Raw genomic sequence first — 72,089 nt, forward strand, 5'->3', positions numbered from 1 at the left:
TGTGGTATATTTACACAATGGAGTACTATTCAGCCATGAGAAACAATGAATTCATGAAATTCTTAGACAAATGGATAGAGCTGGAGAACATCATACTAAGTGAGGTAACCCAGTCTCAAAAGATCAATCATACTATTAACTCACTGAAAAGTGGATATTAGCCTAGAAACTTTGAATACCCAAGACATAATACACATATTAAATGATGTCCAATAAGAATGGAGGAGTAGCCCCTGGTTCTGGAAAGACTCAGTGCAAGAGTATAGGGCAAGTATAGAACAGGGAAGTGGGAAGGGTTAGATGGAGGAACAGGGGGAGGGAAGAGGGCTTATGGGACTTGCGGGGAGTGGGGACCGAGAAAAGGGGAAATCTTTGGAAATGTAAATAAAAAATATCAATAAAAAGAGAGTTACGTAAAATATTATTTCAATTTAGAATTATCTTCAGAAACCTGGGTGTGCTCATGTGACCTGTTTTATAGAATAACTCCAATCTTGTGTTACCAATTTTAAGTTAAATTTCTGTCACCAATGCTATACAATTTTAATCATATCAATAACTTATAAATCAATACTCTATAACTGAGACATGCAGAACATATTTATATCTTAAAAACCAGTCAAGAACAAAAGTGAAGTTGCTATAAACTTATACATATTTAAACCAGACAAAGGTTTATTACATTTTTAAACTGTAATCTCAAGTGAAAAAGCACCTTGTTGAAACCAATATTCACAATCACAGAGGTTTTTCTAGGAAAAAAAAATAGTTATCAGTTCACTTACTAAAGATGTTGAAAAGCTTTTGGCCTCTTTAAGAGCTGCTTTTGTAGATAGCTAGCCCCTAGGAGGATTTCTCTACTTGTACTTGACTCCCAGTCATAGTCTTGGGTAACTTAACAGTTTCTCATCCCTGGGAGTTGCAGAAGGAGATAAGCTCCAAGGCCAGATTTGCTGTCTGCCAGGACAGAAAAGGATCACTAGGTACTATATCACCCTGTGCTTTAGATCTCTGGTGGTGCAAACCACGAGGGGTCTGCCTGCACTCAGGAACTGAGCACATAGGCGGTTTGTCTGCCAGCCTGCCAGGCTTGAGGCCCGTGTCCTGCCCAGGGAGCTGCAAAAGGAGAGAAGCCCCACGGCCATATTTGCTGTCTGCCAAGACAGAAAAGGGTCACTAGGTACTGTATCACCCTGAGATTTAGATCTCTGGTGGTGCAAACCGCCAGGGGTCTGCCTGCACTCAGTAACTGAGCACATAGGCAGTTTGTCTGCCAGCCCACTGGGTTCGGGGCCAGTGTCCTACCCAGGGAGCTGCAGAAGGAGAGAAGCCCCATGGCCATATTTGCTGCCTGCCAGATCAGTAAACAAATACTAGGTACTGTATCACCCTGAGCTTTAGATCTCTGGTGGTGCAAACCGCCAGGGGTCTGCCTGCACTCAGGAACTAAGCCCATAGGCAGTTCTTCTGCAAACCAATCCATCACAGGACCTGTGTCCTATGTGAGAATCAACAGAGTGAGTGACCCCCACCACAACATCTTCCCTCTATAATAGAGCAGACAGAGAACACATGGGTGACCTTGACAACCTAAGTATAACATTGCTAGAGGCAAGACTGAGAAGGGCTCCAAAAGCCCAAAAGAGGAAGGCAGCATATCAATAATCTGTGCCAGAGGAAACCCAGTCATCCAGTGTGGCAGACATAACCTTAAAGATCCACAGTCGGTTGAAGCACTAGCAGTGACAATAAGACCATCTACCACCTGGGAGAACTAGATGGCTAAAGGCATATGTAGGAACATTACTAACAGAAACCAAGGCATTATGGCAGCTTCTGAACCCAATTCTTCAAAATAGCAAGTCGTGGATACCTCAACACACCAGAAAAACAAGATTTAGATTTAAAAGTCCTCGTCATGTTGCTGGTACAGGAACACATGAAGGACATACTTAAAGAAATTCAGGAGAAAATGCATCAAAACTTAGAAGCCCTTACATGGGAAACACAAAAATCATTGAAAGAAATTCAGGAGAATACAAAAGCCAATAAGGAGAAAACACAAAAATCACTTGAAGAAATACAGGAGATCTTTGATCAACAGGCAGAAGTCATGAAAGAGGAAACACAAAAATCTCTTAAAGATTTAGAGGAAAACACAAACAAGCAAATATCAGAAATGAAGAAAAATTTCCAGAATCTAAAAACAGAAGTAGAAACAACTAAGAAAGCACAAAGAGGGACAACTTTGGAGGTAGAAAACCTTGGGAATAAATCAGGGAACATAGACGCAAGTATCAACAATAGAATACAAGAGATAGAATAAAGAATCTCAGATGCCGAAGATACCATAGAAACCATGGACTCAGCAGTCAAAGAAAATGCAAAAAGTTTGTAACCCAAAATATCCAGGAAATCCAGGACCCAATGAGAAAGCCAAATCTAAGGATTATAGGCATTGATGAGAGTGAAGATTTACATCCTAAAATGGCCAGCAAATATCTTCAACAAAATTATGAAAGAAAACTTCCCTAACCTAAAGAGAGAGATGCCCAGGAATATACAAGAAGCGTACAGAACTCCAAATGGCCTGGACCGGAACAGAAATACTTCCCGTCACATAACAATCAAAACCCTAAATGTACGAAACAAAGAAAGAATACTTAGGGCAGTAACAGAAAAAGGGCAAGTAACATATAAAGGAAGACCTATCAGAATTACACCAGATTTCTCACCAGAGACCATGAAAGCAAGAAGATCCTGGGCAGAGCTCATGCAGACTCTAAGAGAACACAAATGCCAGCCAAGACTACTATGACCAGCAAAACTCTCAATTACTATAGTTGGACACCAAGATATTGAATAACAAACCAATTTACACAATATATTTCTAGAAACCCACCCCTACAAAGGATAATAGGAGGAAAACACCATTACAACGAGGGAAACTATACACTGGAAAAAGCACGATAATTAGCTTCTTTCATCAAATCCAAAAAAGATAACCACCCAAATATAAAATTAAAATAAAAAATGATAGGAAGCAATAACCACTACTACTTGATATCTCTTAACATCAGTAGACTCAATTCCCCAATATAAAGATATATACTAACAGACTGGTTAAATAAACAGGACCCTACAATTTGCTGCATACAGGAAACACACCTCAGTTTCAAAGATAAAAACTAACTTAGAATAAAAGGTTGGAAGACAATTCTACAAGCAGATGGTCCCAGGAAACAAGCCGGAGTTGCCATTCTAATTTCAGATAAAATTGACTTTCAACCTAATGTCATCAAAAGATACATGGAAGGTCACTATTTGCTGGTCAAAGGAAAATTCCAACAAGAAAAACTCTCAATCCTGAACATCTATGCCCCAAATAAAAGGGTGCCCTCATTCATAAATGAATCTTTACTAACGCTCAAAGTACACATTGCACCTAACACAATAATAGTGGGTGATTTCAACACTCTACTCTAACCAATGGACCTATCAGGAAAACAAACTAAACAGGGAGACAGTGAAACTAATTGAAGTTTTGAAGCAATTGGAGTTAACAGATATATATATATATAGAACTTTTCATCCCAAAGCAAAAGAATGTATCTTTTTTTCAGCACCTCATGGTACCTTCTCCAAAATAGATCATATAGTTGGTCACAAGAGAGACGTCAACAAATACAAGAAGAATGAAATAATCCCATGCCTCATATCATATCACTATGGAGTAAAAGTGGTCTTTAGTAACAGTAAAAACAACAGAAAGTCCACAAACACATGAAAACTGAACAATACTCTACTCAATGATACTTTGGTCATGGAAGAAATAAAAAAAGAAATCAAAGATTTCTTAGAATTTAGTGAAAATGAAGGCACAACATACACAAATCTATGGGACACAATGAGAGAAGTGCTAAGAGGAAAATTCATAGCTTTGATCGCCTCCAAAAAGAAATTCAAGAGAGCATACATTAGAAGATTTAGGGAACAACTGAAAACCCTCGAACAAGAAGAAGCCAATTCACCCAGGAGGAGAAGAAGACAGGAAATCATTGCACTCAGGACTGAAATCAATCAAGTAGAAACCAAGAGAACAATACAAAGAATCAACAAAACCAAAAGCTGGTTCTTTGAAAAAAGTCAACAAGATAGATAAACACTTAACAAAACTAACGAAAGGGCCCAGAGAAAGTATCCAAATTAACAAAATTAAAAATGAAAACGGAGATATTACAACAGAAACGGAGGAAATTCAAAAAATCATCAGATCTTTCTACAAAAACCTGTACTCAACATAATTGGAGAATCTGGAGGAAAAGGACATTTTTTTTTAGACAGTCTCCAATTACCATAATTAAACCAGGATCAAATAGACCATCTAAACAGACCCATAACCGTTAAAGAAATAGAAGGTGTCATAGACAGACTTCTGACCAAAAAAGGCACAGGACCAAATGGTTTCAGTGAAGAATTCTAATAGAACTTCAAAGAAGACTTAACACCAATACACTTCAAATTTTTCCACGAAATAGAAACAGAAGGAACACTACCTAAATTCTTCTTCAAAGTCACTATTATCCTGATACCAAAACCACACAAAGTTCCAACTAAGAAAGAGAATTTCAGGCTAATTTCCTTTATGAATATCGATGCAAAAATACTAAATAAAAAACTTGCCCACAGAATCCAAGAACGCATCAAATGATCATCCACCATGATCAAGTAGGCTTCATCCCAGGGATGCAGAGATGGTTCAATATAAGGAAATCCATAAATGCAAACCACTACATAAACAAACTCAAAGAAAAAACCATATGATCATCTCATTAGATGCTGAAAAAGCATTTGACAAAATTCAGCATCCTTTCATGCTAATAGTCTTGGAAAGGAAGGAATTCAAGACACATATCTAAACATAGTAAAAGCAATATACAGTAAACCAGTAGCCAACATCAAACTAAATGGAGAGAAACTTGAAGAAATCCCATTAAAATCAAGGACTAGACAAGGATGCCCCCTCTCTCCATATCTTTTCAATATAGTTTTTGAAGTCCTAACTAAAGCCATTAGACAACATAAGGATTTCAAAGGGATACAAATTGTAAAGGAAGAAGTCAAACTATAACTATTTGCAGATGATATGATTGTATACTTAAGTGACCCCAAAAACTCTTAGAGAACTCCTACAGCTGATAAACAACTTCAGCAACATGGCTGGTTACAAAATCAATGCAAGCAAATCAGTAGCCCTTATATATTCAAAGGAGAGCAGACTGAGAAAGAAATTAGGGAAATGACTTGCTTTACAATAGCTACAAACAGCATAAAGTATCTTGGGGTGACTCTAACGAAACAAGTGAAAGATCTATATGAAAAGAACTTCAGATCTCTGAAGAAGGAAATTGAAGAAGATCTCAAAACGGAAAAATCTTCCATGCTCGTGGATTGGCAGGATTAATATGGTTAATATGGCCATCCTGCCAAAGGCAATCTGCAGATTCAATTCTCAAATTCATGTGGAATAACAAAAAACCCAGGATAGCTAAAACTATTCTCAATAGTAAAAGAACTTCAGGGGGATTTAGTATCCCAGATTTTAAACTTTACTACAGAGTGATAGTGATAAAAACGGCATGGTACTGGTACAATATCAGGCAAGCAGGTCGATGGAATAGGATTGAAGACCCAGAAATGAACCAACACACCTATGGTCACTTGATCTTTGCAAAGGAGCTGAAAGCATCCGTTGAAAAAAAGATAGTCTTTTCAACAAATGGTGCTGGTTCAATTGGAGGCGAGCATGCAGAAGAATGTGAATCGATCGATTCTTATCTCCTTGTACTAAGTTAAACTACAAATGGACCAAGGACCTCCACATAAAACCTGACACCCTGAAACTAATCGAACAGAAACTGGGGAAGACCCTGGGGGACATGGGCACAGGGGAAAAGTTCCTGAATAGAACACCAATAGCTTATGCTCTAAGGTCAATAAATGACTAATGGAACCTCATACATCTACAAAGTTTCTGTAAGGAGAATGACATTGTCAAAAGGATAAAATATCAACCAACAGATTGGGAAAGGATCTTCACCAATCCTAAATCCGACAGAGGGCTAATAAATAATATATAAAAAGAATTCAAGAAAGTAGAAACCAGAGAAACAAATAACACCATTAAAAAGTGGAGAACAGTGCTAAACAAAGAATTTTTACATGGAAAACTTCGGAGAGCTGAGAAACACCTCAAGAAATGTTCAACATCATTAATCATTGAGGAAATGCAAATCAAAACCGCCCTGAGATTTCACCTCACAGCAGTCAGAATGGCTAAGGTCAAAAACTTCAGGAGACATCAGGTGTTGGCGAGGTTGAGGAGAAAGAGGAACACTCCTCCACCTATGGTGGGATTGCAAGATGGTGCAACCACTTTGGAAATCAGTCTGGCTGTTCCTCAGAAAACTGGGCATGACACTTCCTGAGGACCCTGTTATACCACTCCTGGGCATATATCCAGAGGATTCTTCAGCATGCAAGAAGTACATATGCTCCACTATGTTCATAGCAGCCCTGTTTGTAGTAGTCAGAAGCTGGAAAGAACCCAGGTGTCCTTCAACGGAGGAATGGATGAAAAAATGTGGCATATTTACACAATGGAGTACTATTCAGCCATTAGAAACAATGAATTCATGAAATACTTAGAAAAATGGATGGAGCTGGAGAACATCATACTAAGTGAGGTAACCCAGTCTCAATAGATCAATCATGATATGGACTCACTGATAAGTGGGTATTTTGCCTAGAATCTTTGAATACCCAAGACATGATCCACAAATTAAATGATGTCCAAAATGAATGGAGGAGTGGCCTGGTTCTGGAAAGACTCAGTGCAAGAGTATAGGGGAATTCCAGAACAGGGATATGGGAAGGGGTAGATGGAGGAACAGGGGGAGGGAAGAGGGCTTATGGGACTTGAGGGGAGTGGGGACCCAGAAAAGGTGAAATCATTTGAAATGTAAATAAAAAATATATCAATAAAAATTACTTTTGGTAAAACTAAAGTTTATCTTTTGTTGATTGAAACTGCCTTTTAAACAAGATAAAAATATCAAACCATGGAGAGCCAGCACATAAAGTTTAACCATTTTTTTAACATGAAACGCATAACAATTAATCATTTACCCAGCGAGAACAAACATTAAATGACAGATATATGGACAAACATATGGTGCACAAAAGACAGACAATAGACAGAGAGAGAAAAGATCTTGATGTCTCAAAGAGTTCCAGTTATCCTAACGAGAACAAAGGATATCTCCCATAGGATCCAGAGAGGAAGCAGGACATCTCCTGGTTTCCTTTCATCTCCAGTAGACACCTGAAATTGCAAAAAAATATTTTCCTTCTTTTGACATAATGTTACAGACACGGAACATTTGCATTTCTGAAACTTTCTCTCTCTGTCTCTCTGTCTCTGTCTCTGTCACTCTCTCTGTCTGTCTCTCTCTCTCTCACTCTCTCTCTCTCACACTCACACACTCTTTCTCTTTCTCTCTCTCCTTGTTCCATACCTAACTCTTTATGTCCTTCTTCTTCTGGGAATCATGCCAGAGAATGGAGTGGAGGCACAGAGATTTGGCAAACCAAGGAATGATTCTTGAGGGTGAAGAAGAGAGTTCTTACAAGATGGGAAATTTTTAGCTTTCTAAAATTAAAATGGAGAGACCTTTATGTCACACTCAGTACTACTATATGTTTTGCAAGGCAATATATGATACTTTTGACACACTGAACATATGTCAGTAGATAATCCTAACAAACTGGTGGTATGTACTAATTCATCAGACACTATGTTGAGGAAACACAGTTGAATAAGTCATACCCAGAATTAGAGTCTTACCAGTACAATGATGGAAATGGAGACAAACTGGATGTGTTGTATAGTCATATCTCATCTACTGTGTAAGGTAAATTTATACGTCCCTTTCTGTTTCAGAGTTAGAGACAGTAATTAACATTAGGTGACTTAAGATCATAGAGTAATCAAATATTCAAACTTGGTGTTATTAATAGCAATCTTCTACACACTTGTAATGTCATAGGACCCAAGCTATACACATGAGTCACGAAATAAGTATTCACTCAAAGCTCTAGGTATATCATCCCACCTATTAAGAGATGCAGGTTCACAACAATTTACCTTATAAATGTTGATGCAAAAATACTCAATTTAATTCTTGCCAACCGAATCCAAGAACACATCAAAATGATCTTTCACCGTGATCAAGTTGTCTTATTCCCAGGGATGCTGGGATGATTCTTTTGTAAATATATATGGTAGTTTTATGAAGGAACTTGTACATAAACACACACAAAGATACACAAACACACACATAGATACAGAGACACACACACATAAACACACATAAAGTCCTTTGTCTATAGGAATTTTCTTCACTTCTATTTGTGGATCCAAGAAGTAGTTCTGATTTCAGACCTGGCTGCAAGTATCAATACTTATTGACAATGAAATTATTTGAATTATTTTGTCAAGGAGTCTCATAAGTCATATGTTTTTATGATTATCAAAAATATCTGTAATTAAGTTTGCATTATTCTCACTGTATTTTGTCTTTGTTCACTTCTTTATCTCTCTCTGGCTGTATATTTCTGTATATGTATATTTCTAAATATGCATGCATTGATGATATAATTGATAATAAATTATATATATATATATATGCTTTATTGGCACTTTTTATTCGACCCAAGACTCATGGCTTCTCCTAATAATAATGCACAAAAAGTTGGAAAACATGAAGGACTTGATAAGGTGGCTGGAGTGACTTAAATTTATTTATAGCGATATTCCTTTTGTTGTAGTCTATGCGTCATATGTAATTGAGCTTTTTATGCTTACCTGATGCCTTCTGATCTCAATCTGTTTCTGAGGAATTGCCCACACTAGGGAAATATTTTACCACTGAGTTACCCTACATGTCTATAACCCCATCCATCTTCTACAATTATTGGACAGGATGTATTATGTGAAGTTACTGGTTTTGGCAATCCTGAAATTGGTCCTTTGGTATGGCTGATAAAATATATTAAAGACGTTGAATATTTAGCTATGTTACAGAGAATAGATAAGCTTTAGTCCCCATGGTCTACTAAAGACAGTTTAGTCTGTGAAATACTGCTTTTAGAATATAGTATACAGAAGATGGCACTAGTAGAGGAAGCTAGTTAAATCCATCGATCTAATAAGATTTACCAAAGCAAACAACCACTGTACAGAACAGTCCAAGTGAGTAACACATTGGAAGTATAAGGATATTAACAGGTACTAAGAGGCAAAATGTGTTTTGGGACCTAGTACTATTTTAATCTAGTTTCTAATGTCTTTATTAATAGTACTTTCTGTGTCTCTGTTAATTCACAAAGACCAGGAGATTTTCTGTATGGAGTAAACAAAGTATCATAATTTACAGGTGCAAATATTTTAAAAAGTCCTGGGTTACCATCTTAAAAGGCACTTTCAACTCCCCTTCATATATTCCAAACATATCCAGAAAGGTGTTCCAGCAAATGTATTTTCCTCTATCTTCACCCATTGGAGCTATACTAAAAGTAAATGTCAACAAGCCTTTTATTATTACAGATTCTATGTCCTTGAAATTTATGGGAGTTCTAAAACTTTTTCCAGAAAGAATTCCACTGAAGAATATCAGGTGGAAGTTATTCTGTTTGCCTGTGCTCTCTCAGTGGGATGGGGGATGAAGTCTTTTCTATTACCTTATCAGTAGCATATACTTCAGGTCTTGGCCCACAGCGAACATTTCTCTTTTCTGTTTTTTATAAACCTGGGTAACTATTCCCAAAGAAGCAGATATTGCACATTTTCTAGGAATGAGGCTCTGATTAAAGAAAGTTTTAAAAATTGCCAAGACATTCCAAAGCTCAGTCATTATGACCACGTACACCATTTGTTGTGTTTATTAAAATGGGGCTCAGACAATTCAACACTGTATGAACTTTAATAGCATGCAAAAGAATAAGTTATTGTTCCTAGCATGGAACACTCACTGTCACATTATGAGAGTATGTGCATACATGAAAATGTATATCAGAAAGGAAATTAGAGAATAATATACAAAGAGATTGAGAGCAGCGAGAGAGGTAGAGGGAAAGGGAGAGAGAGACAAAGAGAGAGAGAATGAGAAAGAGACAGATGACAGAGAGAGAGAGGGAGAGAGTCAGAGAGACAGAGGCATAGAGAGAAAGACAGAGACAGACAGACAGTGAGACATTGAATGAGAGACAGATAAAATGAAACTGTGCTAACAATTGTTAGAGAACAGATGAATGGAGGAATATTGTCAAGTATTATAAGGCATAAAGCCGGATTGGTGTACAGATCAAAGGCTATGCATTATAGTTCTGATATAATTTTTTTCAATTGATGAATTTCAGTGCCCTCATTCCAGTGTCATAATTGCTCATGTATTTAAAAACACAAAATTAACTAAAGTAAAATATAAAATATACAAGGAATACAGAAGGATTTCCAGAAATATTCATGATAAGTAGGTTTGGGCAAATTTAGGGAAAACAGATTTGATAACTGCACAGTTTCTAGAGTAATGTTAAATATTTATAGGTCTTGAACAGAGAACTATTCCGGTAATAAAAGAATATTAGTCTCCATGACTTTAAAAATCTGATTCTTTTGAGTGATCTTGATTTATACCTCGATCTTTGAAGGTGGTAGAGTTGGAAAGCCTTGACTATTGCTATATCTTCTCTCTTGATGTGATTCAGATATGTCTTCAACAGCATCACTCTGAACCGAGGCCATGGATTTGGTTAATTGAAATAGGCTGTTGTTGCTCTTGTCTGGTTATTGGCAGCCATCACCACATCCGGAATGTTCCACTCCCTTAAAAATGGCAAATGGAAATCAAGCTATAGGAGGCGCAATGTTGGAGAAGTGAGCTTAAATCAGCTAAGATTGGGGATATAGGATAATGAGTGGCCACAACATTCACAGGGGCATGATCTTTATTGTTGAGGCAGTGAGTTTGAGCTCTTCCACTTTGGTTCCCAGGTGTTGACCTATGCTCATTGGGATGTTCCCTAAACTATCTACACCTCCAGTTCTTAAACCATATCCAGATCTGGTATTCTGTCACACAAATGCTTTCTGCCAGTTCCTTACGTTGTTCAATGGAAGGATACTTGGAAATTTCCAAGAAGAATTTCTCCAGCTTATTCTTATGTTCTTTTCTATACCTGGTCCGCCCTCTCAAGGTTTTATAGATGTCTTTCTGGGAACATGTGCTCTTGGACAGACTTCTCGACCCATAAGTTGATAGAATGGAGAGGTTAAAACCTGAAAGCCTTGATTCACTGTTGATCTGGGAGAAAATTGTAGGCCATTGAGTAATGGAACCATTTGTGGTCTTTGGTGATTTTGAGGCATTTGTGGATTTGGAGGCATTTGAAGACATTCAGGTAATGCAAGGGTATTGGGCATATGGGGAAAAAGAGACAATACTAGAGCTGGAGGTATTTGGAGATCGCACGGTAGTAGAGGAATAGAAATCCATTTGTTAGGTAGGATTGTTGGGGGAGCATTCTTCCTCAGATAGGCTGGAAAGCCAGGAGACTCCTGCATGTTGTCTTAAACTTTCTTGATATTTCCTGTGTTCCTGTTTCTCTCTTCTTGTAGAGAAGCCTGCCTTGAAAACATTGACAAGGTTGAACACTGTTGAGACTCAGTGATGCATACGAACATTTGACATTATTACAACACTGGTGACATCACAGAAGATATCAAGAGTTCTCCATGAAACAGTAGAATTTTCAGGTAGGTGAATGCTTATCTCACATAGTGTCTTTACTTTCCTGATAATGCTAGCCCTGTACTATTTTGTTCTGAAGTGCTATTTTTTTCAAGACTCTACAGATACTCAGTTATGGAAATCCTCTTACACTCAAAGCTTGAGCTCTTGACAACAGTTGTTTTTTTCAATTTTCGTACAAAGAGAATGTGATGTTTATTTTCTCATCTACCACATTATTCCATTGAATATCTTGTTTCTTAATATAAATTTCAAAACTTAGCTTATATCCAGCATTAACCACAAAAGTTATTTCTATCCCATGACCCCTCTCCTATTTCTAAGAGTGTTTTCATCTACCTAGTCACCTACTCTTCTTCAAGAAAGTCATAAACATTTCTGTATCTGTGAGTGTGTGTGAGAGAGAAAGATATGAAATAGAAACCCAGAGAATAAGCTGTACCTTTCAATATTCCCAACAGAAATTTCTGAGATTATCTTCTTTTAATTGAGGACTAGTGTTTAAAATATTTTTGACCGATATATATATATATATATGTCGATATATACATATGTGGGTGTGTGTTTGTGTTTCTGTGTGTGTCTGTGTGTGTGTTCTGGGGTGGATTGTATTGATATCCACTGAGAGATGGACACTTTGTGATAAGTAACGGTGTAGTAGTCACAGTGTGGCGGTCACTGTGTGGTGGTCATTTTCTGTGGTATAATATGGTCTAAAAACTGATTTTTGTCGTCAATGTGGCATGTTCAATGAAATATTGTCACATTTCAGTGTCCACAATGTGATTATGGTTGAGAGCTCATCTTTTGAATGATTGTCACTGTTTAGAATTTGTAATATACCAATGATTATAATGTTAACAATGCATGTCACTGTCAGTTGGTCAAAGGCAATTGACCACTGAGTGTTGGCTGCCATTTAATAGACAGTGCATAATAATCAATTATTGATAGTCATACTGTGACAGCTGAGGTTTGACAGACTGTTTTATTTCTATGGCGTGTTTCAACACGGGGTTGTTTATAGAGGTCACATTGGGACAACTAATGACGCCTAATTCTTGGCCATTGTTGTGATGTCCAAAATATATTGGTAAATTTGTAATGATCTGAATTACGAGGCTATGCAAATTAAGAGATCTTTTATGTAGGTTTGCATCAATTAGATCTCTATTGTGTTGTTGTCTATAAAAATTAATTTGTGATCACTTATATTTGGTGACATTTATATAGAGCTCATTCTGGGCTCTATAAAATGTATACCACAGAGCAGTTCTCCCAGATTTAATACAAGAGAGGCCATCTCACAGTGGCTATTACTTGGGTACCATATAATGAAAGATGTACAAGACAAAATATTCCCTCACAGAGGTTCCATATTATGGCTGGCATCAGAGAATTATTGCCTCCAGCTGTGTAATTCCCTGTGACCATTTCTGTGGGAGCATCATACAGTGACTATTTTCATTGGCTATCACAGTAAATAGAACCAATATATATAAGACAATCACACAATGTGCCATTACATAGTAGCCATTAACAATTCACTATTACACTGAGGTCATCACACATAGACAGTAAGGCAACTTTTGGATTGTATCCTCCCTTATCAAATATGTCCTTGTTCACCATATTTCCATTTTATTCTGCCTGTAGTTAGAGAAACTGTCTCAGCAGGGCAATCAGGATTTTACTTTTCCAATGATAAATAAGAGTGAAAGGAGAGAGGGGCACACAGTGCAAAAATTTCACAATGGAGTTTTTTTTTTTTTTTTTCTCTTTTTTAAAGGGGACAAGGAGTTTGTCTCTGGGAAAGAGATTTGGGTTGGAAAGCCATGGTACTTTAATGGACCATGTTTCATATACAATCAAATATTATATAAGTTCCACTGTATATTGATGTATTTTGATGTCCCAAGAAACAGTAGGAATTTATTATGAGACAATACTCTTCTGAATTAAAGATCAATATCCACTTGCCTTTGATTGTTCCAGGCAATAGTGAAGTATCAATATTAGGAACCAAGAAACCTACAAATAGGAAAGTACAATCTACAAGTATCCTAAAAATCAACATCCGGGCATGCCGCTCATAGTGTATTGTAGTCCTTGATCCACTTGGAAATAAACTTGTCACAAGGTGACAATTGTGTTTCTATTTTCATCTAGATACATACTAGTTTCCATTTTCCTCAACACCATTTATGGAAGATACCTTTTATTCTATTGTGTATTTTTGGCTTTTTTCTCAAGATCAAGTATCCCTGTGTGGTTTTATTTCTGGGATTTTAGTTCTACTCTATGAGTAATACTCTCTGTCACTATTCCAGCACCATTCTTTTCACATCAGTATTATTCTGTAGTGTAAATTGAGTTTATGGATAATAATTTCTCCATAACAGTTTTTACCCTTAAGAATATTTGCTACTTTGATTTTTTTCAGATAAATTTCAAAATTGCTCTTTCTGAATTAATGAAGAATTGTGTCAGTGTTTTGATGGGGATTTGGCTGAATGTGGAGTGCTCTTGGTAGAATTGCTGTTTTTATTTTGTTTCTTCTAATGTTCCATAAGAGTAAGGGAACTCTCCTAATTAAGCTGGACAGTTGAGAACATGCAGAGACTGAGGTACCTACCAGGGAAATACATGGTCAAAAGTCATACCCGAAGTCTGCCTGGTCTTGCCTCAGTTGGAGAACATGTGCCTGAACATTGAAAAAAGTGTTTTGAATAGTATTTATGAATGATAATGGTAGGTAAAATAACCTTATAGCAAATCATATGAAAAATACTCTTGATAATATTGAAGTTTTATTTTCAAAAAAACTCAGATAAATTAATAGGCATCCAAATACTTTTAGGATGTAATTGATAATTGAAGTGGCAACATTTTCTGATAAAACTGAAGATCTTCATATAATATATTATCACAAAATTGAGGATTACATAGGATAATTTATAAAATATATACATTTTTTTGAAAAACACTCTGATACAAATCTAGGTATACAAATGCATTTAGAATATAAATCAAAAATGAAGAAGAGATATTTCCTGAAAAAAACTGAAGATTTTCCTATAACATATGTCTGATAAAATTGAGGATTACATAGAGTTTTTGATAAAATTGAAGGTTTATTCAGAAAAACACTCAGAAAAATTCTAAGCATAAAAATGCATTAAAATATAATTGAAAAATATGTATAGATTTTTGGAATATAATGAAGATTCTCATCTATCCTGTGTGTGAAATTTGAGGATGAGAAAGAATAGTTGACATTATTGAAGTTTATTTTTTAAATAAACTCACATAAATAATAGGCATACAAATACATTTAGGATATAATTGATAAATGGAATAGTAACATTTTCTGATAAAACTGAAGATTTTCATATAACATTTGTAAGACAAAATTGAGGATTGCATAGCATAATTTAGGAAAGTTGCAGATGATTGCATAGGATAATTTTAGGAAAGGATAAAACAGCAAATTAATGTATGCCTATTATATTATCGGAGTTTTTTAAATCAATATTATCAATTATCCTATGTAATCCTCAGTTTTCTCAAACACGTTAGATGAAAACCTTCAGTATATTCAAAAATATCCACTCTTCTTTTTTAAATTATATTCTAAATGCATTTGTATGCCTAGAATTATATCTGAGTGTTTTTCTGAATCATTTCTTAATTTTTATCAAAAACTATGTAATCCTCAATTTTATCATACATATTTTGTATGAAAATCTTCGGTTTCTTCAGAAAATAACTCCACTTCATTTTTCATTTATATTCTAAATGCACTTATATGCTTAGATTTGTATCAGAGTGTTTTTCCAGAAAAAAAATATTTTATAAATTATTTTATAAACACATTTCTTTGTAAACCTTAAAATTACAATTCTCAACATCAAATGGATGATGGATTTAGGGTTGGGGAAGATCCTTTCCCAATATGTTGGTTGACGTTTTGTCCTTTTGACAGTGTCCTTTGCCTTACAGAAACTTTGTAGTTTTATGAGGTACCATTTGTCAATTCTTGATCATAGAGCATAAGCTATTGGTGTTCTATTCAGGAATTTTCCCCTGTGCCCATGTCCTCCAGGGTCTTCCCCAATTTCTTTTCGATTAGTTTCAGTGTGTCAGGATTTATGTGTATGTCCTTGATCTATGTGGAGTTGAGCTTTGTGCAAGGAGATAAGAATGGATCGATTCACATTCTTCTGCATGCTGCCCTCCAATTGGACCAGCACCATTTGTTGAAAAGACTATCTTTTTTTCACTGGATGCTTTCAGCTCCTTTGTCGAAGACTAAAAGACCATAGGTGTGTTGGTTCATTTCTGGGTCTTCAATCCTATTCCATTGATCTGCTTGCTTGATATTGTATCAATACCGTTCTGTTTTTATCACTATTGCTCTGTAGTAGAGTTTCAAGTCTGGGATACTGAGTCCCCTGAAGATTTTTTACTGTTGAGAATAGTTTTAGCTATCCTGGTTTTTTTGTTATTCCAGATGAATTTGAGAATTGCTCTTTCTAGCTCTATGAGGAACTCGGTTGTGATTTTTATGGGAATAGCATTGAATCTGTTGATTGCCTTTGGCAAGATGGCCATTTTAACTATATTAATCCTGCCAATCCACTAGCATGGAAGATTTTTTCCATTTTCTGGGACCTTCTTCGATTATTTTCTTCAGAGATCTGAAATTCTTGTCATATAGTTCTTTCACTTGTTTGGTTAGAGTCACCCCAAGATACTTTACGCTGTTTGTAGCTATTGTGAAGGGGGTCATTTCTCTAATTTCTTTCTCAGTCTGCTTATCCTTTGAATATATAAAGGCTACTGATTTGCTTGCGTTGATTTTGTAGCCAGCCAATTTGCTGAAGTTGTTTATCAGCTGCAGGAGTTCTCTAGTAGAGTTTTTAGAGTTACTTAAGTATCCTATCATATCATCGGCAAATAGTGATAGTTTGACATCTTCCTTTCAAATTTATATCCCTTTGACTTCCTTATGTTGTCTAATGGCTCTAGCTAGGACTTCAAGAAATATATTGAAAAAATATGAAGAGAGGAGGCAGCCTTGTCTACTCCCTGATTTTAATGGTATTGCTTCAAGTTTCTCTCCATTTAGTTTGATGTTGGCTACTGGTTTACTGTATATTGCTTTTACTATGTTTAGATATGGGCCTTGAATTCCTATTCTTTCCAGGACTTTTAGCAGGAAATGATGCTGAATTTTGTCGAATGCTCTTTCAACATCTAAGCAAATGATTATGTGGGTTTTTTCTTTCAGTTTGTTTATGTAGTGGATTGCATTTATGGATTTCCTTATATTGAACCATCACTGCATCCATGGGATGAAGCCTACTTGATCATGGTGAATGATCGTTTTGATGAGTACTTGGATTCGGTGGGCAAAATTTTTATTTAGTGTTTTTGCATCGATATTCATAAGGGAAATTGGCCTGAAATTCTCTTTCTTAGTTGGATCTTTGTGTTGTCTTGGTATCAGAGTAATAGTGGCTTTGAAGAAGGAGTTGGGGAGTGTTCCTTCTGTTTCTATTTGGTGGAAATGTTTGAAGAGTATTGGTGTTAAGTCTTCTTTGAAGTTCTGATAGAATTCTGCGCTGAAACCATCTGGTCCTGTGCTGTTTTTGGTTGGAAGCCTATCTATGACCACTTCTATTTCTTTAGTGGTTATGGATCTGTTTAGTTTGTCTATTTGATCCTGGTTTAATTTTGGTAGTTGTTATCTGTCTAAGAAAATGTCCATTTCCTCCACATTCTCCAGTTGTGTTGAGTACAGGTTTTTGTAGTAGGATCTGATGATTTTTTGAATTTCCTCGGTTTCTGTTGTATTATCTCAGTTTTCATTTTTCATTTTGTTAATTTGGATACTTTCTATAGGCCCTTTGGTTAGTCTTGCTAAGGGTTTATCTATCTTGTTGATTTTTTCAAAGAACCAGCTTTTGGTTTTGTTGATTTTTTGTATGGTTCTCTTGGTTTCTACTTGATTGATTTCAGCCTTGAGTGTGATGATTTCCTGACTTCTTCTCCTCCTGGGTGAATCGGCTTCTTCTTATTCCAGGGCTTTCAGTTGTTCCCTAAACCTTCTAGTGTTTACTCTCTCACATTTCTTTTTGGAGGCACTCAAAGCTGAGTTTTCCTCTTATCACTGCTTTCATTGTGTCCCATAGAATTGTGTATGTTGTGCCTTCATTTTCAATAAATTCAAAGAAATCTTTGATTTCTTTTTTTATTTCTTCCTTGATCAAAGTATCAGTGAGTAGATTATTGTTTAGTTTCCATGTGTTTATTGTCTTTCTGTTGTTTTTACTCTTACTAAAGACCACTTTTCCTCCATAGTGATCTGATAAGAGGCATGGGATTATTTCAATCTTCTTATATTTGTTGAGGTCTGTCTTGTGACCAACTATATGACCGATTTTGGAGAAGGTACAATGAGGTGCTGAGAAAAATGTACATTCTATTGCTTTGGGTTGAAAAGCTCTCTCTCTCTCTCTCTCTCTCTCTCTCTCTCTCTCTCTCTCTCTCTCTCTCTCTCTCTCTCTCTCTCTCTCTCTCAGCATGAAATGATGCTGAATTTTGTCAAATGCTCTTTCAGCATTTAACACACACACACATATATGTGTGTGTGTGTGTGTGTGTGTGTGTGTATAAATCCAATTGGCTCAAAGCTTCAATTAACTTGACTGTCTCCCTGTTTAGTTTGTTTTCCTAATTGGTTCATTGGTGAGAGTGGAGTGTTGAAGTCACCCACAATTATTGTGTTATTTGCAGTGTGTACTTTGGGCTTTAGTATAGTGTCTTTTATGAATGAGGGCACCCTTGTATTTGGGACATAGATGTTCAGGATTGAGAGTTCCTCTTGTTGGATTTTTCATTTCACAAGCAAGTAGTGACCTTCCATGTCTCTTTTGATGACTTTAGTTTGAAAGTCAATTTTATCTAAAATTAGAATGGCAACTCCGGCTTGTTTCCTTGGACGATTTGCTTGTAGAATTGTCTTCCAGCCTTTTACTCTAAGGTATTTTTTTTACTTTGATACTGAGGTGTGTTTCCTGTATGCAGCAAAATGTAGGGTCCTGTTTATGTAACCAGTCCGTTAGTCTATTACTTTTTATTGGGCAGTTGAGTCCATTGATGTTAAGAGATATTAAGGAATAGTGGTTATTGCTTCCTATCATTTTTGATTTTAATTTTATATGTGTATGGTTATCTTCTTTGGGTTTTAGGAAAGAAGCTTCATATCCTGCTTTTTCCAGGGTATAGTTTCCCTCATTGTAATGGTGTTTTCCCCCTATTATCCTTTGTAGGGCTGGGTTTGTAGAAAGATATTGTGTAAATTTGGTTTTGTCATGGAATATCTTGGTTTCTTCACCTATAGTAATTTGATGTTTCTAAATTCAGTTTTTGAGCATTTTATTCAATATTTTTCCATCTGTTTTCATAAGAGAACTTGTTCTGAACTATTTTTTTAATTACTATTTATAGTTCAGATATTACATTCTTCCCAGTCAGCCCCCTGATTACTCCCCTTCTCTTAAATGCCCCATATCCGCAGTCTACAGATGAATGACCTCATGCATTACTCTCAACCCTGCAGACATACCAACAGCCTTTATCTTCATGGGTTTCACTGGTTCGCCACATTTTCTCACACTGTGACATGAGTGCGTACTGCTGCTGACTGGTTGGTGGCTCAGTTTCTGAAACATCTTGGATCTTAAAGTCAATTGAAACTGTTGATCCTCCCATGGGACTGTCCCTCCTCATTATCTTCTCCCACATTTTCGCTATTCAATCATAGAGTTGCCCAGATTGTCTCCATTTTTTATGTGCTAGTATCTTCATCTAGCTTTTTGCTGTTTGTTGTACTTCTCACAGAGCATGCATTATAGGTCTACAAGCACACAACAGAATCAGAAAAGTGTGTCAAGCCCCAGACTCTAATGATACTTGAACCCAATTTGGGCCTGTCACTTGACATCGTTTGTCTTATTACTTTTCCATTTATATCCCTTCAGTTCTTGCAAACAGACACATTTCTGGGACAGCGCTTGAAGGTAGAATTGCAACCCTATTCCGACACTTGTTCTCCTTTCTTTCTTCTGGTAGTTTACTATACATTTTGGCCCTCCCCATTATGAGCATTTCAAGCAATGCCCCTCCATGTGAATCCAGAGCATCTGTCACATCTGAGATCTCTTTTGCATTCTGGAGACTCCCAACTACAACTTCCCATGTTGCCTGTGTCCATTCTGTCTGCTGTTGCTGCTCAGGACATCAGCCCAATTCCCTTTCCATTATCTCATCAGGTTTCCCTTCCTCTCTGTGTCTCTTCTTTCACTATATTCCTTCCCTCCTTCATATTCCACAACACACACATGGGTCTTTCTTTCAGTCAAAGGTTGATTTAGTCATTGTCATTTGGGTATTCGGCTTGTTAAACTTCTTGAATCCTGTGGGTTGTGTAGGTTTTCTGTACTATTTCGACTAATAATACATATTATTGAGTACATTCCATGCATGTCCATTTGGGTGGAGTAACTTTCCTGAGGATATTGTTGTCTACTTACCTCCACATGACTGCAACACTCATGATATCCTCAATCTTTATACCTTACGGATATTCCGTGTTATAAATGAACATTTTCTGTATCCATTCATCCATTGTGGAACATCTCGCTTGTTTCCAGGTTCTACAATCACAAATGAGGTCATTATGACCATAAATATACTTGTTATCCTGTTTTATCGTAGGTCAAATTTCGCATAAATGCCCAAGAATGGTATAAATTGGTCTTCTGGTAGAATCCATTCCCATTTAATGAGGAATCTCCAGATTGATTTCCCATGTGGTTTTGTCAGGTTGCAATCCTATCAGAAATGGGTGAGTGCTCCTCTTACTCTTCATCATTGGCAGCAAGTGCTATTAGGGAAAATTTAATATTAGGCATTCTGATTTTTTATTTATTTTATTTTAATTTAATTTATTTACATTGGAAATGATTTCCCCTTTTCTGGGACCCTACTCCCAGCAAGTTCCATAAGCACTCTTCCGTCCCCCTATTTTTCCATCCACCGCTTCCCACTTCCCTGTTCTGGAATTCTCCTATACTCTTGCACTGAGTCTTTCCAGAACCAGGAGCCACTCCTCCATTCTTTTTGGACATCATTTAATGTGTGGATTATGTCCTGGGTATTCAACGTTTCAAGGCTAATATACACTTATCATTGAGTGCATACCATGATTGATCTTTTGAGTCTGGGTTAGGTCACTTAGTATGATGTTTTCCAGCTCCATCCATTTGTCTAAGAATTACATGAATTAATTGTTTCTAATGGCTGAATAGTACTCCATTTTGTAAATATACCACAATTTTGTATCCATTCCTCCGTTGAAGGAGACCTAGGTTCTTTCCAGCTTCTGGATACTACAAATAGGGCTGCTATGAACATAGTTGAGCATGTGTCCTTGTTGCATGCTGAAGAATCCTCTGGATAAATGCCCAGAAGTGGTATAACAGGGTCCTCAGGAAGTGACATGCCCAGTTTTCTGATGAACCACCAGACTGATTTCCAAAGTGGTTGCACCATCTTGCATAAATACACTTGTTTTCCTGTTTTATGGTGGGCCAACTTGGGCACACATGCCCAAGAATGGTATACATTTGTCTTCTGGTAGAACCCTTTCCCATTTAATGAGGAATCTCCAGATTGATTTCCCGTGTGGTTATCTCAGGGTGCAACCCTATCAGCAATGGGTGAGTGTTCCTCTTTCTCTACATCATTGGCAGCAAGTGCTATTAGGTGAAATTTTGATATTAGGAATTCTGATATTTTTTTGGATTTTTAAAAAATCATTTGATTTATTTACATTCTAGACATTGCCCTCCTTCTTATTCCTGACTCCCATATTGTCATCATATTTTGCCTCTCTCTTGCTTCCAAGAGGCTGCTCACCCTATTCCCCTCACACCTGGCACCCTCCCGCCTCTTGTAGCCTCAATTTCCTCTACAATCAGGCACATGTTCTCCAACTGGGACAAGACCAGGCAGACTTCGGGAATGTATGTGTCAAGGGCTTTTGACCATGTATTTCCCTGGTTGGTAGCTCAATCTCTGCATGTTCTCAACTGTCCACCTTAGTTGGGAGAGTTCCCCACTCTTATGGAAAGGTTAAAAATCATAATAAAAACAGCAATTGTACCAACAGCATTCCACACATTCAGCCAAATCCCCATCAAAACACTGACACAATTTTTCATGAATTTAGAAAGAGCAATTCTGAAATTTATGTGAAAAAAATCAAATTAGCAAATATTCTTAAGCATATAAAACATTATGGAGGAATTATTATCTATAAACTCAATTTACACTACAGAGTAATACTGATGTGTAAAGAATGGTGCTAGTATAAAGACAGAGATAATTACTTATTGAGTAGAACTGAGACCCAGAAATAAAACCACACAAGGATACTTGATCTTGAGAAAAAAGGCAAAAATACACTTGGAATACACCGTATCTGCCATAAGTGTTGCTTACATAAATGGAAACCAGTATGTATCAAAATGAAAATAGAAACATAGTTGTTACCTTGTGAAAAGTTTTTTTCCAAGGGGATCTAGGACCACAATACACTATGAGAGGCATGTCAGGATGTTGATTTATAGGGTACTGTTACAATGTACTTTCTTGGGGTCTCTCATCCTATGTGTAGGTTTCTTGGTTCCTAGTATTGATACTTCACTATTGCCTGGAACAATCAAAGGCAGGTGGATATGGATCTTTAATTCAGAAGAGTATAGTCTCATAATAAATTCCTACTGTTACTTGGGACATCAAAATTGAATAATTTCTCACTAAACAGTTTAATCTCTGTTTCTGATCTTCAGCAACCTGCAGAACAAACAATGTTAGCTTCCCTGCTGACTGATTAACAAAGGAGACCCAGAATTTTGTTGTTTTTTCCGGGTCTGTATCTCAGACATTTATTGTCTTATTTCTTCATGAGTTTGTGGTTAAAAAAATAAAAGGAGTATACAGTAATATTTAACATTTACACAAATAGAAATAGATGTTTAAAATACTTTTGTTTTGATTTGTTTTGTTTTTTGAAATATGGTTTCTTAGTATAACATTGGCTATTCTGGGACACACTGATTAGTATAGTCTGACATCAAACTCAGAATTACACATTCTGCTACCTAAATATTGTGGTTAATGCATGTCCCACCACTGCCCAAATAAGGAATGTATTCCTAAAACAAGCATTTTAAAGCCATAACATTATTTTTAATAACGATCTTAATATAAATATACAAAAAGTGACCATTACACTACTTTGGTACATTTTTTTTTTAGTATATAGGTACAATAGGAAATAGGTATACACTTTTATAGACAGGTAAACCTTCTATACAATACACAACACGACACACACACACACACACACACACACATATATATATATATATATTTTTTTTTCCTTTAAGGAGCGGTTCTATTTCTTTGTAAAACAAATATCAGGTTGTAGATTGTTATCGAACAAAATGTACACAACTTTTTGGATCCCCTGTCCTATTTTGTTGTTATTTGACTTTACTGTTTAATATATATACATGACCATGGGCAGTTAATTTAAAAAATGGAGATACCTCTTTTTCTCTTTTATTTTATTCTGAAATGTATTCCAATTTGATCCCTTAATTCACAGGTGATTTCTGATTTTTTATTTCTCCCTATGTTGGGTGTTATCTACTTATGTTCTTGAATAGTCAGTTGTCAATATTCTTTTGGGACAGTATCTAAGTGTTCATTGGCTCCTGTGGCTTATTGGGATTAATGAAGTTTTGAATCAACAAAGAGAGTCAGAGTTTGGAAGGAAATATTGGGAAGAACCTGTTTCTAGCCATATCCACAGCCCACTCCTGATTCAGCAGATTAGCTGAAGAAAGAAGTGATGATACTTAAGTGGAGAAATAAGAGGAAGCTACACCATTAGAGGAATGTCATTCTACAGTATATGGACAAACAGAAGTAGACCAACAACAATCAGACCCAAAGAACAGCGATAGAACAGAAAGCTTGGTCTGGAATCATTTGATCTTTGTACTAACTATCTGTTCATCTGCACCCTTTTGCTTGTAGCTGAAAATAATTTACAATACCATTCATGGTGATTGTTCAATTCTTTTCATTTTCACAAGTATTATCCAATCTTAGGATTGAGTACACATCCATATTATTGAGAAGTATATCCTGATGATTAATTTAAATTTGTGGACCAATGAAGATGACATTTTAATAACATATCATACATATACCTAAAATTTTTGATAGTTAGGATGTTCTAGTCAAACCTTTAGTTGAGTAATCTTCCTGTGACTCATGTGTCCTGTTATAGATCATGTGAGATTAAATGTGGGCAGTGTCTTCTCTTTAAAGAGGCTTTGATTACTCTATGGTCATATGTCAACTCATGCTTAAGAAGATAACTCAGACACAGAAATGGAAAACTTTAATTTCATTACAAACTAGGTGACATATGTTTTAGGTCACAAACCCAAGGTAATATTCTGTTGTGTTGTTTCCTTTGCCATCATTTTAGTGGAAGGTGTGTGGCTCTGGATATGACTTACTCACATGTGACTCTTCTGCATAGTGTCTGATGAATAAGAACATGCTTCCAGATAGGTAGCCTCAACTAACTTCCTCTACTGACATATGCACAGGGTTGGAAGTATATTATGTCTTGCCATGCTAAAATGATATTACAGAGTGTGATCTGAGTGTTTCTCCATTTGTCTTCCTGATACCTGAAAATTTCCAGTCTTGAAAGTACTCTGTCCATCATTCTCAATTATTTTTTGGTGGCAAAATTTTCAGGTGAGTAAAATCATCGATGCTTTCCTGTAAAATTGGAAAAAAAAAATGTGTCCATAACCTTGATTTTGACTCTGTGGTAAAGTCATTCCAGCCAAATCAATTGCACTGGTGTAATTCCAACACTAGGACATACAGCGAAAAAAATTAAGAAGATACATAACAAGGTGAATTCTTTTAAAAAAACACAATCTACTCTTTAGGCTTTTAAGTCCTGCAACATAGAACATCAACAGTAACCCCTACATGAACTCCATTTCTTTTTATGATGCCAGATTTTAGATATTGATGAAAAATTATTTAGACATTATGAATGAATTACACTTGTGCACACACCACTCCAAACACACACCTGCTTATATAAATAGCCACACACACAGACACAACACTGAGAAACAAAGATATATAGACTGATATATGAAACTTATGAAACTGAGGCTATATCTCTATCTCTATCTCTATCTCTATCTCTATCTCTATCTCTATCTCTATCTCTATCTCTATCTCTATCTCTATCTCTATCTCTATCTCTATATCTATATCTATATCTATAATCTATCTCCTCTATCTCTATCTCTATCTCTATCTCTATCTCTATCTCTATCTCTATCTCTATCTCTATATCTATCTATCTATCTATCTAACTATCTATCTATCTATCTATCTATATCTATATCTATATCTATATCTATATCTATATCTATATCTATATCTATATCTATATCTATATCTATATCTATATCTATATCTATATCTATATCTATATCTATATCTATATCTATATCTATATCATCTATATCTATATCTATATCTATATCTATATCTATATCTATATCTATATCTATATCTATATCTATATCTATATCTATATCTATATCTATATCTATCTATATCCTTATCTATATCTATATCTATATCTATATCTATGTTTCTATATCTATCTATCTATCTATATATATATATATATGAGTAATGATAATGTACAGCTGAAATCATTGTCTGAGAAGATATCTTGATGGATAAAGGTTCTTGCTCTAAATTCTACAATGCATAATTGCATAATTTCTTTGCTATAATTCACAGGGTAGAAATAATTACTTCCTCATAATCTACTTGCTGATCATATTGTATGCACACCTGAGCACATAGAACCTCCATATAATTTAAGTTACTAGAGAGTTATGTATAAAAAATAAAAGAGACCTATGAGCTTCTATGTTAGTAATGTCTCATTATTTTAATTTTTGGAAACCTGTACATGTCTACTATAAGCATGGAACCTGATATTCAAAACCACTATGGGAACTCAATTGATTATGCTCGCAGATTAACAATTAAAAAATAGAAACTCATAAAATTAGGAAAAGTGGAAGTGGGATGATAATGTATTGTTTTTAAGCAATCAGAAGACACATGGAGAACTTAAAATGATAAATTCTGAAATATTAACTGATTTTATAACCAGCTAACAGGAACTGAGAGGAAAGGAATTTCTAAATTAGCTGCTCAGAGGCAATATACAGCGGAACTTATATAATATATGATTGTATATGAAATATGGTCCACTAAAGTACCATGGCTTTCCAACCCAACTCTCTTTCCCAGAGACAAATTCTTTGTCCCCTTCTTAAAAAAAAAAGACAAACAAACTCCATTGTGAAAGTTATTCCATTGTGTGCCCCTCTCTCCTTTCACTCTTATTTATCACTGGAAAAGTAAAGTGAACACTTTTATTTCCCTACCTGCTGTATTTCTCTCTTTTTTTCATATAATATATTCTCTCATATCATATGCTATAACCCTATCTCTTCTACGGCATAAACCATACACAACCCCAGTCATTTGTGTATATTAAAAAATATGCCTACTAATGATAAAGTTGCAATGAATATCTTCAGATTTCTTCCTAAGAATGCTAGGCTAGCAAACCTATTAGGTAGACATGGATATTAAAAAAGCAAAAGGATAAGGAACAATGCCTATTCATTCTTTTTTGAGACCCATATAAACAGAAACTCTAATATAAATATGCAGGGTTTCCATAGAGATGCAATGATTTTTGTAACAATCAAAATTAACCTTTATTAGCAGAGTTGATTCTTTAGGTTTGATTTTTATACCCTTGACATCTCTGGCTGTTAAAATCCTTCATTCTCCCCTTCAATAAGGAATGATAATCTTCTGACTTATATCGTGTTGTTGGTCTTTACATATGAGTCCATTGTTTTCTTGTCATTTTATCTATAATAACAGTTGTAGTAGATGCCAATACAGAAGTGTAAGAGTCTTTACAAATCATCTTAGTCACTTTTTTTAACAATTGTGGTTGGTTCATGTACATCTTCAGAACATCTGAATTTGTTTACCTTTCTATCAAAACAGTGACAGGGGCTTCATCTTTTGTCACAGACATTAGGCTGGAAATAATCTAGAAATCCCTGAATAGAGGAATTTATAACAAACAAATGTGACTCTTATACTAAGCAGAATAACAGAGTTGATAAATGCAATGATATCTTGATTCTTTGTATAGTTTTTTTTTTTTGCTTTTACATATTTGATTTCAGAAGTGAGTCAATGATTTCCTGCATTCTATTCCTCTTTGATATATTAGCTTCTTTCTGTTTTAAAGCTTCCAGTTGTGCTGTTAAGTTGCTAGTATGTGTTTCCTCCAGCTTCTTTTGGAGGCAAACAGACCTATGGATATTCCTCTTAGGACAGTTTTCATAGTATTTCATAAATTTGGGAATGCTCTGCCATCATTTTCATTAAATTCTAAAAATTTAATTTATTTCTTTATTAAAAAATTATTTGTTTTATTTCTATATTTCTAACTTGACTAATATATTATTGTGTAGAGCACTGTTCAGCTTGCATGTGTATGCAGGCTTTCTGCTGTTATTGTTTTATTGAATACAAACTTCTCTCCATAGTGATCTTACAGGAGGCATTGGATTATTTTGATCTTTTAGTATCTGTTAAGCTCTATTTTGTAAATAATGATATGATCATCTTTTGGAGACTGTAAAATGAGGTGCTGAAAAGGTATATTCTTTTGGTCTATTCAATCCATTTGGTCCAAAACTTGTTACTTTCACTCTGTCTTTGTTTATTTTGTGTTTTCCTGATCTCTCAATTGAAGATTGTGGGCTTTTGAAGTTACCCTCAATTATTGTGGGGGGTGAAGTGTGCTTTAAGCTTTAGTAAAATTTCCTTTATGAATGCAGGTGACCTTGTATTTGGAGCATAAATATTCAGAATTGAGAGTTATTCTTGGTGGATATTTCCTTTGATGAGCATGAAGTATCCTTCTGTGTCTTTTTTGAGAAATTTAGGTTGAATGTTACTTGTATTTCAATGGCAAATCCAGCTCATATCCTGGGAAAATTTGCTTGGAAAAAATTTCCAGCCTTTTACTCTGAAGTAGGGTTTGTCTTTGACACTGAGATGAGTTTCCTGTATACAGCAAAATATTGGGTCCTGTTCACATATCCAGTCTCTATATAAAAATATCAGTAGTTTTTTGCTTTTTGAAAGATACTGTGTTCATTTTTTTGTTTTATTTTTGTTTTTGTTTTTGTTAGTTAGTATTGTTTTTGTTAGTTAGTTAGTGCATGTGTGTGTGTGTGTGTGTGTGTGTGTGTGTGTGTTTGCATGCGTGCATGAGTGTGTGTTTGTTTCTGTGGGATGGAATTCCTTTGTATATCCATCTATGGTAATTTAAACATTAGTTTCTGTAACTTGAGGAAGTGGAGTTATTTGCCTTTTTAGGGAGCCAGAGATTCAGTAGAAGCTTCTATAGCTACTTGAAGTTGTTTAGTTAATTTAAGGATGATTGCAATGGAATGTCCTAATCATCCTCCTGCCATTCAAGGAGCCACCACAGTGGTAGTCAGGGAAAGGCCAATTACCAAGGGAATGCATATTTCTTCTGAAATTTTCAGAAGACATAAAAATTCTGCAGGGGGATATCGAGTCCACAGATGTCTGTTCTGTCAGCATTAGCAGAAGTTGTCTAAAAGTGTCAAGGACCGAGACCATTTTCAATGAGCTGCATATTCTCGTTAACCACTCTGACTGATAGCACTCTCATTCAGCATAATGTACAAAAAACAAAAACATCATGTTCCCACACTAAGAGATGCTTGGATTTGTAATTATAAAAAAATTGTGTTGTATGGAGATATGATTTTCCTCTCTTTTGTTTATAAAAAATATTTTTTTTAATTTCTATAGGCTTATTCCACAATATCCTGTCCTTGAGGATTATAAGGAATCTCAGTAATATGCCTAATATTATATTGTTAACAAAACATCTCAAATGACTTACTGCAAATGTCATTTATAATATTTGTAGTAAAATTATTGAAACATCTAGTATAGAAAACCAACTTAAGCATTGACTAATTCAATTTTATGTGCTTGTGTTATCACAATTATAATTAGAAAGCTTGTAAAACTCTTAATAGTCATATGTACATTTTTTAATTAATTTTTTTAAATCACAAATATGAGTTACATCTATTTGTCTTGATGAGGTTCGAATCCTCCAGGATTAACACTATTGTGTGGTATATGAAGAATTTGTGGACACTGAGGACAAGTCTTTATAATTTGACTTCTACATTTGTAGAAATAATAAATGATTGTCTTAAGCTATTATTATTTTGATGATATAAAGAATGAAACCTTTATGTAAAGTATATAATCTGACTGATAAGTAAATCTGCTGTGGCATTGTTTTCATTATTCAATCTGGAAAATGTAGGATGAATTTTAAATGATTTAAAAGCAAGAGAGAGTATATTTTTCTAAAATTATACTAAAACTCATATTCATATAAAATTGAAAATTAGCAATATGTATAAAATTATAATTTTAAGCAATTGTAAGTCATGAGATATTTATTTTAATTATAAGTCTACAAATAAAAAACCTTGATTATTTGACGTTTTAATAAACAGTGGCTGTAGCACATAATTTAATTATTTTTGAAGCAGGGTAAATATTTAAGATAATAAACATGCAATCTAAATGTTTATATTTCATTATCATAGAGGAACTGTTTTTAAATATAGTAAATGTATTCTTTATTGACTGTATGCATACATTTACAAAAAATATAGAGAGGCAAATTTTAAATATTTGTGTTTGAAATAATGATTATCAAATTTGCCTAAAAAGTTTTCAATGCAAAACACAAACTATTACTATTCTTCAAAAACCAATGTACTGGCTCTTTGGACTAAGTAATAAATATAGTTTTTTATTAAACATTATTCTGATTCTATCTCATAATTTTGTATTAACATAGCAACAGAGCTCAAACTTTACTTGGAGGTAAAGAAATATGAATTTACATTAATGGTCCCATTACCAAAGAACTGTTGTGAAAGAGCCAACAATTGACTTTTTGTGTAAAGTAAATTAACCCATATCAGTTAATTGTCTATGGGATAAGAATTTGCATTCCCCTTGTGACTACCAAACAGAGGTTTATGTTATTTTGTGGCAAGTTTGAGGTGAGGGCTTAAGAAATTAACATTTTCTCAAAGCTTTTAAAATAATTTAAATTAAATAAACTTTTTTTTTATTTGAGTTTCCTGTTCCACAGTTTGTTTAGGATATAACGGATCCACTTGTCTGATTTTTTTTGATTAAAAATTTATTCAATGTTAAGCTATTATAGTTATTCATTTTAGAACTTTAGAGTTTTTTTTTACAATATGATAAAATATTTCTAACATGCATTATTAAAATAAAGTAGTTCTAGAGACCACAACAAAGGGAAACCAAACCGGGGAGGTGGGAGTGTGTCTGGTGGAGGGGCATATATCTGGAGGCAGGGTATGGGAGGAGGGGTTGGAGGACTTTGGGGAGGGGGTAAATTGGGAAAGGTTTTACCATTTTCAATGTAAATAAAGACAATATTCAATAAAAAAATAAATTAGTTCTGTAATATACATCACTTAGAAGAACTATGTTCTAAAATAATTGAAATTACAACCCCTCCCCAAAAAGATAAGTTCTGTAGCTTTAATCAATTGAGGTTATGAAATTTGAAAGGGAAAAATGAGTCATTTTGCTAAAATGTATTTAGTTTTGTAGACAGATATACTATTTTCAAAGAATATCTAGTTTGGTTATTCAATATAACAAGCTTCTGAATATGTGGACTGAGGTGCAGAATTAATTTATGAAGACTCAGAAAATTCAGAATCAATAAATAACAGCTATGGATGAGTTAAAATCTTGACATTGTGAAAGAATTGTAAACTTCAACTAATGGAACACTGGCAATTTAAATATTTTAAATGACTTTTTGTTATATTAGAGCATGCCCATTATTTTGAAGAATAAATCTCAGTTTTAAACAATCTATTCTCTATAAAATTAATATCAAGAGCATTACTTTTACATACAAAGTTTGACTGCCAGTTCTTACTTATAAATGCATGACAGTGCAGCTTTTAATACATCAAATAGGAGACATTGTTTTAAATTATATCATTTATAAGTCTTGTTTCTAGGATAAGAGTTACATAAAACATTATCTCAATTTAGAATTATCTTCAGAGATGTATTTTTCTTGGTTGGCTCATGTCAACTGTTTTTTAGAGTAACCCTAACCCTGAGTTACGCATTTTAAGCTAAAATTCTGTGACCAATGCTATAAATTTGTAATCATATCAATAACTTAGAAATCAATACTCTATAACTGAGACATGCAGAACATATTTATATCTTAAAAACCAGTCAGGAAAAAAAAGCGCATATGCTATAAACATATATGTATTTAAACCAGATAAAAGTGTCTTACATTTTTTAACTGTAATTTCAAGTGAAAAAGCACCTTGTTGAAAATAATATTCACAATTACAGAGGTTTTTCTAGGAAAACAACAGTTATCAGCTCTCTTACTAAAGATGTTGAAAAGCTTTTGGCCTCTTTAAGAGTTGCTTTTGTAGATAGCTAGCAGGATTTTTCTAGTTGTACCCAGTCATAGTATAGGGTAACTTACTTAGCATAACATTTTCTCTTATGCTAATTGAAACTGCCTTTTAAACAAGATAACTAAATCAAACTGTGGACAGCCAACACATAAAGTTTTATCCATTTTTTTAAAACATGAAACACATAACAATTAATCATTTACACAGAAAGAACAAACATTAAATGACAGATATATGGATAGACATATGGTGCACAAAGGACAGATAATAGACAGAGATAGCAGAGAACTTGATGTCACAAAGAGATCCAGATACCCTAACAAGAACAAAGGATATCTCCCATAAGATCCAGAGAGGAAGCAGGACATCTCCTGCTTTCTTTCATTTCCTATAGACACCTGAAATTGCAAAAACCCATTTTTCTTCTTTTGACATAATGTCACAGACACGGAACATTTGCATTTCTGAAACCTCTCTCTCTCTCTCTCTCTCTCTCTCTCTCTCTCTCTCTCTCTCTCTCTCTCTCTCTCTCTCTCTCTCTCTGTCTCTCTCTCCACACTCTCTTTCTCTCTTTCTCTCTCTATCCCTCGTTCCACACCTAACTCTTTATGTCCTTTTTCTACTAGAAATTATGCCAGAGAATGGAGGGGAGGCACAGAGATTTGGCAACCCAAGGAATGATTCTTGAGGGTAAAGAAGAGAGTTCTTACAAGATGGGAAAATTTTAGCTTTCTAAAAGTAAAATGGAGAGACATTTATGTCACACTAAGTACTATTATGTTTTCCAAGGCAATATATGATACACTTGACACACTGAACATATGCCAGTAAATAAAGGCTAACAATCTCGTGGTATGTACTAATTCATCATACACTATTTTAATGAAACACAGTTGAATAAGTCATATCCAGAATTACAGTCTTACCAGTACAAAGATGGAAATGGAGACAAAATTTATATGATATTACCCTGGGTGTGTTGTATAATCAAATCTCATCTACTGTGTAAGGTAAATTTAGATGTCCCTTTTTGTTTCAGCGTTAGAGACAGCAATAAACATTAGGCGACTTAAGATCATAGAGTAATCAAATATTCTAAACTTGGTGCTATTTTATCCATCTTCTACCCACTTGTAATGTCATAGGATCCATGCTATACCCATGAGTCACAAAATAAATATTCAATCAAAGCTCTGGGTATATCATCCCAGCTATTAAGAGATAGAGCTTCAAACCTATTTCCCTTATAAATGTTGATGCAAAAATACTCAATTTAATTCTTGCCAACTGAATCCAAGAACACATCAAAATGTTCATTCAACGCGATCAAGTTGTCTTAATCCCAGAGATGCATGGCTGATTCTTTTGTAAATACATATAGTAGTTTTATGAAGTAACTTGGACATAAACACACACAAAGATACACAAACACACACACAGACACACAAATAAACACACACATAAACACACATAAAGTCTTTTGTCTATAGGAATTTTCTTCACTTCTACTTGTGGGTCCGGGAAATAGCTCTGATTTTAGACCTGGCAGCAAGTATCAGTGCTTACTGACAATCGCATTATTTGAATTATTTATGAAGGAATTTCATAAGATATGTTTTTATGATTTTTGAAAAATATCTGTATTTAAATTTGCATTATTCTCACTGTACTTTGTTTTTGCTCACTTCTTTATCTCTCTCTGACTATATATTTCTGCATATGTATATCTCTAAATATGCATGCATTGATAATATAACTGATAATAAATTATCATTATTTACTACATTATTTACTACAAATTTATTACATAAATTATCATATATATATACGCTTTATTGATATTTTAATAATTATTCCACCCAAGATTGATTGTTTCTTCTAATAATAATACACAAGGAAAGTTGGAAATCATGGAGGACATGATGAGGTGGCTGGAACTTAGAGTGATTTAAATTTATTTATAGGGATATACCTTTTGTTGTAGTCTATTACTCATAAGTAATTGAGTTTATTTTACTTCCCTGAATGGCCCTATATATCAATTTGTTTCTGAGGAATTGCTCATAGTAGGGAAATACTCTACTACTGAATTACACCATATGCCTATAACCCCATTCATCTTCTACAGTTATAGGAAAGACTGTATTATGTGAAGTTACTGGTTTGGCAATCCTGATATTGGTCTTTTGGTATGGCTGAGCAAATATTTTAAAGACTTTGAATATTTAGCTATGTTGCAGAGAATAGATAAGAATAGATAAGCTTTAGTCCCCATGGCTTACTAAAGACAATTTAGTCTGTGAAATACTGCTTTTAAAATATAGTATACAGAAGATGGCACTAGTAGAGGAAGCTAGTTCAATCCATACATCTGATAAGATTTGTCAAAGCAAATAACCACTATACAGAAGATTCCAAGTGATTAACGCATGGGCAGTATAAGGCTATTAACAGGTACTAAGAGGCAAAATGTGTTTTGGGACCTACTACTATTTTAATCTAGTTTCTAAAGTCTTTATTAGTAGTACTTTCTGTGTGTCTGTTTATACACAAAGACTAGGTGATTTACTGAAAGGAGTAAAGAAAGTATCTACCATATTCTTGGGTGCTAATGTTTTAAAAAGTCCTTAGTTGCCATCTTAAAAGACACTTTCAACTACCCCTCATATATTCCAAACATATCCAGAAAGACATTCCAGCAGATGTATTTTACTCTGTCTTCTCCACCCTTTGGAGCTATACTAAAAGTTATTCTCAACAAGCCTTATATTATTACAGATTCTATGTCCTTGAAATTTATGGCACTTCTAAAATTCTTTTTCCAGAAATAAGTCCATTGAATAATATCAGGTGGATGTTATTCTGTTTCTATGCACTCTCTCAGTGGGATGGGGGATGAAGTCTTTTCTATTTTATTATCAGTAGCATATACTTCAAGACGTGCCCCAGAGCAAACAACATTTATTTTTTCTGTTTTCTATAAACCTGGGTAACTATTCCCAAAGAAACAGATATTGCACATTGTCTAGCAACGATGCTCTGATTAAGGCAAGCTTAAAAATTGCCAAGACATTCCAAATCTCAGTCATTTTGACCACGTACACCTTTGTGGTGCTTATTAAAATGGGGCTCAGACAATTCAACACTCTATGAATCTTAAAAGTGTGCAAAAGAATAAGTTATTTTTCCTAACATGGAACACTCACTGTCAGATTATGTGAGTATGTACATACATGAAAATGTATATCACAAAGAAAAATGGAGAATAGTATAAAAAGAGATTGAGAGCAGGGAGAGAGGTAGAGAAAAGGGGAGAGAGAGATAAAGAGTGAAAGAATGAGAAAGAAACAGGAGACAGAGAGAGAGGTAGTGAGACAGAGGCATAGAGAGAGTCAGACAGTGAGACATTGAAAGAGAAACAGAGAGAATGAAACTGTGCTTACAATGGGATAGAGAACAGATGAATGGAGGAATATTGTCAAGGATTATAAGGCACAATGCCGGATTGGTGTACAGAGCAAAGGATAGGCATTATAGTTGAGATTTTAAATTGATAAATTTGAGTGCCCTCATTCCAGTGTCATAATTGCTCATGTATTTTAAAACACAAAATTAACTAAGGTAAATTATAAAATAAACAAGGCAGACAGAAGGATTTCCAGAAATATCTTCATGATAAGTAAGTTTGGGCAAATTCATGGAAAATAGATTTGATAACTGCAGTTTCTAGAGTAATGTCAAATATTTATAGGTCTTGAACAAAGAACTTTCCAGTAATAAAATTATATTAGTCTCTATAGCTTTAAAAATCTGAATCTTTTTAGTGATCTTGATCTGTGCCTCGAGCTTTGAAGTTGGTAGAGTTCGAAATCTGTAGCTGCCCGTAGCCACATGTAAACCGGGTTACCTGTTGAGAGAATTTTGGGGTTATAGGGAAGAGGGGCGAAAAGAAAGCGCGGCCAAGTCAATGTTCACTGATCAAAGCTGTAAACTTTAATGGCGCCAGACCTTTTAACAGTTTGGGCAAACCCTTCCCCCCAGACTCCAGGCTGAGTTCCGGTGGAAGTTGTCTAGCTTCTCTTGGAGGTCTTCGTCTTGACTCCTCCAGCAGCTGGGTGGGTCACCTGTTTAATTCAGGAATTCCTAGACCTGGAGGAACAATGAACTTAATCTTTACTTCGAGCGCTCCACCCTAGGTGGAGCAGGATCCTGGCTAACTGGGAGAAGTTAACCTTGACCAAAGTCAAACTCTGACCAAGTGCAAGACTGCCCCAATATGGCTCTGTACAGAAATCTTTGGCTATTGCTGTATCTTATCTCTTAATGTGATTCAGATGTGTCTTCTACAGCATCACTCTGAAATGAGTCCATAGATTTGGTTAATGGAAATGGTCTGTGGTTTTTTTTGTCTGATTAGTGGCAGCCATCATCACATCCAGAATGTTCCACTGCCTTAAGAATGACAAATGGAAATGAAGATATTGGAGGCACCATGTTGGAGAAGGGAGCTTACATCAGCTAAGCTTGGAGACATAGGATAATTGGTGGCCACAGCATTCACAGGAGCATGATCTTCATTGATGAGGCAGTTAGTTTGAGCTTTTCCACTTTGGTTCCCAGGTGTTGACCTACGCTCATTGGGATGTTCCCTAAAGTATCTACACCTCCGGTTCTTAAACCATATCCGGATCTTATATTCTGTCACACAAATGCTTTCTGCCAGTTCCTTATGCTGTTCAATTGAAGGATACTTGGAAATTTCCAAGAAGAATTTCTCCAGCTTATTCTTATGTTCTGTGCTATACCTGGTCCGCCCTCTCCAAGGTCTTACAGAAATCTTTCGGGGAACGTGTGCTCCTGTACAGACATCAGGACCCCCAATTTGAACGAATGGAGAGGTTAAAACATGAAAGCCCTGATTCACTGTCGATCTGGGAGACAATTGTAGGCCATTGAGTAATGGAACCATTTGTGTTCTTTGGTGATATTGAGGCATTTGTGGATCTAGAGGCATTTGAAGACATTCAGGTAATACAATGTTATTGGGGACAAAAAGACAATACTAGTACTAGAGGCACATGGAGATCAGAGGGTAGTACAAGAATAGAAATCCATTGGTTAGGTAGGATTGTTGTGGAAATTTTCTTCATTGGACAGGCTGGGGAACCAGTAGACTCCTGCATGTTGTCTTACACTTTCTTGATATTTCTTGTGTTCCAGGTCTTTCTGTTGTAGAGATGTCTGCCTTGAAAAACACTGTTAAGGTTGAACCCTGTTTAGACTCAGTGATGCATAGGAACAGGTGACATTGTTACAACACTGGTGACATCACAGGAGATAGCAAGAGTTCCCCAAGAAAGAGTAGAAAGTTCAGATAGGGGGATGCTTATCTCACATAGAATGTCTTTATTTTCCTGCTAAGGTTAGCCCTGTACTGTTTTGTTCTGAAGTGCTATTTTTTTAGGACTCTACCAATACACAGCTTTAGAAATACTTTTACATCAAAACTAGAGTTCTTGGCAACAGAGTTTTTTCAATTTTCACACAATGAGAATGTGATGTGTTTATTTTCTCCCCTACCATATTATTCCATTGAATATCTCCTTCATTTACATTTCAAAACTTAACATATATCCAGCAATAACCATAAAAGTTATCTCAATCCCATGTCCCATCTCCTATTTCTATGAGTGTTTTCATCTAGCTAGTTACCTACTATGTCCTCCCTACCTCACTTTTACTACTTGGGGCTTCCAGCCTTCTTAGAACCAAGGGTACCATCTCACACTGATAACACACAATGTCATCCTCGGCTAAATATATGGAACCATGGGATCCTGCTTATGTACTCCTCCTTTGGGGGCTTAATATCTAGGTATTCGTGTGAGTGTGGGTATCTATGTGTGTGTGAGTTCTGGATGCAAATATGTTAACTAGCAAAATCTGTGAATGGATGGAAAGACAAGCCAACCCATCAATTTGGTAGCAGAAATCTAGTGATATTTTCTTTCTACCTCTGATTTAGCCGCAAGACCTTGTTGGAGAAGTGTTCAAGTTTCACTATCCTCTGAATTGTAGAGATATCCAGCAAGGATTAACATATCTGATCCACCTAAGAAAAATAAAGGTTCTGCCAACACAGATTATTTTCTTTTTTATTAAATTTTGGTAATTCTGTAGTCACCAACCATCTAAATAGGATAAAATATCCCTCAACCATTCACTCACCTTGATTAATCCAGTAATCGATATGATATTTTACAGGCTAAAAAATCTGAGTTTATTACGTGTAGTTTAAAATTCAATTTATGGTTTCAAATAACACTTTTCACTAAACAAAGTCAAAGATAAGATATAAATGAAGATTGGGACACTGAGAGAGAAGTTCTTGAAGACTCTATAAAAAGCCAATCTAGCTGTATGATTTCTCTGTATGTACCAGACTACACTTGTTTTCATACAGCTTACCATACTTAAAAGCTTTCAAGGCATCAAGAGTCTTGCTTGAGTACATTTTCAATCTTCCATGGTCTTGTTCACTCTGTTGATATTTAAATTCCAGTCAGATAAATATAACATGATCACATCTGGCAAATCTTAAGTATAAGAGCAGCAAAATCTCACAGAAAATACAAATACAATTCATTTCTTATTAGTACAAGGTACTATCAGTTTGTTTGCAAATACGTCTATATCAAAGACATATTCTTGAAAAATTATGTAAGGAAATATTCCATGAGTAAATGAGGCATCTGTTTCTATTCAATGGCATGTCGTAGGTGTTCTGCTACCTCATTCTAGGTCATTTGTTAATGAAACTCAATATCAAATATTTTGACACATAAATCTGTGGATTGTACAACAACACTGCGCCTTAGCATATACTCTCCTACCAATAAGGTGATATTTCCTTCTGCTCCCAAACCATCTTTCAGTAAAGTTTTTCTCTTCTGTATTTATTGATGGGTTCAACAATAAGAATTGAAATTGCAACAATTTGCTTCCTTGAAAAGATGAAAAATTCTTCCATTATCCACAGTATATACAAACCTAAATCTTACCATGCCTCTTTTTGCCGACAGTGATCTATTGTTTTTTAATAATCTCTTCAATATGATTTAAATAATGCCAAATGAGTTATGGGCACGATGGCAAAGTAGAAAGAGAAAATTAATTAACAACTGGAAAATTCAATATCCAAATTCTTAAGTCAGAATGACAGGAGTTCTATTGCTTTGTCCAGATCCAAATCTTGGATCTGGAAATCTTGAAAACCACTAAGAACATCTTGTTTACAAGAGAGGAAGCATAGAACCTAGAGTTCTCCAGGCTAATAATATATTTATATAGACCTGATTTAAATCTATGAACTTCCATTGCTGGAGATTTCTTTCTCCAAAATGTGTTTAATGTCATGTTCACATTGAGTAAGCCAGTGAATCCATTCCATTGATAAATACATTGACTGGACAAGCAAGTTCTATGCCTCTCACTAAGGATGATCATACAGGGTCAGGTGCAAAGTGAGTCTTCTTCATACCATGTCATTCCGAGGTATTCATTATACCATGCTTTGACACTCTGCACTCTTGTAATATGTCCTGAATTAACCTAGAACACGGAAACCCTATGTGCTCACAAGAAGACGCCAAGGCACCATGATTGTCACTAGAAGAAACATGGTCTTGAAATTATTAATTTAAGCTCTCTTTAATTTTCCCTGAGTGAGTTATCCGTAGCATCTCACAACAATTGTACCATAAAGATAGGGAATAAGGACGATAATGAAGGCCCTCTCCTTTAATCTCCACAGAAGAGAAGAGAACTGAAGAACTACATGCCTCTGAAAATTTTCAAGATAGAAGCTTAGTGCCAATATTGTGGCACTTAGATTTTACAAAACTTTTAGCTTATAAGTTGATTGAAAAATCTAAGTAAATTATGCATAAGATTCTCATGTGAGGAATTGATTTTTATCAGTGAGTGTTGTTACAGAAAGGACAAAAATTAGTATGTCAAGTGATATGTGTAATTTTAGCACTGAGGAGATCACCATGAACTGTAGGCCAATATGGTCTTTACAAAAATAAAGAAAATATAAACCAATGCCTTCATAGGCTTAGGTATCCTTTCTCAATATAGGTCCTTACCCAACCAATAAACATGCACTTAGATACACTGTAATGGGTGAATGAATTTAGATCACTGGTGTTCATAATATTTAAAACTGTAACTTCTTTACACATGTTATCAAACATGTACATGGAAACGGTTATTTATACAACAACAATAATAAATTAATTAAACCTTCAATAACAGAAAACTTAAAAAAAGTTTAAAAGGAACAAATAATGATATAAAGAAGATGTAATAAAATAGAAAAGTTGGTTCTGGAAGATGGCATATTAGTTTGACTGGAATGTACTGAATATGTGTATGACAGCATAAAGTATTTTATATTTTGTAATATATTATTTCTATAAATAAAGGGTGTTTGACAATATGATGATTAAATTGGCCTATAATAGAAGTTTATATTCCTTTTCTTTTTTCTCTCTTTTTTCCTCTATTTATTAGATAAATTATTTAAATTTCAAAGGATTTCACCTATTCTTTCTGACCCACCTATGAAAGTAGAATAACCTTCTACCCTCCCCACTTGTGCAGTCAAGCACCTCCAGTTTCCCTGTCCTGGTATTCCCCAGCACTGCTCCATCAAACATTTCCAGGATAAATTGTCTCTCCTTCCTTTGATGTCCAACAAGTCCATCCACTGCTGCATTTTTCTCTGGAGCCATGTCTACTCATTGCTTTTTTACATTGTGTGTTCTGGGAGTATTGGGGGGGTTCATATTGTTCCTCCTATGGTGAGGCAAACCCCTTCATCTTTTTGGGTCCTTTTTTCTAGAAGCTCAACATGGGTTCCTGTGCTCAGTTCAATGGCTGGCTGAGATGATCCCGTGCTATATTTGTCGTGCATTAGCAAAGCATTCCAGGTGACAACTCTATCCATCTCCAGTCAGCAAGTCCTTGTGGGCATCATTAATTTTGTGTTTTGTAACTGTATACAAGATGGATCACTAAGTTGGTTAGTCTCTGGATGTTTTTTTTTTGCTTTCAGCCTGTGCTGCACAATTTGTCTCTGAATCTCCTTCTCTGGATATTTTGTTCCCACTCTAAGAAGTGACAGAGTATCCATATTTTGCCCTTGTTCAATTTGAGATTAATTTATATGTGAAGTGTGCCTTGGGAATTACAAGCTTCTGGGATAATATATGTTTATCAGGGAGTGCATACCATGTGTGTTCTTTTGAGACTGGGTTCTCTCACTCAGGATCATATTTTCTAGCTCTTTCCATTTGCTTGAAAATTTAATGAATTCACCTCTTTTAATGGCGGAGGAATATTCAATTGTGTACATATGTCACATTTTCTGTATCCATTTGTCAGTTTCGAGTCATCTGAGAACTTTACAGCTTCTAGCTATTGCAAACAGGGCTGCTAAGAACATAGCAGAGCAGGTGTCCTTATTACATGCTTTGGAATCTTCTGGGTATATGCTCAAGAGTGGTATATCAGGGTTCTCCAGTAGTATCATACACAGGCCATTGATGAAGCTCCAGTGTGATTTTTCAGAGTGGTTGTACCAGTTTGCGACCTACTACCAGTGAAGAAGTGTTCCTCTTTCTCCACATGTTAGCCAGAACCTCTTATCTCCTACATTTTTAATCTTATCCATTTTGAATTTAGGGGTGAAAACTCAGAGTCATTTGATTCGCATTTCCCTGATGATTAAGATTGCTCAAAAATATTTAGCAGCATATCAGCCATTCTATATTGTTCCTGTGAAATTCTTTGGTCAGCTCTTTACCCCCTTTTTAATAGGTTTATTTGATTCTCTTGAGTCATATATACTGGATATTTCCCTCTGTCGGTTATATGTTTGACAAAGATCTCTTCCCAATTAGTTGGTTGCCATTTTGTCACATTGACAGAGACTTTTGATTTAAAGTAACTTTGTAATTTTATGTAGTCTCATTTGTCAATTATTGAACTAAGTGAATAAACTATTGTTGTTCTGTTTAGGAAAAATTCCCCTGAGCCTATGAGCTCAAGGCTTTTCCCCAGTTTTTTTTTTTTTCAATTAGTATCAAAGTTTCTCATTTTATGTGGAGGCCCCTGATCTACTGGGACTTGAACTTATTAAAAGGACATAAGAATCGATGTATTCACCTGCTTCTCCATGCTGACCTTCACTTGAACTGCACAGTGTGTTGGAAACGCTATCTTTTTCTCACTGCATGGATTTTACTCTTTGTCAAAGATCATGTAACCATAGTTGTGTGGGTTCGTTGCTTGGTCATCTGTTCTATTGTATTAATCTTCCTATCTGTCACTGTGCTATTACCATGCAGTATTTTACTCTATTGCTTTGTAGTACGGCCTGGGGTCGAGGGTACTGATTCTCCCAGAAATACTTTTACTGATGAAATTAGTTTTACCTATATTGGGATTATTTTTTTCTACATAGGGATTATTGTTTTTCCAGAAGAATTTCAGAAATATTTTCCCATCTTTTGATGGGGATGAATTAAATCTGTAGACTGACTGCTTTTTACAGAATGGGCCTTATTTTCTCCAAACGAAGAGGATGGAAGATTTTTCCAAATTCTAAGGTCATCTTTGATTTCTATATTCAAAGACTTGAAGTAACGGTCATACAGATCACTCACTTGTTTGCTTAGAGTCAAACCAAAGTACTTTATATTGTTTGTGGGTATTACAAAGTGTGTCATTTACCTAATTACTTTCTCAGCCTGCGTATACTTTGAGTATTGGAAGGATACTGATTTGCTTGAATTAATTTGATAACCAGCCACTTTGCTGAAATTGTTTATCGGCTGTGGGTGTTTTTTTGGTGGAGTTTTATAGTTCCCTTAAGTAAACTATCACATTATCTGTTAATAATTGCAATTTTACATCATTCTTTTGAAGTCATATCCCTATGACCTCCATTTGCTTTCTTATTTCTTTTACTATAACTCATAGTACTATATTGAGTAACTACACAGAGAAAGTGTGAGGGCAGCATTGTCTTGTCACTTATTTTAGAGGAATTGCTTCAAGTTACTTTTCATGTAGCTTGATGTTGGCTACTAGTTTGCTCTATATTGCATTTATATGTTCTTTTATTTTTTGCATACATTTTTCCGTTAAGGTATACCTGGGTTCTTTCTAGCTTCTGGCTATTATAAATAGGACTGCTATGAATAGATTAAGTTTATTAAAAGGAGATAAGAATTGATTTATTCACATTCTTTTCCATACTAAACTTCACTTGAACAGCACAGTTTGTTGGAAAGGCTATCTTTTTCCCACTGCATGGATTTTACTCTTTGTCAAAGATAAAGCGACCATAATTTTGTGAGTTCGTTGCTTGCTCATCAATTCTATTCTATTGATCTACATAACTGTCACTGTACTATTACCATGCAGTATTTAACACTATTGCTTTTTAGTATGGCCTGAGGTCCAGGGTACTGATTCCCCTAGAACTACTTTTACTTATGAAATTAGTTTTAACTATATTGGGATTATTGTTAATCAAGAAGAATTTAAGAAATTATTTATTAAGTTTTGAATAATTTTGATGGGATTTTTAAATGTAGATTGCACTAAATCTATAGATGGCTTTTGTAAAAATGGACCTTATACCATCCAAACCAAGAATGGGAGATTTTTTCCAAATTCTATGGTCATCTTCGATTTCTTTATTCAGAGACTTGAAGTACCTGTATACAGATCATTCACTTGCTTTGTACAAGTCAAACCAAGATACTTTATATTGTTTGTGGCTACCACAAACGGTGTCATTTCCCTCATTACTTTCTCAGCCTGTTTATCCTTTCAGTATTGGAAGGATACTGATTTGCTTGAGTTAATTTGGTATCCAGCCACTTTGCTTAATTTATCAGCTGTAGGTATTTTCTGGTGGAGTTTTAAGGTTCCCTTAAGTAAATTATCATATCATCTGTTAATAATGACAGTTTTATTTCATTCTTTTGAATTCAAATTCCTGTAACCTCTATTTGTTTTCTTTTTGCTCTTACTAGAACTTCTAGTACTATATTGAGTAAGTACACAGAGAAAGCAAGAGGTCAGCATTGTTTAGTAGCTTATTTTAGAGGAATTGCTTCAAGTTTCTCTCCACGTAGCTTGATGTTGGCTATTGGTTTGCTCTATATTGTATTTACTCTGTTTATTTATAGGCGTTGAATTCCTGTTATATCCAAGCCTTTTAATATGAAGAGATGCTGAATTTTTCTATGGTTTCTGCAGCATCTAATGAAAAGACCATGTGATTTTTTTCTTTGAGTTTGTTTATCTATTAAATAACATTGATGGATTTCCATATATTGAAACAGCTCTGCATTTGAAGGATTAATGGTGAAGTCTACATGATTGGGATGAATGGTCAGTTTGATATGTTCTTGATTCAGATGGCAAATAATTTATTGTTCATTTTTGCCTAGATGTTCTTTAGGGATATTGGTCTTAAGTTCTTTTTAATTGTTGAATATTTGGTTGAATATGTGTTGAATATTTGGTTTTGGTTTCAATGTAATTTTGGATTCATACAGCAAGTTGGGTAGGGTTCCGTCTCCTTCTATTTAGTAGAATAGTTTGCTTAGTATTGTTATTAGGTCTAGGTTGAAGTTCTGATAGAATTCTGCAAAGAAACCATCTGGTATTTTCTTTTTATTTGGTACAGAGGCTTTCAGTGCGTACATCTATTACTTTAAAGGCTTTGGGACTGTTCAGAGAGTCTGTCTGATCATGATTTAAATTTGCTATTTAATAACTGGCTAGGAAATTGTTCATTTCATCCAGATTTTCCACTTTTATTGATATATGCATTTGTAGTAGGATCTGATGATTTTTTATTTATTTTTTTTTAGATTTCCTCATTTTCTGTTGTGCTTTCTTCCTTTTCATTTCTTGTTATGTTTATTTGGATACTTAATTTGTGTCCTCAGTTTTATATACACAATGGTTTTCTATCTTGCTGATTTAATCAAAGAATCTGCTCACGGTTTTGATGGTTCTGTGTCTAGTTATTTCTCTTTATATTTGGTTGGCTTCTGCCCTGAGTTGAATGCTTTCCTGCCTTCTGCCCTTCTTGTGAGTATTACTTTCTGTTTTAAATCTTTCTGGTATATGGTCAAGGTGGTTGTATGTGCTCTCTCCAGCTTCTTCTTGGAGGCACTTAGAGCTATGAATTTTGGTCTTAGCGCTGCTTTCTTTGTGTCACATAATTTTGGGTATGTTGAGCCTTTATTTTAATTAAATTCACAAAAGTCTTTGATTTCTATCCTTATTTCCTTCATAAAAACTGTATCATTTGGCGGTGGCAGCAACAGCAGCAGTGGCTGGTTCCGAGGAAGGGCCATCAGTAGTAGAACTAAGCTGACAAGGTCCAGGCAGACCCTGTACTCACTACCACTGGCCATCGCTGGCCAGACGGGCTGCAAGCAGTGGAGGATTTATGGTGCCTTTCACCACACAGAAGCCACATCAAAACTCTGCCTCCTGCCAGTCAGTTATGAAGCTTCCATATTGGCTCTTGGATGCCAGAGAAATCAGACAGACTGAGGTACACAAATACAACCCGAGACCAACATCGCGGGGTCCTAAACCTGACGGGCGTTGGCCTGCACCCAGGCACTGAGGTGGTAGGGGGAGAGCACCAGTGTGCCAACCCGGTCAGGAAGTTGTTTGCCCGGGCCTTTGCACGGGCCCCCACCTTTTTGCCTACGGGAAGCCAGAGAGTCCTAGCAGGCAAAACCAAACTGGCTAACAGGCATAGCCCAATGCGGTCATAGCAGGGGTCTTAGACGGTCAGGCCTTGGACTGCCCCCAGGCCCTGGGCTGCTCGGTGGGCTACCTGTGTGCCGACCCGGCCAGGAAGTTGTTAGTCCAGGCCAGCGTGCACTCATGTGAATGCTGCCGCCATTTTGCCTACAGGAAGCCAGAGAGTCCTAGCAGGCAAAACCAGCTAACAGGCTAGCCCGAGGCTGACATAGCTGGGGTTTAAGATGGTCAGGCACTGGACTACCCACATGCCCCGGGATGCTCAGTGGGCCATCTGTGTCCCGACACAGCCAGGAGGTTGTTATCCCAGCAGACTCTAACAGCACTCTCAGGGAGTGCACAAATGCCACCATCCTGGCCACCTGAAAGACCCAATTAACACTCACAGCTGAGGGGAACTTTGCTCAGACATTGGCCTGACAGGCTTTTGCCTAGACTCAGAGCCTGAGCAGCAAGGCTAGCCTTATGTGCACCAACCCAGTTGGGAGTTCCGCAGGCCAGCAGAGTGATCAGCGCACAGAAAAGGTCCCTGCAGCATACACCCTCAGCACTCCCTGAAGGAGCAAACGAGCACCTTCTGGTTCACAGACACAATCTGGGACAAAACACACTAGGGCTGCAAAAGCACCCAAGAGGAGGACAAAACATCAACAATCTGCAACAGGGGAAACCCTGCCATCTAGTGTTGCAGAAATAGCCCTAAAGCATCTCAGGAGGCTGAAACACCAGTCAGAGACAAGACCAACTAGCTCCAGAGAAAAAGATGTCAAAGGGCAAACGCAGGAATGCTACTAACAGAAATCTAGGCAATATGGCAGCATCTGAACCAAACTCTCCAACATCAGCAAGTCCTGGTTATGCCAACACACCAGAGAAACAAGATTTGGATTTAAAATCACTGTTCATGATGCGGCTAGAAGAACACAAAAAGGACATGAATGAATCTCTTAAAGAAATACAGGGGAACATGAATAAGCTAGAAACCCGTATAATGGAAACACAAAAATCTCTTAAAGAAATGCAGGAGAATAAGGCCCAAGAGATAGAAGCCAATAAAGAAGAATGGCAAAGAAAACTTAAAGAAATGCAGGAGAACTTGAGTCAACAGGCAGAAGTCATGAAAGAGGAAATACAAAAATCTCCTAAAGAATTACATGAAAACACAAACAAACAAATGATGTAACTAAGCAAAAACATCCTGGATCTAAAAACAGAAGTAGAAAACTAAGAAATCACAAAGGGAGACAACTTTGGAGATAGAAAACCTTGAGAAGAAATCATGGGACGTAGATGCAAATATAATCAACAGAATACAAGCGATGGAACAAAGAATCTCAGATGCTGAAGATACCATAGAAACCATTGACTCAACTGTCAAAGAAAATGCAAAACGCAAAAAGCTTGTATCCCAGAACATCCAGGAAATCCAGGATACAAAGAGAAGACCAAACCTAAGGATTATAGGTATAGATGAGAGTGAAGATTTACAACAGAAAGGGCCAGCAAATATCTTCAATAAAATTATGGAAGAAAACTTTCCTAACTTAAAGAGAGAGATGCCTATGAATATACAAGAAGCCTACAGAACTCCAAACAGACTGGACATGAGCAGAAATACCTCCCGTCACATAATAATCAAAACCCCAAATGCACTAAACAAAGAAAGAATATTGAAGGCAGTAAGAGAAATAGGCCAAGTAACATATAAAGGAAGACCTATCAGAATCACACCAGACTCTCACCAGAGACCATGAAAGCTAGAATATACTGGGCAGATCTCATGCAGACTCTAAGAGAACACAAATGTCAGCCAAGACTACTATACCCAGCAAAACTCTCATTCACCATAGATGAAGAAACCAAGATATTCCATGACAAACCCAAATTTACACAATATCTTTCTACAAACCAAGCTGTGCAAAGAATAATAGGAGGAAAACACCAATACAAGAAGGGAAACTACACCCTGAAAACAGCAAGATAGTTACCTTCCTTCATCAAACCTAAAAGAAGATAACCACTCAAATATAAAAAATATCAAAAATGACAGGAAGTAATAATCACTATTCCTTAATATCTCTTAACATCAATGGTCTCAATTCCCCAATAAAAGACATAGACTAACAGACCTGAGTAGGAAACAGGACCCTACAATTTGCTGCATACAGGAGACACACCTCAGTGTCAAAGATAAAAAATACCTTAGAGTAAAAGGCTGGAAGACAATCTTACAAGCTAATGGTTACAGGAAACGAGCAGGAGTAGCCATTCTAATATCAGATAAAATTGACTTTCAACCTAAAGTCATCAAAAGAGACACAGAAGGACACTTCTTGCTGGTCAAAGGAAAAATCCACCAAGAACAACTTTCAATTCTGAACATCTATGCGCCAAATGCAAGGGCACCCTCATTCATAAAAGAAACTTTCCTAAAGCTCAAAGCACACATTGCACATAACACAATAATTGTGGGGGACTTCAACACTCCACGCTCCTCAATGGACCGATCAGGAAAACAGAAACTAAACAGGGACACACTAAAACTAATTGAAGCTTTGGACCAATTGGATTTGACTGATATTTAGAGAACATTTCACCCTAAAGAAAAAGAATATACCTCTTTGTGACCACCTCATGGTTCGTTCTCCAAAATCGACCATATAATTGGTCACAAGACAGTCCTCAACAAATATAAGAAGATCGAACTAATCCCATGCCTCTTATCAGATCACTATGGAGTAAGAGAGGTTTTCAATTACAACAAAAACACCAGAAAGCCCACATACATGGAGGCTGAACAATACTCTACTCAATGACATTTTCGCAAATGAAGAAATAAGGAGAGAAATCAGAGACTTTTTAGAATTTAATGAAAATGAAGGCACAACATACCCAAATCTTTGGAACAGAATGAAAGCAGTGCTAAGAGGAAATCTCATAGCCCTGAGTGCCTCCACACAGAAAATGGAGAGATCATACACTAGCAGCTTAACGACACAACTGAAAGTACTGGAACAAAAAGAAACCAATTCACCCAGGAGGAGTAGAAGACAGGAAATCATCAAACTCAGGGCTGAAATCAATCAACTGGAAACAAAGAGAACCATACAAAGAATCAACGAATCCAGGAGCTGATTCTTTGAGAAAATCAACAAGATAGATAGACCCTTAGCCATACTGACCAAAGGGCACAGAGAAAGTAGCCAAATAAACAAATTTAGAAATGAAAAGGGGGATAAATCAACAGAAACTGAGGAAATCCAAAAAATCATCAGATCCTACTACAAAAGCCTATACTCAACAAACTGGAGAATCTGGAGGAAATGGACAATTTCCTTGACAGATACCAAATACCAAAATTAAATCAGGACCAAATAGATTATCTAAACAGTCCCATAACGCCTAATGAAATAGAAGGAGTCATAGAAACTCTTCCAACCATAAAAAGCACAGGACCAGATGGTTTCAGTGCAGAATTCTATCAGACCTTCAAAGAAGACTTAACACCAATACTCTTCAAACTATCCCACAAAATAGAAACAGAAGGAACTCTACCCAATTCCTTCTACGAAGCCACAATTACGCTGATACCAAAACCACACAAAGATCCAACAAAGAAAGAGAACTTCAGGCCAATTTCCCATATGAACATCGATGCAAAAATACACAATAAAATTCTTGCCAACCAAATCCAAGAACACATCAAAACGATAATCCACCATGATCAAATAGGCTTTATCCCAGGGATACAGGGTTGGTTCAATATATGGAAATCCATCAATGCAATCCACTACATAAACAAACTCAAAGAAAAAAACCACATGGCCATTTCATTGGATGCTGAAAAAGCATTTGACAAAATTCAGCATCCATTCATGCTTAAAGTATTGGAAAGAACAGTAATTAAAGATTCATACCTAAACACAGTAAAAGCAATATACAGCAAACCAGTAGCCAGCATCAAACTAAATGGAGAGAAACTTGAAGCAAGCCCACTAAAATCAGGGAGTAGACAGGGCTGCCCCGTTTCTCCTTATCTTTTCAATATTGAACTTGAGGTACTAGCTCGGGCAATTCAACAACATAAGGATGTCAAAGGGATACAAATTGGAAAGGAAGAAGTCAAACTATCATTATTTGCAGATGACATGATTGTCTACCTAAGTGACCCAAAAAACTCCACTAGAGAACTCCTACTGCTGATAAACTACTTCAGCAAAGTGGCAGGATATAAAATTAACTCAAGCAAATCAATGGCCTTTATATACTCAAAGGATAAGAAGGCTGAGAAAGAAATTAGGGAAATGACCCCCTTCACAATAGCCACAAACAGTATAAAGTATCTTGGGGTGACTCTTACTAAGAATGTGTAAGATTTGTATGACAGAACTTCAAGACTCCGAAGAAGGAATTGGAAGAAGACCTCAAAAAATGGGAAAACCTCCCATGCTCATGGATTGGTAGAATCAATATAGCATTGACAAGACCAACTAACACCAGTGAGAACTAGATGGCTAAGGGCAAACGCAGGAACGTCACTAACAGAAATCAAGGCAATATGGCAACATCTGAACCCAATTCTCCTTTACCAGCATGTCCTGGATTCCCCATCACACCAGGAAAACAAGATTTGGAGTTAAAATCACTGGTCATGATGCTGGTACAGGAACACATGAAGGACATACTTAAAGAAATTCAGGAGAAAATGGATCAAAAGTTAGAAGCCCTTGCAAGGGAAACACAAAAATCATTGAAAGAAATCCAGGAGAATACAAAAGTCAATAATGAGGAAACGCAAAAAAAAAAAAAAAAAAAAAAAAAAAAAAAAAAAAAAAAAAAAAAAAAAAACACTTAAAGAAATACAGGAGAACTTTGGTCAACAGGCTAAGGTCATGAAAGAGGAAACCCAAAAATCTCTTAAAGAATTACAGGAAATCACAAACAAGCAAGTGAAGGAGCTAAGCAAAACCATCCAGGATCGTAAAACAGAAGTAGAAACAACTAATAAAACTCAAAGGGAGACAACTTTGGAGATAGAAAGCCTTGGGAAGAAATCAGGGGACATAGATGCAAATATCAACAACAGAATACAAGAGATAGAAGAAAGAATCTCAGATGCTGAAGATACCATAGAAACCATGGAATCAACAGTTAAAGAAAATGCAAAATGCAGAAAGCTTGTAACCGAAAATATCCAGGAAATCCAGGACACAATGAGAAGACCAAACCTAAGGATTATAGGCATAGATGAGAGTGAAGATTCATTCCCAGTATTTCTTAGCACCTCCCTTCTTCATTGTCCTGTGAGAGGCTGATCCCAAGCAAATCTGACTCGCATCCCCGTTCCCTAAATCATAGAATTTCTACTAGATTGACTCTACAACTGAAGGAGACCAAGGCAGTGCACTTCACCCTAATTTCTCTGGGGTGTTAGATCAGCAACTTAAAGAATGTTTCTATTTAGACTTTGTGAAATCCCAGGGATCAAAGATACTTGAAGCTTAAACTCTTTCCCTCACTCTTGCATAGTATTCCATGACCTCAGTCTGATATCTGGTAATGAATATGTACGTTTGGCTCTGTTTTCTACTGGTACAGCCATTCCGAAGAAAGTCCTCTTAGTCTCCAAACTACAAGCACAATATAGTAATAATAAGAGTGCCAGGGTTCACTTCCTCCACATGGGATGGAACCCAAGTTAGGTCAGATGTTATTTTGCTTTTCCTTAAATTTAAGATTAATTTTTTTCTCCTGCAATACTTTAAGAGATGAGGAAATCTGGGTCAAAAATATTGACCTGGGAATATTATCCCATCCATCTATTGGGGCTGGGGATTTAAAAATATTCTTGAGTTGTAATCTCCATGTTCCATCACACCATGAATGATATTTAAATGTAGGCTTTTTGTATGTTGTTTTGCATAAAATATGAAATTCTTCTCAAAATAATTATGTTCATAATCATAAACATGTCACATAAATAACCAAAATTTACATATAAGGAAAAAAGAAAACTCACAACTTTTGGGACTTAGAAATGTCTTCCATCTCACAGTTCTATGTATTTTTGGATGCCTCCCCACCATTACACCTTAATTGAAGTTTAAATTATTCAAGTGTACATTCCATTCATTTTCCAGAACCCCTAATCTTCTATCTTTAAACATCCCTAATCTAGCACCTGCCATTTCCCCTAACACTAGTGCATCCTACAAAGGATTCCCCATTTCTCCCCCTCATGTGATTGTTGTGTTCCTGCTTTAAAGTGGGACTAAAGCCTCCTCATTTGTACCATACTTCTTGATACACTAATTACAGTCTTTGTGTTGTCACTACTAACCTGTACTTTTTTATATCCATTTATTAGTTAACACATACCCTGCCAATTTTTTGGGTCTGGGTTTGCTCCCTTAGTATGATATTTTCTAGTTTGACACATTCCCTATAAAATACATGATGTCAGCAACTTGGTTTTTTATAGGTGAATAGAATTCTATATTTTAAATGAACCACAATTTCTGTATTCATTTTTCAGCTAATTGATAACAAGGTTTCATCTAAACTCTGGCTATTACAAATATGACTTCTAAAATATGAGTGGAGAATATGTTATTGTATTGTAAATCATCTTTTGAGTATAGTTTGAGGACCAATATAGTTGTGTCTTCACTTAGTACTAATCCCAATTATTTAATCTAACATTACATAGAAGTCTGGAAACGCTGTACCATTTTTTTTTTTAATGTAAAAAAGATAGTTTCTTTATCTCAATATTCTCTCCACTATATTTAATATAAGCCATTGTGACAGACGTTAGGTGTAATGTCAGGGTTATTCTTCTTTTAATTTCTCTAAGGAATAATGGTGATGTAAATTTTTGTACATTTTTCTGGGCATTCGATGTTGTATTTTTCTTATATCTTTTCCTGGCCATTTGATGTTCTATATTTATGTACATGTTTCCTGCCCATTTCATAGTCCTTTATTGAGAATTCTCTTTAAATTTTTTATCCAAGTTTTTATTTGGATAAATTTGTTTCTGGGAGTTTAATTCCTTCCAATTTGTAAAGATTTTTTTATTAGCTTATTATTAGATGTAGGTTTAGTGAACATATTTTCAAAATTTATATATGGTTTCTGTGTACTATGTACATGATAACTAGCTTTATAAAAGCATTTCAGGTTCTTATACTCCCAATTATATGATGCTCATTTATATGATGCTCATCCTAAAAAAGTTTTCCCTTTGCCTATGAGTTTAAGACTTCTCCATTTTCTTTTTTATTCAATTTAAGTTATCATGTTTTCATCATATATACTCTCATTTCTTTTTGCTGTAGAAAATGTCAAATTTCTCACCGTAACTCAACAGAGGTGTATTTGTCAGTTTCTTGTTTTAAAATTTTTACAATGAACTTGCCTCCTCATACATATCACATTCCAATTTTGAATCTATGATACTTATGTATTAACTAATTATAAATCCTTCTAATTTCTTATGTACCAAAGGCAAACATGCAGGAACTATGATGAGTTCTCACTGGAAAATTTTAAAGGCACTTATTAGCCATGGGCTGTGTAAGGATTTTCTTTTGTAATTATTATTTATTTAACTATCAATAAGCTCTTCCATTCATTTTTCTTTACATTTTTAATCCTTTTAACAATCTTCACAAAAAATAATAGAGAAATATTTAGGACAGACTACCATCAATATTTGTTTTGTTTTATTATATTATAGGAATAAGCAAGTTTTTCTGGAAAGAAAAAAATTCTCTGGTGTCACTTTGATGTTTTTATTTGTTTGTTCGTATGTCATTTTAACAATCTTCCACGAAAATCATAGAGAAATATTTAGGACAGATTTCCCTCAATATTTGTTTTGTGTTATTATATCCAATATATATGCAGGTTCTTTCTGGAAAGAACAAAATTCTCTAGTGCAATTTTAGTGTTTGAGTCTTTATATGTTTGTTTCTTTGTATTTCATTTCAACAGTCTTCATCTAAAATCATAAATAAATATTTAGGACAGACTTCCCTCAATATTGCTTTGCCTTATTATATCCAATATATAGGCAAGGTCTTTCTGGATAGACAAAATTTATCGTGATGTCAATTTTCTGTTTTCTCATTTGTTTTTGTTTAGTTTTCTTGTCAGTTTGTGTGTTTATTTGTGTTTGGGATACATGCTTTCTCTGTGTAGCCCTTGTTGTCCTGGAAGACACTGTATAGACCAGACTTGCCTTGAACTCAGATATCCTCCTGCCTCTGCCTCCCAATTGCTGAGAAAGAGACGTGTGCCACCACTACCTTGCCTGTCATTTGTATTAAATCTAGTATTGTGCATGGTAAAATGGTACTGATCTACATACTTTTATCATATGTAAATGAAAAACAAAAAAATAAAATTATTTTTCTACATGAGTCTTATCAATTACTATTTTAGTAAAATTGAGGTGTTTATTCTGAACATTGGTATTCAAAATCCATGATATATTCTATATGACATGACTTTACTCTGAATTGCAGTGATATATTATTAATTTGTATAGTCATTTACATTCCTTTCTCTGACACCTTATAAATATTGGAAATTGAAAACAAGACAATTCAAATAATTATTGAGTTTTGATTTATGTATTTTATATTACAGTGTATTAAAAGAGGCCCAACTATTACTTATCTGTTGTAATAGAGGTATAATTTAACATTTTTTTGAAATTATCATTCAAATTCAACACAGATATATTTATGACTTAGCCAGTAATCATTTATTTTCAGGTTTTACTATTACAGTAGATTCAACATTAAGATTGCAATAGATATGTTTATATCTTTGAGCAGTTTAAGTGTTATATGCACACAAACAAATGCAGTCGTGAGAAACAGGAAATATTTTCAACATAAATTCCAAAGCATACTTCTTTGTACAGGGATGTAAGGGGCTTTCCAAAGAATAAATAAATAATTACTGCTCGAGTATATATTATCAATAAAAGCATATTACATAGGAAACAAGTCCTTAGAAAGGAGAAAAAACTTGCATAATATTATTCCACTTTAAAATTTAAAATAAGAGTATTTTTCATATGAATTGCTGTAAGGATATTTTACCTTCCAATATCATTCATAAATAATTCACTACACATTCTTTCTCTTCTTAATAGACAACAGGCAATTAAAGTAAAATGCTAAAAGAAAATTAAAAACAAACAAAATAAAAACACTTAAACACAAAACTTCCATAAAATATTGGGAACCATTATGTTGAAAATACAATTGGAGCAATAAGATAAATGGCATTAATTTAATAAGAGAAAAAAGGGAAAGGACCTTTTACATGGACAGAATTAAATGATGAACAGAATGATAATTTTAATGTAATCTTGAAACATTTCCTTTGATTTGTTATACCAAATGAAATTTATGTTTGGGCTAGGTTTGTACACTAAAGTATCAGTATTATTTTTCAACTTTTATTGAGGAGTTGTTTCCTGAAATTCGAAAGTAAAAGGACACAATCTCTCATCTTGCATATAAATAAAAATACAAGAGTGTATCACATCTATCTCTTAGACAGCATGAAATATGCAGTGTGATTCATAAAATGGCATTTTGAAGCACTTCAAAAGTTTTTTTCTCTTTACGAATCACAAATCTTTCCTATGCTGACCTGCTTACTAAATAAAAAAAAAAAAAAGGATACTTGTACATCTAGGAAAAATTGTTAAACTAAATAAAAGGAAATTTTCATGGTTATATATGCTGTATCATTTCATGTACCTAATGAAATAGAAAAAAAAAAAGTAGCATACCTGCACTCCACTCTCATATCTCTTCACTATTTATTTATGACTTTTGAATTAGAAGATAGCAATCACCAAACAAATTAGTATGTATCTACTTGTATTAGAAATTGCCAGACTGGAAAGAACCCAGATGTCCCTCAATAGAAGAATGTATAAAGAAAATGTAATATATTTACACAGTGGAGTACTTCTCAGCAATTAAAAACAATGAATTCATGTATTTATTTTACCAAATGGTTGGAACTGGAAATATCATTCTAATTGAGTAACCCAATCATAAAGGAATACATATGGAATGTAATCCCTGATAAGTGGCTATTAACCCAGAAGCTCTGAAAACTAAAGACACAATTAACATATCAAATGATTCCCAAAAAGAAGGAAAGAGGTCCTGGAAATGTTTGATGCAGAATAGTAGGGGAATACCAGGACACAGGAAAGAAAAATGGGAATGGTTGATGGGGGAATGGGTCGAGGGAATGGGAATTATGGGACTTATCAGGAGGAGGGAACTGGGAAAGGGGAAAGCATTTGAAATGTAAACAAAGAATATAGAAAATTTAAAAAAGGCTCCTACAGCTGATAAACAACTTCAGCAAAGTGGCAGGATATAAAATCACTCAAGCAAATCAGTAGCCTTCCTATACTCACAGGATAAGCAGGCTGAGAAAGAAATTCGGGAAATGACCCCCTTCACAGTAGTCACAAATAGTATAAAGTACATTGTGGTGACTCTTACCAAACATGTGAAAGATCTGTATGACAAGAATGTCAAGACTATAAAGAAGGAAATGGAAGAAGACCTCAAAAAATGGAAAAACCTCCCATGCTCATGAATTGGCAGGATTAATATATTTAAAATGGCCATTTTGCCAAAAGCAATATACAGATTCAACACAATACCCATCAAAATCCCAACTCAATTCTTCACAGAGTTAGAAAAACCAATCCTCAAACACATCTGGAATAACTAAAACCCAGGATAGCTAAAACTTTTCTCAACAATAAAGAAATTCTGGGGGTATCAGTATCCCTGACATCAAGCTATACTACAGAGTGATAGTTTTAAAAATTGCATGGTATTGGTACAGTGACAGGCAGGCAGATCAATGGAACAGGAGGGAAGATCCAGAAATGAACCCCAAACTTATGGACACTTGATCCTCGAAAAAAGGGGCGGAAAACCTCCAATGGAAAAAAGATAGCATTTTTAATAAATGGTGTTGTTTCAACTGGAGGTCATCATGCAGAAGAAAGGGAATTGATCCATCCTTGGCTCCTTGTACTAAGCTCAACTCCAAATGGATCAAGTAACTCCACATAAAGCCAGACACTCTGAAGCTAATAGAAAAGAAACTGGGGAAGACCCTTGATGACATCGCTACTGGGGGGAAATTTCCTGAACAGAACACCAATAACTTATGCTCTAATATCAAGAATTGACAAATGTGACCTCATAAAATTACAAAGTTTCTGTAAGGCAAAGGACACCATCAAAGGGCAAATCAGCAACCAACAATTTAGGAAAATATCTACATCAGATAAAGGGCTAATATTCAAGATATATAACGAACTCAAGAAGATAGACTCCAGAAAACCAAATAACCCTATTAAAAATGGAGTAGAGAGTTAAACAAATAATTCTCACCTGAAGAACTTTGGATGGCAGAGAAGCATTTAAAAAAAATGCTCAACTTCATTAGTCATTAGGGAAATGCAAATCAAAACAACCCTGAGATTTCACCTTACACCAGTTAGAATGGCTAAGATTAAAAATTCAGGATACAGTAGATGTTGGTGAGGATGTGGAGAAACAGGAACACTCCTCCACTGCTGGTTGGGTTGCAAATTGGTACAACCACTCTGGAAATCAGTCTGGCAGTTAATCTGAAAACTGGGCACCTCAATTCCAGAAGATCCTGCTATACCACTCCTGGGCATATACCCAAAAGATTCCCCAGCATGTAATAAGGATACATGTTCCACTATGTTCACAGAAGCCCTATTTATAATTGTCAGATGCTGGAAAGAACCCTGGTATCCCTCAACAGAAGAGTGGATACAAACAATGTGGTATATATACACAATGGAGTACTATTCAGCCATTAGAAACAATGAATTCATGAAATTCTTAGGCAAATGGATGGAGCTAGAGAACATCATACTAAGTGAGGTAACCCAGACTCAAAAGATGAATCATGGTATGCACTTACTATTAAGTGGATATTAACCTAGAAAACTGGAATACCCAAAACATAATCCACACATAAAATGAGGTACAAGAAGAAAGGAGGAGTGACCCCTTCTTCTGGAAAGACTCAGTGAAGCAGTATAGGGCAAAACCAGAACAGGGAAGTAGGAAGAGTTGGGTGCGAAAATATGGGGAGGGAAGGGGGCTAATTGGACTTTCGGGGAGTGGGGTTCTAGAAAAGGGGAAATCATTTGAAAGTTAAACAAAACATATATCAACTAAAAAATTAAAAAAAAATAACTAAATAATCGAGGTTTCAATAAGTTTAAGTCATAAAATTGAATATTGTTCAACCTAAAATAATTATGTTATATTCTTTTTTTATCTTTATTTATTTATTTATTTATTTATTTATTTTTAATTTTTTTATTCGATATAATTTACTTACATTTCAAGTGATTTCTCCTTTTCTAGCCCCCCCCCGAAAGTCCCGTAAGCCCCCTTCTCTTCCCCTGTCCTCCCTCCCACCCCTTCCCAGTTCCCCGTTCTGGTTTTGCCGAATACTGTTTCACTGATATTTTGAAAATATCTATTATTTTAATGTTTATAGATTAGAAATAAGTTTTCTAAGATAAGCATTTTTTTATTTCATGTGAGGAAAATCAGACATATTGAAGACTGTATGTGTCGTGGAAGACAATGCAATGTTTGTCTTACAGGTTTATTTTGAATTGTTATTCTCAAAATTTCTGAAATTTTAATAAGACTTATTTAATACCTAATGAAGAAAAAACATTAGTAGAAATTCTGCATATAAGTAGGTTCAAATCTTAATTATTTTTAGTGATTGTAAGAAATTAGCCATAACCTCTATAATAGTTAAGCAAACTTTATTCAATTTATGTTGTCAAACATAATTTTTTACAAATTACAAATTGAAAAATATAAAATCATTCACTCTCATACATATATTCAATATATTGAAATCAGATTAATGTGACATTCTCCTTAACTCCTTTAGATGTTTTATCACCTTTTACTTATAATATCATTTAATGTTCTATAATTATTTATTAAATTTTTCTTTTATGTAAATATATTTAATTTATAGCTATGTATTTAAATATCTATTTACATTTATATATAATGTATATATACACATTACATTAAATATATTTTATATATATACATATATGTATACATACATACATACACACACACACACACACACACACACACACATATATATGTATATATTTATATACTCAAATGTCTTAAGAAGTTTCTGTGTAGGTTAAGATGCCCTGGACACAACGGATTTAAATTCACTCTGCCACTGTAAATATAAGAATGCTGTAAACCAGCAAACTATCTGATTTCCACAACTCAGTACACTCCTACAAATTATTCCCATTTCAAAATACATAAAAAATTTAGAGCAGCTCTTATTGTCGATTATGAATTGAATAGTTATTATACTATAAATATAGAAATTTGGAATTGATTTCAAAAGTTTAGGTGTGCATTAACAGTGATTAATACAAAAGGAAAATTTCACAGAAAAGTTTTCAATCTAATGTTCTCTACACTCTTGCCTGTCTTAATGAGTTGTGGTTTTCCAGGCTGTTAACAATAGAATATAAATTACCTTCATGATAACTCAAGATTAATTATGGCAGAAGTTCTTACTTTTTGTTTGTTTGCTTGTTTGTTAGTTTACTTGGAGACAGGATTTCTCTGTTTTGCCCTGGTTGTCCTGTAACTCACTCTGTAGACCAGGCAGGCCTCGAACTCAAAAATCTCATGCCTGCGCCTCCTACAGTGCTTGGATTACAGTACCACCATTGCCTGGCTTAAGATCTTATTTTCAATTCATGATATTGGAAGATCATTGGAAGTCTTATGAATATATTTCAAGCAAATTAACAATTGAAAATGTTTAATGAATGTTCAATGTTCACAGTGAAGCAGTATTCAGCAAAACCAGCATGGGGAAGTGGGAAGGGGTGGGTGCGAGGACAGGGGGAGAGAAGGGGGCTTACTGGACTTTCGGGGAGTATTGGTGTTAACTCAAATGAACATAAATGAATATAAACAAAGAATATAGAAAATACAAATGTAAAATAGATATAAAAATTAGTGGAAAATGTTGAGCTATAATATATATTTATACATTATGTCATCAGGTTAATCATATTAATCCTCATATACTACAGGTATCTATTATCATAATTACAGGTTGTCAAACATATTATGTCATTGAATTTGTGAAAGAATAAATGAAAACAATCAAACATATAGGATGGCAAATCATCACTGTCAAGGATTAATGGTCAAATAAAGAAGGAATTCCTTAAAATTGTCCTAATTACAGAGAATATACAGTAATACAGTGATCCATGACCAGAATGGGAATGGAAAGGACCAAAGTAACTCTACTACCACCTATAGCCTATTTAGATACTGCTTCTCAAAAGCGCTTTGAGACACCACAAATATGCTAATCCAGGTTTAGGTTGCAGCGCTATGGATATTGGTCACGTTTGTTTATGATTGACTTTTAAGTAAATGTAAGTGAGTGAGAACCTCGAATGAAATTTTCAGCAGTTTCATAATGTTCTCTTTTTTACATATTTGTAATGTTTATTAAATTACATTTTGTTGTGATATGGAAATCAAATTTTCATTTTTCAAGTTAATGTCTTACTCACTAGCATTGTTAATTTTATTTAAATAGTTTAACATACAAATATGTCTAGAAAACAATTCAGTGATTTGGAAAATTCAGGTGTAACTTTTGTTGAGTTGTACAAAATATGAATGGATTTCATATTTTTCTTAATTCTTAATTCTTCAATTTTTCTTAATTCTATAAAAATTTGGATAAGATGTATTATGTACAGCAATTTGAAAAATTAATTCAAATAATCTCATTGGATGTTTTCAATATATGGAATAATTTTGCAGAACAGATCACATGCCATGTCCTAGTGTGTATTTTGATGCTAGTCTTATCTTTCTGTTAGAATTCTGTGAAGAAAAATAGGATGATTAAAAGTAAGCACAAAACCTGATACTATAGAGTATGCATATTTTTTAAACGTGCAGTTGAATATTAAAAGTTCTTTAAAAAATCAGTTGAACTGGAAGGTGTTTTACTGGGACAAACACTTGAAGATATAGAGAAGTGATGTTAGCACATGATAGAGAGGAGAAGTGATATTAGGTTAAAGAACGAAGGTAAGGGAGGATTCTTGGCTTATGATTGTTCCACTTTACATTAAGCAGTTGACATGCATTTTTATGGATACCCTAACCAGAAATACATTAAGAATATTTCTGGAGACATGTCAAATTATTTCTGTTTCAGCATATGATGGGTGCTTGGCGGCAATGTCATATTGGTCAGGTTTACATGCTGAGGTAAGACCTGTGTGGATGAAAACTTGTGGAGTACACTTGATATTTGGAGGGAGAATCAAAAGACTTTAAAGTTTGCTCACTAAAACGTAGATAGCATTGCTTATAGAGAAAGCTGTGCAATCATTACAGGTCTCATAACTTCACGGATTTTCACTTTGTAGAGAGAAGCTCAGCTGAGAATATCTATAGGTGTTCTTGATAATTCCTCATGCAAACCTGTAATGAGGTTTAGTCCTGGCAGTATCTTCGAGGTTGTGTTACCACGGATGATTCTTGTTTGCTATTCTGACTCTACTGATATACACTGCTGATATATGAGTGAAGTGTTTGTGAGTGGAGCAGTAACCCATAATATATATATATATATATATATATATATATATATATATATATATATATATATATATATATATATATATAAAATGTGTGTGTGTGTGTGTGTGTGTGATATATATCACTTTTAAACAGGTCCACTTTCTTTAACACTATTATTATTTTGCGGAGCATTGCAAGGAGTTTATCACATTAAAAACCACAAATTATCTAGGTTTCAAAAATTCCAATTATAGAATTTATTATTCATCCAAAAATGACTACGCTATATTCTACCTTTTTAAATATTTTGAAAATATCTTCTATGACTCCAATGCATATAGATTAGAAATTAATTTTCTAAGGTAAGCATTTTTTTATTATTTCATGTGATGAAAGTCAGACATATTGAACAATGTATGTGTTGTGGAAGAAAATGTAAAATTTGCCTTACAGTTTTTATTGCATTTTTTTTCAAAAGCTTGTTCTTTGAAAAATCAACAAGATAGATAAACCCTTAGCCAGACTAACCAAAGGGCACTGGGAAAGTATTCAAATTAACAAAATTAGAAATGAAAAGGGAGATATTACAAGAGAAACTGAGGAAATTCACAAAATCATCAGATCTTCTACAAAAGCCTGTACTCAACACAAATGGAGAATTTGGAGGAAATGGGCAATTTATTAGAGAGATACCAAAAACCATAATTAAACTACGATTAAATAGATCACCTAAACAGACCCATAAGCCCTAAAGAAATAGGGGAGTCATAGGTAACCTTCCGACCAAAAAATGCACAGAACCAGATGGTTTCAGTGCAGAATTCTACCAGACCTTCAAAGAAGACTTAACACCAATACTCTTCAAACTATTCCACCAAATAGAAACAGAAGGAACACTACCCAACTCATTCTACAAAACCCAAATTACGCTGATACCAAAACCACAAAAAGATCCAACTAAGAAAGACAATTTCAGGCCAATTTCCCTTATGAATATAGATACAAAATTACTCAATAAAATTCTTGCCCACCGAATCCAAGAACACATCAAAATGATCATCCACGAGGATCAAGTAGGCTTCATCCCAGGGATGCAGGAATGATTCAATATAAGGAAATCCATCAATGCCATTCACTATATAAACAAACTCAAAGAAAAAACCACATGAACTTTTCATTAGATGCTGAATAGGCATTTGACAAAATTCAGCATCCTTTCATGCTAAAACTCATAGAAAAGACTGGAATTCAATGCCCATATTTAAACATAGTAAAAGCAATATACAGCAAACCGTTAGCCAACATCAAACTAAATGGAGAGAAACTTGAAACAATCTCAATAAAATCAGGGACTAGACAAGGCTGCCCCCTCTCTCCGTATCTTTTTAATACAGTTCTTGAAGTCCTAGCTACAGCAAATAGAGAACATAAGGAAGTCAAATGGAAAGAAATTGGAAAGGAAGAAGTCAAACTATCACTATTTGCAGATATGATAGTATACTTAAGTGACCCAAAAAACTCTACTAGAGAACTACAGCTGATAAAGAACTTCAGCAAAGTGGCTGGCTACAGAATCAACTCAAGCAAATCAGTAGCCTTTATGTACTCAAAGGATAAGCAGACTGAGAAAGAAATTAGGGAAATTACACCCTTCACAATATCCAAAAACGGCATAAAGAATCTTGGGGTGACTTTAACCAAACAATTGAAAGACCTATATGACAAGAACTTCAGATCTCTGAAGAAGGAAATCGAAGATCTCAGAAAATCGAAAAAATCTTCCATGCTCATGGATTGGCAGGATTAATATAGTTAAAATGGCCATATTGCCAAAGGCAATCTACAGATTTAATGAAATCCCTATCAAAATCACAACCCAGTTCTTTATATAGCTAGAAAGAGCAATGCTCAAATTCATCTTGAATAACAAAAAACTCAGAATAGCTAAAACTATTCTCAACAGTAAAAGAACTTCAAGGCGATTCAATATCACAGACCTCAAAATTTACTATAGAGCAATAGTGATAAAACTGCATGGTATTGGTACAATGCCAGGCAAGCCGATGAGTGCAATAGGATTGAAGACCCAGAAATGAACCAACACACCTATGGTCAATTGATCTTCGACAAAGGAGCTGAAAGCATCCAGTGGAAAAAAGATAGTCTTTTCAACAAATGGTGCTGGTTCAATTGGAGGTCAGCATGTAGAAGAATGTGAATCGATCCATTCTTATCTCCTTGTACTAAGCTCAACTCCAAATGGATCAAGGACCTCCACATAAAACTTTATACACTGAAAATAATAAAAAAGAAACTGGGGAAGACCCTTGAGGACATGGGCACAGGGGAAAAGTTCCTGAATAGAACACCAATAACTTATGCTCTAAGATCATGAATTGACAAATGGGATCTCATAAAATTACAAATTTCTGTAAAGCAAAGGACACTGTCAAAAGGACAAAACGTCAACCAACAGATTGGGAAAGGATCTTACCAATCCTAAATCTGACAGAGCACTAATATCTAATATATACAGAGAACTCAAGAAGATAGAACCTAGAGAACCAAATAACCCCATTAAAAGGTGGGATACCAACTAAACAAAGATTTTTTCACATGAAGAACCTCAGAGGGCTGAGAAACACCTTAAGAAATGTTCAACATCATTTATAATTAGGGAAATGCAAATCAAAAGAACCCTGAGATTTCAACTCACACCAGTGAGAATGGCTAAGGTTAAAAACTTAGGAGACAGCAGGTGTTGGCGACGATGTGGAGAAAGAGGAACACTCCTCTACTGCTGGTGGGATTGTAAGATGGTGCAACCACTTTGGAAATCAGTCTGGCGGTTCCTCAGAAAACTGGGCATGGCACTTCCGGAGGACCCTGCCATACCACTCCTGGGCACATACCCAGAGGATTCCCCAGCATGTAATAAGGACACATGCTCCACTATGTTCATAGCAGCCCTATTTGTATTAGCCAGAAGCTGGATATAACTCAGGTGTCCCTCAACAGAGCAAAGGATAAAAAAATGTGGTATATTTAAACAATGGAGTACTATTCAGCCCTTAGAAACAATGAATTCATGAAATTCGTAAACAAATGGATGTAGCTGGAGAACATCATACTAAGTGAGGTAACCCAGTATCAAAAGATCAGTCATGGTATGCACTCACTGATAAGTAGATAACAACCTAGAAACTTGGAATACCCAAGAAATAATCCACATATTAAATGATGTCCAAAAAGAACAGAGGAGTGGCCCCTGGTTCTGGAAAGACTCAATGCAACAGTATAGAAGAATACTAGAACAGGGAAGTGTGGAGGAGTTGATTGAGGAACAGGGGCAGGGAAGAGGGCTCATGGGACTTGCAGGGAGTGGGGACCCAGAAAATGGTAAAATCATTTGAAATGTAAATAAAGAATACATTGAATAAAAAATTATAATAAAAAAAACCAAAATCACAAATAATCTAGGTTTCAAAAATTCCAGTTTTAGAACTGCATATTATTCAACCTAAAATAACTACGTTATATTCTACCTTTTTAAATATTTTGAAAATATCTTGTATGACTCCAGTGCTTATAGATTAGAAATGAGTTTTCTAAGGTAAGCATTTTTTTTTATTATTTCATGTGATGAAAGTCAGACATATTGAACACTGTATGTGTTGTGGAAGACAATGAAAATTTGTCTTACAGTTTTTATTGCATTTTTATTTTCAAAATTTCTGAAATTTTAATAAGACTTACTTAGTAGATAATGAAGAAAAATCAGTAGGAGAAATTCTACATGTAATTAGGTCCACATTTTTTATTATTTTTAGTGATTATAAGAAATTAGCCATAACTTTCTATAATAGTTAATCAAACTTTAGTCAATTTCTGTTGACAAACATATTTTTTACAAATTAAAAATTGTAAAATATAAAATCATCCACTTTCATACATATATTTAATATATTCAAATCAGATTAATGTGACATTCTCCTTAACTCCTTTAGATATTTTATCACCTCTTCCTTGAATCATCACTTAATCATTTATAATTAGTTTTACATTCATTTAAATTATATTTAAATTCATGCTGCAACTGTAGCTATAAGAATGCTGTCATCCTAGCAGGGCAGTCATGGTGCACTCCTGTAATCCCAGCATTCTGGGAGACAGAGGCAGGTGGAGTTCTGAGTTCAAGGCCAGCCTGGTCTACAGAGTTCCAGGACAGCCAGGAATATACAGAGAAACCCTGTCTCGAGAAAAGCAAAAACCCAAATAATAACCAAAAAAAAAAAAAAAAAAAAAAAAAAATGCTGCCATCAAGCAAACTATGTGACTTCTACAACTCAGTACAGTCCTACAAATTATTCTCATTTCAAAATACATAACCATTTAGAGCAGCTCTTATTGTCTATTATGAATAAAATAGTTACTCCTCTATAAATGTAGATATTTGGAACTGATGTCCAAAGTTCAGATGTACATTAACAATGATTAATACAAAAATCGAAATTTCAAAGAAAAGTTTTCAATCTAATGCTCTCTTCAATCTTGCCCGTCTTAATGAGTTGTGGTTTGCCAGGATGCTAACAATAGAATATAATTTACCTTCACGATAATGCAAGATAAAATTGGCAGAAGATCTTAATTTTTTTTTTTTTTTTTTTTTTTTTTTTTTTTTTTTTTTTTGGAGACAGGGTTTCTCTGTATAGCCCTGGCTGTCCTGGAGCTCACTCTGTAGACCAGGCTGGCACCAAACTCAAAATCTGCCTGCCTCTTCCTCCTAGAGTGCTGGGATTACAGGTGTGCTCCACCACTGCCTGGCTTAAGATATTAATTTGAATTCATGATACTGAAAGATCATTGGAAATCTTGTGAGTATATTTCAAGCAAACTAACAACTGAAAATGTTCAAGAAAGACTTAAATATTTCTGTATCTGTGCGTGTGTGTGAGAGAGAGATACAAATTTGAAACTCTGAGAATAAGCTGTAATTTCAAAATCTCAAAGAGTAATTTTTGAAATTGTTTTCATTGATGACTAATGTTTACAAAATTATTTTTACAGATTATCATATATATTTAGTTCAAGAGCTCATATCTGTTTACTAATGTCACACTGTGATGATCACTTTGTGACGGCTGGAGAGATGAGCACTGAGTGAATGACAATATTGTCATTGCAAAAGTGAAATAAGCAGTGGGTGATACACTAGTGTGATGGCCTGTATGTGATAATTACTATATCATAGTAAATGTGTGATGACCCATCTGATTTAGTCCCGTAGTGTAAAATACACATTGAATACCATTTTAATGATCAACCTATCATAAGGACAAAACTGATGTCCATTGTGTAGTGACAACCTCTGTGATTGACACTTTATGATAGCAAATTATGCATTACTCATTGTATAATCATCACTGTACCATACGCAATCTGTAGTGGAGAGAGTGTGAGGGTTTCTGTAAAACAGTAAATTGGTGATTTGAAAATGTGTTGATCACATTATCGTGATGTTAGTATAATGAGAACTGAGTGGTATCAATGACCACATTGTTATGGAAACAATGTGATATCATTTGTTGGATAAATACTACATCATTGCCAATGTGTGATGATCTCTTTGTACAATACCCAGTGAATGTTTACCCGAAATTATGAAAACTGTTGATTTTTCTTTCCTAGTCACTGTATGATTGCTATCAGATACAAAGACTATATGATAACAACCAATTTATATTCACTGAGTGATGGACACATAGTGAAAAGTTCCCTGCTATTCCACTCCTGGGCATATACTTGGAAGAGTCCCCAGCATGTAATAAGGATTATTACACTTATGTTCATAGCGGTCTTATTTGTAATAGCCAGAAGCTGGAAAAATCCAGATGTCCCTCAATCGAGGAATGGATACAAAAATTATGGCATATTTACTCAATGGTATACTACACATGTATTAATAACAATGAATTCATCAAACTCTTATGGTAATGGTTGGAACTGGAAAATAACATCTTTATTGAGGTAGCCCATTCTCCAACTAACACACATGGTATGCAGTCATTGATCAGTGGATATTAGTCCAGAAGCTCTGAATACCCAAGACAAAATTCATATTCCAAAACATTCCCAAGAAGAATGAAGGAGTGAGCCCTGATCCAGGGAAGGTGCAGTGCAGCATTTTAGGGGATTGCCAGAACAGAGAAATGGGAGGGGATTTATTGGGGAATGGCCAAAGAGAAGAGGCCTTATGGGACTTATGAAGATGAAGGAATAGGGAAAGGGAAAATTATTTGGAACGTAAAATTGAGAATATAGGGAAAGAAAACGATGTCTAAATGATCAGATGATCATTTCTTTTGATACTGAAAAAGCCTTTGAGAAAAATCTAACACCACTTATAGTTCAAAGTATTGAATTGATTAGGAATAACATGTTCAGGACTAAGCATCATAAAATCAATATAGAGCAAGTCAATTGCCAACATCTTGGAAACTTGAAAGAATTATAAAACATTTCTTACAATGTGAGACACAAGACAAATCTGCCTCCTTTCTCCCTTTTTATTTCATATACACCTTGATGTTCTGCCATGAATAAGACACATACAGTGATTGAGGGATAAATATTATAAAAGAAGAAGTAAACTAGTCTCTACTTTTATCACAACTGGTATCATAATATAGTTTTCACCCATAATATAAATCATATATATGAGGAGAAATAAATTAGGGAAACACTTTAAAAAGCCACACATAATTTAAAAAATATCTTGGCTAGTGGTTTGCCCTGGGTTGCTTATACTATGTTTATGTGGGTGACTTGACTTCCTGTTTTTTCCAAGACCTTTAACATGAAAGGATGCTGAATTTTGTCAAATACCATTTTATCGTCTAATGAAGTGGCCCTGTGTTTTTTTCTTAGACCTGTATTATGTAGTCGATTATATTGATGCATGTAGTGGATAGCATTCTATATATTGAAACATACCTCCATCCTTGGAATGAAGCCTACTTGGTTATGTTTAGTGATTGAATTGATGTACTCTTGGATTCAGATAGCAAGAATTTATTGAGTGCACTTGCATCTATATTCATAAGGAAATTGTGTCTACAGTTTCCTTTTTGTTGGATTTTTGTGTGGTTCTGGGATCAATGAATTTGTGGTTTCATAGAAAGTGATGGGTAGTGTTTCATTTGTTTTATTTTCTAGAGACATATGAAGAGTTTTGGTGTTAGGGCTGATAAAAGACTTTTCTAAATCGTTCTGGTCCTGTGTTTTTGTTTTTTTGTTTTTTTTTTTTTGTTTGTTTGTTTGTTTGTTTGGGAGACTGTCAGTGACCAGTTCTATTTCTTTGGGGATTTTGGTACCATGTAGATGGATTATCTGATCCTGATTTAAATTTGGTATTTGGTATCTGTTTAATAAACTGTTTGTGTCATCCAGAGTTTCCTTTTGTGTTGCATATAGACATTTGTATTAGCATATGAATTTTTTTTAATTTCCTCAGTTTCTCAAGTTATTACTCCTTTTTCATTTCTGATCTTGTTAATTCAGATTCTGTCTCTATGCGCTCTGCTTAGTCAGGCTAAGGTTTATCTGCCTTGTTGATTTCTGGGTCTTCAATCCTATTCCATTGATCTGCTTGCCTGATATTGTATCAATGCCATGCAGTTTTTACTTACTATTGCTCTGTAGTAGAGTTTAAAATCTGGGATAATGAATACTCCTGAAGTTCTTTTATTGTTGAGGATAGTTTTAGCTATCCAGTTTTTTGTTTGTTTGTTTGTTTGTTTGTTTGTTGTTGTTGTTGTTGTTGTCTTTTTTTTATTCCAGGTGAATTTGAGAATTGCTCTTTCTAGCTCTATGAAGAACTGGGTTGGTATTTATATGGGGATAGCATTGAATCTGTTGATTGCCTTTGGCAAAATGGTCATTTTAACTATATTAATCCTGCCAATCCACGAGCATGGAAGATTTTTCCATCTTCTGAGATCTTCTTCGATTTCATTCTTCAGAGATCTGAAGTTCTTGTCATATAGGTCTTTCACTTGTTTGGTTAGACTCACCCCAAGTTACTTTATGCTGTTTGTAGCTATTGTGAGGGGGGTCATTTCCCTAATTTCTTTCTCAGTCTGCTTATCCTTTGAATATATAAAGGCTACTGATTTGCTTGCGTTGATTTTGTAGCCAGCTACTTTGCTGAAGTATTTTATCAGCTGTAGGGGTTCTCTAGTAGAGTTTTTGGGTCAGTTAAGTATATGATCATATCTGCAAATAGTGATAGTTTGACTTCTTCCTTTTCAATTTGTATCCCTTTGACTTCCTTTTGTGTCTAATTGCTCTAGCTAGGACTTCCAGACTATATTTAAAAGATATAGAGAGAGGGAGCAGCATTTTCTAATCCCTGATTTTAGTGGGATTTCTTCATGTTTCTCTCCATTTAGTTTGATGTTGGCTACTAGATTGCTGTATATTACTTTTACTATGTTTAGATATGGGCCTTGGGTTCCTGCCCTTTCCAAGACTTTAGCATGAAAGGAAGCTGAATTGTGTCAAATCTATTTTTCAGCATCTAATGAAATATTCATGTGGTTTTTTTCATTGAGTTTGTTTATGTAGTGGATAGCATTTGTGGATTTACTCATATTGAACCATCCCTGCATCCCTGGGATGAAGCCTACTTGATCATGGTGGATGATAGTTTTAATATGTTCTTGGAATCAGAGGGCAATAATTTTATTTAGTATTTTTCATCGATATTCATAAGGTAAATTGGCCTGAGGAACCACCAGACTGATTTCCAGAGTGGTTGTACCAATTTGCAACCCCACCAGCAGTGGAGGCATGTTCCTCTTTCTCCACATCCTCGACAACACCTGCTATCTCCTGAGTTCTTAATCTTAGTCATTCTGACTGGTGTAAGGTGAAATCTCAGGGTTGTTTTGATTTGCATTTCTCTGATGACTAATGAATTTGAACATTTTTTAAGATGTTTCTCTGCCATCCGAAGTTCTTCAGGTGAGAATACTTTAACACTGACCCCATTTTATTATGGTTATTTGGTTTTCTGGGCTCTAACTTCTTGAGTTTTTTGTATATATTGGATATTAGCCCTCTATCTGATCAGTTTCCATGTGTATGTAGGCTTTCTGTTTTATTTGGTTGCTATTGAAGTCCACCCTTACACCACATTGATCTTATAGGAAGCATGGGATTAGATCTATCTTTTTACATTTTTTGAAATCTATCCTGTGAACACTTATATGGTCGATTTTTGAGAAGTTACCCTGAGGTTCTGAGAAAAAAGGTGTATTCTTTTGTTTTTGGATGAAATGCTCTGTTTATATGTTAAACTCAATTGTTTCAAAGTTTCAATAAGTTTTACTGTGTCACTGTTTAGTTTATACCTGATCAGTCCATTGAGATGAGTGGAGTGTATAAGTCATCGGCAATTATTGTGTTAGGTGTGATGTGTGCTTTCGGTTTTACTAGATTTTCTTTTACCAATGAGGGTTCCCTGGCATTAGGAGCAGAGATGAACAGAAGTGAATATGAATGATCATGCTAATATGCACTAATACTTGAAATCACACTTACCAAGGACCCATAAGAGAGTGAGAGGACAACTGGCATTATTTGGTTCTCTTCCTTTGCCTTATTTTTGGAATTAAATAAGTGGCCTAGTCTGCTAATTTGTCATTACATGGATGTTAATTTTGATCCTTTAATTGAAATCATTGTTTTAACCACATTCCCACCTACAGTCCCTGATTGATTACTACTCTAAGTGAAGCTTGGCTAAGAATTTTTCTCCACCTCAAAAAGCTGTCTGAATTTTTCAAGGTACTTTTTCCTCTCCATTCTATTTAGAAGAATTTTTATTTTCTCTTAATATCCAGAAATGTCTTTTCATGCCTGAAATCTACCCTAGCCCACAGTATAGAGGGTACATACAAGTTATTCATTTTGAGATACTGATGGATTTCAGGATTTTATAGACAGACACATTAATGTGCTGAAACTGAGCCTTTAAACTTGAAAGTGAAGCTAGATGAATGAATCCCTTTGCTCATTGAGGATGCTCCTGCAACCACATGACATGAAAGACAGAGCTTGATAAACAGAATCCAAATTCTGCATTACTCAGGGTATTCCCTCAGGTCAGAAAATTTTGGGGTCGTCTATATATAGAAAAGGAATTTGCTGATGACCTATAATCTGTATTCAAAAATCACTAACAATGTTTAGTGTTAGCTGTGAATGGAAGTTCAAGGAGTTTGCAGTCGCTCGGTCGGTTTCAGTGACACTATGCCTCAAAATCTCCATTCCAGGATCAATGTCAGAAATTTGTATCTTCCAGCCTCCAGATTACAGTCATAGTTTGGCCTTCCAAATCTGGATGGTAGTGAACTCCAAAAACAGTCAACGTGGCAATATAGAACAGTCATACCTTGTCAACATAAACAAATAGTAGTTGATGTCCACATGAAACAATAACAAGATCATAAATATAGCTAACTTTATATAACTCTCCCTTTTACAATAACAAATGTGTTTTTAAATTAAAAATCGGGCAATATCTCTTAGGAAAATTCTTTTACTATCTAAACTTGCTTAATAAGTGATATTAAGGAAATTGGAAGAAAAAGGTTCCAAACAATATGAAAAAAAAATATCCACAGTATATTACAATAATCATATCTGCTACTGGTTATGTGTCCTTTGCAGGTACTTAT

Source organism: Apodemus sylvaticus (genome assembly GCF_947179515.1).
Source record: "Apodemus sylvaticus chromosome Y unlocalized genomic scaffold, mApoSyl1.1 SUPER_Y_unloc_5, whole genome shotgun sequence".
In the NCBI taxonomy this organism is placed as follows: Eukaryota; Metazoa; Chordata; class Mammalia; order Rodentia; family Muridae; genus Apodemus; species Apodemus sylvaticus.